At 41.8% G+C, this 72,089-nt stretch overlaps 2 protein-coding genes across 2 annotated transcripts; both read left to right on the top strand.

The window, feature by feature from the left end:
- The first annotated feature begins 21,788 nt into the window (after positions 1–21,788).
- LOC143187448 (uncharacterized) lies at positions 21,789–25,457 on the top strand. Its single transcript, XM_076391669.1, has 2 exons — positions 21,789–23,637; positions 23,716–25,457. Exons 1-2 carry the CDS (start codon positions 21,789–21,791, stop codon positions 25,455–25,457), a joined length of 3,591 nt encoding a protein of 1,196 aa, XP_076247784.1.
- A 23,050-nt stretch (positions 25,458–48,507) lies between these two features.
- LOC143187447 (uncharacterized) lies at positions 48,508–52,176 on the top strand. Its single transcript, XM_076391668.1, has 2 exons — positions 48,508–50,356; positions 50,435–52,176. The coding sequence occupies exons 1-2, from the start codon at positions 48,508–48,510 to the stop codon at positions 52,174–52,176; spliced, it is 3,591 nt and encodes a 1,196-aa protein (XP_076247783.1).
- The last annotated feature ends 19,913 nt before the right edge of the window (positions 52,177–72,089 follow it).

Raw genomic sequence — 72,089 nt, 5'->3', positions numbered from 1 at the left:
TATTGAGGATTGAGGATTGAAGATTGAGGACTGAGTGTTGAGGGTTGAGTGATGAGAATTGATGTTCGTGGATGGAGACTTGAATATTGAAGATTGAGGATTGAGTCGTGAAAACTGAGAATTCAGGATATTCTATTGAGTATTGAGGTTTGAGGTACGAGGATTTAGGATTGAGGATTGAGGACTGAGGATTGACGATTGAGTATTGAGGACTGAGGATTGACCATTGAGTATTGAAGATTGAGGATTGATGACTGAGGATTGAGGATTGCGGTATGATGATTGCGGATTGGGTATTGAAAATTGGGTATTGAGGATTGAATATTGAGGATTGAGGATTGAGGATTGAGGATTGAAGATTGAGTATTGAGGATTGAAGATTGAGGATTGAGGATTGACGATTGAGGATTGAGGATTGAGGTTTGAGGACTGAGGATGAGGGCTGAGGGTTGAGGATTGAGGTTTGAAGTCTGAGGACTGAGGATTGAGGATTGAGAATTGAGGATTGAGGATTGAAGATTGAGGATTGGGTATTGAGGATTGAAGAATGAGGATTGAGGATTGAGGATTGGGGATTGGGGTCTGAGGATTGAGGATTGAGGATTGAGGATTGAGGATTGAGCATTGAGGGTTGAAGATTGGGGACTGGGGATTGAGGATTGAAGATTGAGGAGTAAGGATTGAGGATTGGGGATTGGGGATCTAGGATTGGATATTGATTATTGAGGATTGAAGATTGAGGGTTAAGGATTGAGGATTGAGATGGAGAATTGAGGATGAGGACTGAGGATTGAGGATTGAGGATTGAAGATTGAGTATTGAGGATTGATGATTGAGGATTGAGGATTGACGATTGAGGATTGAGGATTGAGGTTTGTGGATTGACGATGAGGGCTGAGGGTTGAGGATTGAGGTTTGAGGTCTGAGGTCTGAGGTCTGAGGGCTGAGGATTGAGAATTGAGGATTGAGGATTGAGGATTGAAGATTGAGGATTGAGGATTGAGGATTGAGCATTGAGGATGAGGACTGAGGTTTGAGGATTGAGGTTTGAGGAATGAGTATTGAGGATTGAGGATTGAGGATTGAGGATTGAGGTTTGAGGACTGAGGACTGAGGATTGGGGATTGAGAATTGAGGATTGAGGATTGAGGATTGAAGATTGAGGATTGGGTATTGAGGATTGAAGAATGAGGATTGAGGATTGAGGATTGAGGTTTGAGGTACGAGGATTGAGGATTGAGGATTGAGGACTGAGGATTGACGATTGAGTATTGAGGACTGAGGATTGACCATTGAGTATTGGAGATTGAGGATTGATGACTGAGGATTGAGGATTGCGGTATGATGATTGCGGATTGAGTATTGAAAATTGGGTATTGAGGATTGAATATTGAGTATTGAGGATTGAGGATTGAGGATTGAAGATTGAGTATTGAGGATTGAAGATTGAGGATTGAGTATTGACGATTGAGGATTGAGGATTGAGGTTTGAGGACTGACGATGAGGGCTGAGGGTTGAGGATTGAGGTTTGAAGTCTGAGGACTGAGGATTGAGGATTGAGAATTGAGGATTGAGGATTGAAGGTTGAGGATTGGGTATTGAGGATTGAAGATTGAGGATTGAGGATTGAGGATTGGAGATTGAGTATTGAGGATTGAAGGTTGAGGACTCAGGACTGAGGATTGAGGATTGAGGATTAAGGATTGTCGAATGAAGATTGAGGACTGGGGATTGAGGATTGAAGATTGAGGGTTAAGGATTGAGGATTGGGGATTCAGGATCTAGGATTGGAGATTGATTATTGAGGATTGATGATTGAGAATTGAGGATTGAGGATTGAGCATTGAGAATTGAGGATGAGAATTGATGTTTGTGGATTGATATTTGAAGATTGAAGATTGAGGATAGAGTATTGAAAACTGTGAATTGAGGATATTCTATTGAGGATTGGTGACTGACCATTGATTGCTGAGGACTAAGTGCTGAAGATTGAGAATTCAGGATTGAGGTTTCAGGATTGAGGTTTGAGGACTGAGGATTGAGGGTTGAGGATTGAGGATTGAGGATTGACGCTTGAGGATTGAGGATAGGAGATTGAGGATTGAAGATTGAGGACTGAGTGTTGAGTGTTGAGGGCTGAGAATTGATGTTTGTGGATTGATATTTGAAGATTGAAGATTGAGGATTGAGTATTGAGTACTGTGAATTAAGGATATTCTATTGATGATTGATGATTGACAATTGATTGCAGAGGACTGAGGGCTGAAAATTGAGAATTCAGGATTGAGGTTTCAGGACTGAGGTTTGAGGACTGGGGATTGAGGGTCGAGGATTGAGGATTGAGGATTGACTCTTGAGGATTGAGGATAGGAGATTGAGGATTGAAGATTGAGGACTGAGGATTGACGATCAGGGATTGAGGATTGAGGATTGAAGATTGAGTATTCATCATTGAGGATTGAGGATTGAGGATTGAGGATTGAGGATTGAGGGATGAGGATTGAGGACGGGGACTGAGGGTTGAGGATAGAGAATTGAGGATTGAGGATTGGGGATTGAGGATTGAAGATTGAGGACTGGGGATTGAGGGTTGAGGATTGAGGATTGAGGATTGACGCTTGAGGATTGAGGATAGGAGATTGAGGATTGAAGATTGAGTACTGAGGATTGACGATCAGGGATTGAGGATTGAGGATTGAAGATTGAGTATTCATCATTGAGGATTGAGGATTGAGGATTGAGGATTGAGGATTGAGGATTGAGGGATGAGGATTGAGGACGGGGACTGAGGGTTGAGGATTGAGAATTGAGGATTGAGGATTGAGGATTGAGGATTGAGGATTGAAGATTGAGTATTGAGGATTGAGGATTGAGGATTGAGGATTGAGTATTGAAGATTGAGGATTGAGGATTGAGGATTGAAGATTGAGGATTAAGGATTGAGGATTGGGGATTGAGGATCTAGGATTGGAGATTGACTATTGAGGATTGAGGATTGAGGATTGAGGATGGAGGATGAGGGCTGAGGGTTGAGGATTGAGGTTTGAGTATTGAATACTGAGAATTCAGGATATTCTGTTGAGTATTGAGGATTGAGGATTGATGGTTGAGTATTGAGGATTGAGGATTGAGTATTGAGGATTGAAGATTGAGGTTTGAGTGTTGAGGATTGAAGATTGAGGATTGAGGATTGAGGATTGAGGATTGAGGAATGAGTATTCAAGATTGAGGATTGATGATTGCGGATTGAGGACTGACGATTGAGGATTGAGGATTGAGGATTGAAGACTGAGTATTGAGGATTGAAGATTGAGGATTGAGGATTCAAGATTGAGGACTGAGTGTTGAGGGTTGAGTGATGAGAATTGATGTTCGTGGATGGAGACTTGAATATTGAAGATTGAGGATTGAGTCGTGAAAACTGAGAATTCAGGATATTCTATTGAGTATTGAGAATTGAGGATTGAGGATTGAGGATTGAGGACTGAGGATTGAGGACTGATTATTGAGCATTGATGATTGAAGATTTAGGACTGGGGATAGAGGATTGAGGATTGAAGATTGAGTATTGGGGATTGAAGATTGAGGATTGAGGATTGAGGATTAAGGATTGAGGATTGAGGATTGAGGATAGAGGATTGGGGATTGAGGATTGACGATTGAGGATTGAGGATTGAGGATTGAGGACGGAAGATTGAGTATTGGGGATTGAGGATTGACGATTGAGGATTGCGGATTGAGGATTGAGAATTGAGAATTGAGAATTGAGGATTGAGGATTGAAGATTGAGTATTGAGGATTGAAGTTTGAGTATTGGTGATTGAGGATTGAAGATTCAGGATTGAGGATTGGTGATTGAGGATTGAGGACTGGGGATTGGAGATTGAGTATTGAGGATTGAAGACTGAGGACGGAGGATAGAGGATTGAGGGTTGACGTTAGGGGATTGAGGATTGAGGATTGAGGATTGAAGAATGAGGACAGATGTTTGAGGATTGAGTGTTGAGGATTGATGATTGAGGATTGAGATTTGATGATTGAGTATTGTGGAATGAGTATAGAATCCTGAGAATTCAGGATATTCTATAGAGTATTGAAAACTGAGGATTGATAGTTGAGTATTGAGGATTGATGGTTGAGGGTTGTGTGTAGAATATTGAGGTTTGAGGATTGAGGATTGAGGATTGAGGATTGAGGATTGGGGATTGAGGACTGAAGATTGGGGATTGAGGATTGAGGATTGAGGACTGAAGATTGAGGATTGGGGATTGAGGATTGACGATTGAGGATTGAGGATTGAGGATTGAGAATTGAGGATTGAGGATTGAAGATTGAGTATTGAGGATTGAAGTTTGAGGATTGAGGATTGAGGATTGAAGATTGAGGACTGAGTGTTGAGGGTAGAGTGATGAGAGTTGATGTTTGTGGAGTGAGATTTGAAGATTGAAGATTGGGGATTGCGTATTGAAAACTGTGAATTGATGATATTCTATTGAGCATTGAGAATTGGCAACTGATTGTTGCGGATTGTGGGATGAAGATTGAGCATTCAGGATTGAGGATTCGGAATTGCGGTTTGAGCTCTGAGGATTGAGGGATGAGGATTGAGGATTCAGGATTGACGCTTGAGGATAGAGGATTGAGGATGGAGGATTGAAGAGAGAGGACTGAGTGTTGAGGATTGAGTGTTGAGAATTGATGTTTGAGGATTGGGATTTGATTATTGAATATTGTGGATTGAGTATTGAACCATGAGAATTCTGGATATTCTATTGAGTATAGAGATTTGAGGATTGATGGTTGTGTATTGAGAATTGATGGCTGAGTGTTGTGTGTTGAATATTGAGGATTGAAGATTGATAATTGAGGACTGAGGATAGAGAATCGAGAATTGAGGATGAGGACTGAGCGTTGAGGATTGAGGACTGAGGAATGAGGATTGAGGATTGAAGATTGAGGATTGAGGATTGAGGATTGAGGATTGAGTATTGAAGATTGAGCATTCATGACTGAGGATTGAGGATTGAGGATTGAGGATTGAGGATTGAGGATTGAAGATTGAGTACTGAGGATTGAAGATTGAGGATTGAGGATTGAGCATTGTAGATTCAGGACTGAGTGTTCAGGGTTGAGTGATGAGAATTGATGTTTGTGGATGGAGACTTGAAGATTGAAGATTGAGGATTGAGTATTGAAAACTGAGAATTCAGGATATTCTATTGAGTACTGAAAATTGAGGATTGATGGCTGAGTAATGAGGATTGATGGTTGAGGGTTGTTTGTTGAATATTGAGGATTGAGGACTGGGGATTGAGGATTGAAGATTGAGGATTGAAGATTGAGTATTGAGGATTGAAGATTGAGGATTGAGTAGTGAGGATTGACGATTGAGGATTGAGTATTGAGGATTGTGGATTGAAGATTGCGTATTCAGGATTGAATACTCAGGATTGAGGTTTGAGGATTGAAGATTGAGGACTGAGTGTTGAGTGTTGAGGGCTGAGAATTGATGTTTGTGGATTGATATTTGAAGATTGAAGATTGAGGATTGAGTATTGAGTACTGTGAATTAAGGATATTCTATTGAGGATTGATGATTGACAATTGATTGCAGAGGACTGAGGGCTGAAAATTGAGAATTCAGGATTGAGGTTTCAGGACTGAGGTTTGAGGACTGGGGATTGAGGGTCGAGGATTGAGGATTGAGGATTGACTCTTGAGGATTGAGGATAGGAGATTGAGGATTGAAGATTGAGGACTGAGGATTGACGATCAGGGATTGAGGATTGAGGATTGAAGATTGAGTATTCATCATTGAGGATTGAGGATTGAGGATTGAGGATTGAGGATTGAGGGATGAGGATTGAGGACGGGGACTGAGGGTTGAGGATAGAGAATTGAGGATTGAGGATTGGGGATTGAGGATTGAAGATTGAGGACTGGGGATTGAGGGTTGAGGATTGAGGATTGAGGATTGACGCTTGAGGATTGAGGATAGGAGATTGAGGATTGAAGATTGAGTACTGAGGATTGACGATCAGGGATTGAGGATTGAGGATTGAAGATTGAGTATTCATCATTGAGGATTGAGGATTGAGGATTGAGGATTGAGGATTGAGGATTGAGGGATGAGGATTGAGGACGGGGACTGAGGGTTGAGGATTGAGAATTAAGGATTGAGGATTGAGGATTGAGGATTGAGGATTGAAGATTGAGTATTGAGGATTGAGGATTGAGGATTGAGGATTGAGTATTGAAGATTGAGGATTGAGGATTGAGGATTGAAGATTGAGGATTAAGGATTGAGGATTGGGGATTGAGGATCTAGGATTGGAGATTGACTATTGAGGATTGAGGATTGAGGATTGAGGATGGAGGATGAGGGCTGAGGGTTGAGGATTGAGGTTTGAGTATTGAATACTGAGAATTCAGGATATTCTGTTGAGTATTGAGGATTGAGGATTGATGGTTGAGTATTGAGGATTGAGGATTGAGTATTGAGGATTGAAGATTGAGGTTTGAGTGTTGAGGATTGAAGATTGAGGATTGAGGATTGAGGATTGAGGATTGAGGAATGAGTATTCAAGATTGAGGATTGATGATTGCGGATTGAGGACTGACGATTGAGGATTGAGGATTGAGGATTGAAGACTGAGTATTGAGGATTGAAGATTGAGGATTGAGGATTCAGGATTGAGGACTGAGTGTTGAGGGTTGCGTGATGAGAATTGATGTTCGTGGATGGAGACTTGAATATTGAAGATTGAGGATTGAGTCGTGAAAACTGAGAATTCAGGATATTCTATTGAGTATTGAGAATTGAGGATTGAGGATTGAGGATTGAGGACTGAGGATTGAGGACTGATTATTGAGCATTGACGATTGAAGATTTAGGACTGGGGATAGAGGATTGAGGATTGAAGATTGAGTATTGGGGATTGAAGATTGAGGATTGAGGATTGAGGATTAAGGATTGAGGGTTGAGGATTGAGGATAGAGGATTGGGGATTGAGGATTGACGATTGAGGATTGAGGGTTGAGGATTGAGGACGGAAGATTGAGTATTGGGGATTGAGGATTGACGATTGAGGATTGAGGATTGAGGATTGAGAATTGAGAATTGAGGATTGAGAATTGAAGATTGAGTATTGAGGATTGAGGATTGAAGATTGAGGACTGAGTGTTGAGGGTTGAGTGATGAGAATTGATGTTCGTGGATGGAGACTTGAATATTGAAGATTGAGGATTGAGTCGTGAAAACTGAGAATTCAGGATATTCTATTGAGTATTGAGGTTTGAGGTACGAGGATTTAGGATTGAGGATTGAGGACTGAGGATTGACGATTGAGTATTGAGGACTGAGGATTGACCATTGAGTATTGAAGATTGAGGATTGATGACTGAGGATTGAGGATTGCGGTATGATGATTGCGGATTGGGTATTGAAAATTGGGTATTGAGGATTGAATATTGAGGATTGAGGATTGAGGATTGAGGATTGAAGATTGAGTATTGAGGATTGAAGATTGAGGATTGAGGATTGACGATTGAGGATTGAGGATTGAGGTTTGAGGACTGAGGATGAGGGCTGAGGGTTGAGGATTGAGGTTTGAAGTCTGAGGACTGAGGATTGAGGATTGAGAATTGAGGATTGAGGATTGAAGATTGAGGATTGGGTATTGAGGATTGAAGAATGAGGATTGAGGATTGAGGATTGGGGATTGGGGTCTGAGGATTGAGGATTGAGGATTGAGGATTGAGGATTGAGCATTGAGGGTTGAAGATTGGGGACTGGGGATTGAGGATTGAAGATTGAGGAGTAAGGATTGAGGATTGGGGATTGGGGATCTAGGATTGGATATTGATTATTGAGGATTGAAGATTGAGGGTTAAGGATTGAGGATTGAGATGGAGAATTGAGGATGAGGACTGAGGATTGAGGATTGAGGATTGAAGATTGAGTATTGAGGATTGATGATTGAGGATTGAGGATTGACGATTGAGGATTGAGGATTGAGGTTTGTGGATTGACGATGAGGGCTGAGGGTTGAGGATTGAGGTTTGAGGTCTGAGGTCTGAGGTCTGAGGGCTGAGGATTGAGAATTGAGGATTGAGGATTGAGGATTGAAGATTGAGGATTGAGGATTGAGGATTGAGCATTGAGGATGAGGACTGAGGTTTGAGGATTGAGGTTTGAGGAATGAGTATTGAGGATTGAGGATTGAGGATTGAGGATTGAGGTTTGAGGACTGAGGACTGAGGATTGAGGATTGAGAATTGAGGATTGAGGATTGAGGATTGAAGATTGAGGATTGGGTATTGAGGATTGAAGAATGAGGATTGAGGATTGAGGATTGAGGTTTGAGGTACGAGGATTGAGGATTGAGGATTGAGGACTGAGGATTGACGATTGAGTATTGAGGACTGAGGATTGACCATTGAGTATTGGAGATTGAGGATTGATGACTGAGGATTGAGGATTGCGGTATGATGATTGCGGATTGAGTATTGAAAATTGGGTATTGAGGATTGAATATTGAGTATTGAGGATTGAGGATTGAGGATTGAAGATTGAGTATTGAGGATTGAAGATTGAGGATTGAGTATTGACGATTGAGGATTGAGGATTGAGGTTTGAGGACTGACGATGAGGGCTGAGGGTTGAGGATTGAGGTTTGAAGTCTGAGGACTGAGGATTGAGGATTGAGAATTGAGGATTGAGGATTGAAGGTTGAGGATTGGGTATTGAGGATTGAAGATTGAGGATTGAGGATTGAGGATTGGAGATTGAGTATTGAGGATTGAAGGTTGAGGACTCAGGACTGAGGATTGAGGATTGAGGATTAAGGATTGTCGAATGAAGATTGAGGACTGGGGATTGAGGATTGAAGATTGAGGGTTAAGGATTGAGGATTGGGGATTCAGGATCTAGGATTGGAGATTGATTATTGAGGATTGATGATTGAGAATTGAGGATTGAGGATTGAGCATTGAGAATTGAGGATGAGAATTGATGTTTGTGGATTGATATTTGAAGATTGAAGATTGAGGATAGAGTATTGAAAACTGTGAATTGAGGATATTCTATTGAGGATTGGTGACTGACCATTGATTGCTGAGGACTAAGTGCTGAAGATTGAGAATTCAGGATTGAGGTTTCAGGATTGAGGTTTGAGGACTGAGGATTGAGGGTTGAGGATTGAGGATTGAGGATTGACGCTTGAGGATTGAGGATAGGAGATTGAGGATTGAAGATTGAGGACTGAGGATTGAGGATCAAGGATTGAGGATTGAGGATTGAAGATTGAGTATTGATGATTGAGGATTGAGGATTGAGGATTGACGGATGAGGATTGAGGACGGGGACTGAGGTCTGAGGATTGAGAATTGAGGATTGAGGATTGAGGATTGAGGATTGAAGATTGAGGATTGGGGATTGAGGATTGAAGATTCAGGGTTGAGGATTGAGGACTGAGGATTGAGGATTGAGGATTGAGCATTGAGGATTGAAGATTGAGGACTGGGGATTGAGGATTGAAGATTGAGGATTAAGGATTGAGGATTGGGGATTGAGGATCTAGGATTGGAGATTGATTATTGAGGATTGAAGATTGAGGATTGAGGATTGAGTATTGAGCATTGAGAATTGAGTATGAGGACTGAGGGTTGAGGATTGAGGTTTGAGGAATGAGGAATGAGAATTGAGGATTGAGGATTGAGGATTGAGGATTGAGGATTGAGTATTGAAGATTGAGCATTCATGACTGAGGATTGAGTATTGAGGATTGAGGATTGTGGATTGAGGATCGAAGATTGAGTATTGAGGATGAGGACTGAGGGTTCAGGATTGAGGATTGAGTATTGAAGGTTGAGTGTTCATGCCTGAGGATTGAGGATTGAGGATTGAGGATTGAGGATTGAGGATTGAGGGTTGAAGATTGAGGACTGAGGATTGAGGATTGAGGACTGAGGATTGAGGATAGAGTATTGAGCATTTAGGATTGAAGACTGAGGACTGTGGATTGAGGATTGAAGGTTGAGGATTAAGGACTGAGTATTGGGGATTGAGGATCTAGGATAGGAGGTTGATTACTGAGGATTGAAGGTTGAGGATTGAGGATCTAGGATTGGAGATTGATTATTGAGGATTGAAGATTGAGGATTGAAGATTGAGGATTGAGGATTGAGGATTGTGGATTGAGTATTGAAGATGGAGTATTCATGTCTGAGGATTGAGGTTTGAGGATTGAGGATTGAGGATTGAAGATTGAGGATTGAGGATTGAGGATTGAGGATGGAGGATGAGGACTGAGGGTTGAGGATTGAGAATTGAGGATTGAGGATTGAGGATTGAGGATTGAGGATTGAAGATTGAGGATTGGGGATTGAGGATTGAAGATTCAGGGTTGAGGATTGAGGACTGAGGATTGAGGATTGAGGATTGAGCATTGAGGATTGAAGATTGAGGACTGGGGATTGAGGATTGAAGATTGAGGATTAAGGATTGAGGATTGGGGATTGAGGATCTAGGATTGGATATTGATTATTGAGGATTGAAGATTGAGGATTGAAGATTGAGGATTGAGGATTGAGGATTGTGGATTGAGTATTGAAGATGGAGTATTCATGTCTGAGGATTGAGGTTTGAGGATTGAGGATTGAGGATTGAAGATTGAGGATTGAGGATTGAGGATTGAGGATGGAGGATGAGCACTGAGGGTTGAGGATTGCTGTTTGAGGAATGAGGATTGAGGATTGAGGATTGAGGGTTGAGGATTGAGGATTGAGTATTGGAGATTGAGGATTGAAGACTGAGTATTGAGTATTGAGAATTGACAACTGAGGATTGAAGATTGAGTATTGAGGATTGAAGATTGAGGATTGAGGATTCAGGATTGAAGATTGAGGACTGAGTGTTGAGGGTTGAGTGATGAGAATAGATGTTTGTGGATGGAGACTTGAATATTAAAGATTGAGGACTGGGTATTGAAAACTGAGAATTCAGGATATTCTATTGAGTATTGAGAATTGAGCATTGATGGTTCAGAAATTGAGGATTGGTGGTTGTGTGTTGTGTGCTGAATATTGAGGATTGAGCATTTTAGGATTGAGGATTGAGGATTGAAGATTGAGTATTGAGGATTGAAGACTGAGGATTGCGGATTGAGGATTGAGGATTGAGGATTGAGGATTGAAGGTTGAAGATTGAGTACTGAGGATTGAAGATTGAGGATTGAGGATTGAGGATTGAGGATTGAGGATTGAGTATTGATGATAGAGGATTGGGGTTTGAGGATTGACGATTGAGGATTGAGGATTGAGTATTGAGGATTGCAGATTGAGGATTGAGGATTGAGGATTGAAGAATGAGGATTGAGGATTGAGGATTGTGGATTGATGTGTGAGGATTGAGGATTCAGTGTTGAGGATTCGGGATTGAGTTTTGAGGACTGAGAATTGAGGTTTGAGGATTGAGGATTGAGGATTGACTCTTGAGGATTGAGGATTGAGAATGGAGGATTGAAGAGAGAGGACTGAGTGTTGAGGATTGAGTGTTGAGGATTGAGTGTTGAGAATTGATGTTTGAGGATTGAAGGTTGAGGATTGAGGACGAGGACTGAGGGTTGAGGATTGAGGTTTGAATATTGAGGATTGAGGATTGAGGATTGAGGATTGAGGATTGAGGATTGAGTATTGAAGATTGAGGATTGATGACTGAGGATTGAGGATTGAGTATTAAGGATTGAGGATTGAGGATTGAGGATTGAAGACTGACTACTGAGGATTGAAGATTGAGGATTGAGGATTGAGGATTGAGGATTGAAGATTGAGGTTTGGGTATTGAGGATGGAAGATCGAAGATTCAGGATTGAGGATTAAGGATTGATTGTTGAGGATTGAGGACTGGAGATTGAGTATTGAGGATTGAAGATTGAGGACTGAGGACTGAGGATTGAGGATTGAGGATTAAGGATTGAGGAATGAAGATTGTGGATTGAGGATTGAGGATTGAAGATTGAGTATTGAGGATTGACGATTGAGGATTGAGTATTGAGGATTGTGGATTGAAGATTGAGTATTTAGGATTGAATACTCAGGATTGAGGTTTGAGGATTGAAGATTGAGGACTGAGTGTTGAGTGTTGAGGGCTGAGAATTGATTTTTGTGGATTGATATTTGAAGATTGAAGATTGAGGATTGAGTATTGAAAACTGTGAATTAAGGATATTCTATTGAGGGTTGATGATTGACAATTGATTGCAGAGGACTGAGGGTTGAAAATTGAGAATTCAGGATTGAGGTTTCAGGACTGAGGTTTGAGGACTGGGGATTGAGGTTTGAGGATTGAGGATTGAGGATTGACGCTTGAGGATTGAGGATAGGAGATTGAGGATTGAAGATTGAGGACTGAGGATTGACGATCAAGGATTGAGGATTGAGGATTGAAGATTGAGTATTGATGATTGAGGATAGAGGATTGAGGATTGAGGATTGAGGGATGAGGATTGAGGACGGGGACTGAGGGTTGAGGATTGGGAATTGAGGATTGAGGATTGAGGATTGAGTATTGAGATTTGAGGATTGATGGTTGAGTATTGAGAATTGATGGTTGAGGGTTGTGTGTTGAATATTGAGGATTGAAGATTGAGAATTGAGGTTTGAGGATAGAGAATTGAGAATTGAGGATGAGGACTGAGGGCTGAGGATTGAGGATTGAGTATTGAAGATTGAGTATTCATGCCTGAGGATTGAGGATGAGGATTGAGGATCGAGGATTGAGAATTGAGGGTTGAGGATTGAGGACAGAGGATTGAGGATTGGGGACTGAGGATTGAGGATTGAGTATTGCGCATTGAGGATTGAAGATTGAGGACTGGGGATTGAGGATTGAAGGTTGAGGATTAAGGATTGAGGATTGGGGATTGGGGATCTAGGATTGGATATTGATTATTGAGGATTGAAGATTGAGGGTTAAGGATTGAGGATTGAGATGGAGAATTGAGGATGAGGACTGAGGATTGAGGATTGAGGATTGAAGATTGAGTATTGAGGATTGATGATTGAGGATTGGGGATTGACGATTAAGGATTGAGGATTGAGGTTTGAGGATTGACGATGAGGGCTGAGGGTTGAGGATTGAGGTTTGAGGTCTGAGGTCTGAGGGCTGAGGATTGAGAATTGAGGATTGAGGATTGAGGATTGAAGATTGAGGATTGAGGATTGAGGATTGAGAATTGAGGATGAGGACTGAGGTTTGAGGATTGAGGTTTGAGGAATGAGTATTGAGGATTGAGGATTGAGGATTGAGGATTGAGGTTTGAGGACTGAGGACTGAGGATTGAGGATTGAGAATTGAGGATTGAGGATTGAGGATTGAAGATTGAGGATTGGCTATTGAGGATTGAAGAATGAGGATTGAGGATTGAGGATTGAGGTTTGAGGTACGAGGATTGAGGATTGAGGATTGAGGACTGAGGATTGACGATTGAGTATTGAGGACTGAGGATTGACCATTGAGTATTGAAGATTGAGGATTGATGACTGAGGATTGAGGATTGCGGTATGATGATTGCGGATTGAGTATTGAAAATTGGGTATTGAGGATTCAATATTGAGGATTGAGGATTGAGGATTGAGGATTGAAGATTGAGTATAGAGGATTGAAGATTGAGGATTGAGGATTGACGATTGAGGATTGAGGATTGAGGTTTGAGGACTGACGATGAGGGCTGAGGGTTGAGGATTGAGGTTTGAAGTCTGAGGACTGAGTATTGATGATTGAGAATTGAGGATTGAGGATTGAAGGTTGAGGATTGGGTATTGAGGATTGAAGATTGAGGATTGAGGATTGAGGATTGGAGATTGAGTATTGAGGATTGAAGATTGAGGACTGAGGATTGAGGATCAAGGATTGAGGATTGAGGATTGAAGATTGAGTATTGATGATTGAGGATTGAGGATTGAGGATTGAGGGATGAGGATTGAGGACGGGGACTGAGGTTTGAGGATTGAGAATTGAGGATTGAGGATTGAGGATTGAGGATTGAGGATTGAAGATTGAGGATTGGGGATTGAGGATTGAAGATTCAGGGTTGAGGATTGAGGACTGAGGATTGAGGATTGAGGATTGAGCATTGAGGATTGAAGATTGAGGACTGGGGATTGAGGATTGAAGATTGAGGATTAAGGATTGAGGATTGGGGATTGAGGATCTAGGATTGGAGATTGATTATTGAGGATTGAAGATTGAGGATTGAAGATTGAGGATTGAGGATTGAGGATTGTGGATTGAGTATTGAAGATGGAGTATTCATGTCTGAGGATTGAGGTTTGAGGATTGAGGATTGAGGATTGAAGATTGAGGATTGAGGATTGAGGATTGAGGATGGAGGATGAGGACTGAGGGTTGAGGATTGCTGTTTGAGGAATGAGGATTGAGGATTGAGGATTGAGGGTTGAGGATTGAGGATTGAGTATTGGAGATTGAGGATTGAAGACTGAGGATTGAGTATTGAGAATTGACAACTGAGGATTGAAGATTGAGTATTGAGGATTGAAGATTGAGGATTGAGGATTCAGGATTGAAGATTGAGGACTGAGTGTTGAGGGTTGAGTGATGAGAATAGATGTTTGTGGATGGAGACTTGAATATTAAAGATTGAGGACTGGGTATTGAAAACTGAGAATTCAGGATATTCTATTGAGTATTGAGAATTGAGCATTGATGGTTCAGAAATTGAGGATTGGTGGTTGTGTGTTGTGTGCTGAATATTGAGGATTGAGCATTTTAGGATTGAGGATTGAGGATTGAAGATTGAGTATTGAGGATTGAAGACTGAGGATTGCGGATTGAGGATTGAGGATTGAGGATTGAGGATTGAAGGTTGAAGATTGAGTACTGAGGATTGAAGATTGAGGATTGAGGATTGAGGATTGAGGATTGAGGATTGAGTATTGATGATAGAGGATTGGGGTTTGAGGATTGACGATTGAGGATTGAGGATTGAGTATTGAGGATTGCAGATTGAGGATTGAGGATTGAGGATTGAAGAATGAGGATTGAGGATTGAGGATTGTGGATTGATGTGTGAGGATTGAGGATTCAGTGTTGAGGATTCGGGATTGAGTTTTGAGGACTGAGAATTGAGGTTTGAGGATTGAGGATTGAGGATTGACTCTTGAGGATTGAGGATTGAGAATGGAGGATTGAAGAGAGAGGACTGAGTGTTGAGGATTGAGTGTTGAGGATTGAGTGTTGAGAATTGATGTTTGAGGATTGAAGGTTGAGGATTGAGGACGAGGACTGAGGGTTGAGTATTGAGGTTTGAATATTGAGGATTGAGGATTGAGGATTGAGGATTGAGGATTGAGGATTGAGTATTGAAGATTGAGGATTGATGACTGAGGATTGAGGATTGAGTATTAAGGATTGAGGATTGAGGATTGAGGATTGAAGACTGACTACTGAGGATTGAAGATTGGGGATTGAGGATTGAGGATTGAGGATTGAAGATTGAGGTTTGGGTATTGAGGATGGAAGATTGAAGATTCAGGATTGAGGATTAAGGATTGATTGTTGAGGATTGAGGACTGGAGATTGAGTATTGAGGATTGAAGATTGAGGACTGAGGACTGAGGATTGAGGATTGAGGATTAAGGATTGAGGAATGAAGATTGTGGATTGAGGATTGTGGATTGAAGATTGAGTATTGAGGATTGACGATTGAGGATTGAGTATTGAGGATTGTGGATTGAAGATTGAGTATTTAGGATTGAATACTCAGGATTGAGGTTTGAGGATTGAAGATTGAGGACTGAGTGTTGAGTGTTGAGGGCTGAGAATTGATTTTTGTGGATTGATATTTGAAGATTGAAGATTGAGGATTGAGTATTGAAAACTGTGAATTAAGGATATTCTATTGAGGATTGATGATTGACAATTGATTGCAGAGGACTGAGGGTTGAAAATTGAGAATTCAGGATTGAGGTTTCAGGACTGAGGTTTGAGGACTGGGGATTGAGGTTTGAGGATTGAGGATTGAGGATTGACGCTTGAGGATTGAGGATAGGAGATTGAGGATTGAAGATTGAGGACTGAGGATTGACGATCAAGGATTGAGGATTGAGGATTGAAGTTTGAGTATTGGTGATTGAGGATTGAGGATTGAGGATTGAGGATTGAGGGATGAGGATTGAGGACGGGGACTGAGGGTTGAGGATTGGGAATTGAGGATTGAGGATTGAGGATTGAGTATTGAGATTTGAGGATTGATGGTTGAGTATTGAGAATTGATGGTTGAGGGTTGTGTGTTGAATATTGAGGATTGAAGATTGAGAATTGAGGTTTGAGGATAGAGAATTGAGAATTGAGGATGAGGACTGAGGGCTGAGGATTGAGGATTGAGTATTGAAGATTGAGTATTCATGCCTGAGGATTGAGGATGAGGATTGAGGATCGAGGATTGAGAATTGAGGGTTGAGGATTGAGGACAGAGGATTGAGGATTGGGGACTGAGGATTGAGGATTGAGTATTGAGCATTGAGGATTGAAGATTGTGGACTGGGGATTGAGGATTGAAGGTTGAGGATTAAGGATTGAGTATTGGGGATTGAGGATCTAGGATAGGAGATTGATTACTGAGGATTGAAGATTGAGGATTGAGGATCTAGGTTTGGAGATTGATTATTGAGGATTGAAGATTGGGGATTGAGGATTGAGGATTGAGGATTGAGGATTGTGGATTGCGTATTGAAGATGGAGTATTCATGTCTGAGGATTGAGGTTTGAGGATTGAGGATTGAGGATTGAAGATTGAGGATTGAGGATTGAGGATTGAGGATGGAGGATGAGGACTGAGGTTTGAGGATTGCGGTTTGAGGAATGAGGATTGAGGATTGAGGATTGAGGATTGAGGATTGAGGATTGAGTATTGGAGATTGAGGATTGAAAACTGAGGATTGAGTATTGATAATTGACAACTGAGGATTGAAGATTGAGTATTGAGGATTGAAGATTGAGGATTGAGTATTGAGAACTGTGAATTAAGGATATTCTATTGAGGATTGATGGTTGACAATTGATTGCAGAGGACTGAGGGCTGAAAATTGAGAATTCAGGATTGAGGTTTCAGGACTGAGGTTTGAGGACTGGGGATTGAGGGTTGAGGATTGAGGATTGAGGATTGACGCTTGAGGATTGAGGATAGGAGATTGAGGATTGAAGATTGAGGACTGAGGATTGACGATCAGGGATTGAGGATTGAGGATTGAAGATTGAGTATTGATCATTGAGGATTGAGGATTGAGGATTGAGGATTGAGGTATGAGGATTGAGGACGGGGACTGAGGGTTGAGGATTGAGAATGGAGGATTGAGGATTGAGTATTGAGGATTGAAGTTTGAGTATTGGGGATTGAGGATTGAAGATTCAGGATTGAGGATTGATGATTGAGGATTGAGGACTGGGGATTGGAGATTGAGTATTGAGGATTGAAGACTGAGGACAGAGGATAGAGGATTGAGGGTTGACGTTAGGGGATTGAGGATTGAGGATTGAGGATTGAAGAATGAGGACAGATGTTTGAGGATTGAGTGTTGAGGATTGATGATTGAGGATTGAGATTTGATGATTGAGTATTGTGGAATGAGTATAGAATCCTGAGAATTCAGGATATTCTATTGAGTATTGAAAACTGAGGATTGATAGTTGAGTATTGAGGATTGATGGTTGATGGTTGTGTGTAGAATATTGAGGTTTGAGGATTGAGGATTGAGGATTGAGGATTGAGGATTGGGGATTGAGGACTGAAGATTGGGGATTGAGGATTGAGGATTGAGGACTGAAGATTGAGGATTGGGGATTGTTGATTGACGATTGAGGATTGAGGATTGAGGATTGGGGATTGAGGATTGAGTATTGAAGATTGAGGACTGAGGACTGAGGATTGAGTATTGAGGATTGAGGATTGAAGATTGAGGATTGGGGCCTGAGTGTTGAGGGTTCAGTGATGAGAATTGACGTTTGTGCATAGAGATTTGAAGATTGCAGATTGAGTATTGAGTATTGAAAACTGAGAATTCAGGATATTCTATTGAGTACTGAGAATTGACGATTGATGGTTGAGTATTGAGGATTGATGGTTGAGGGTTGCTTGCTGAATATTGAGGATTGAAGATTAAGTATTGAGGATTGAAGATTGAGGATTGAGGATTGAAGATTGAGTATTGAGGATTGAAGATTGAGGATTGAGGATTGAGGATTGAAGATGCAGGACTGAGTGTTGATGGTTGAGTGATGATAATTGATGTTTGTGGATGGAGACTTGAAGATTGAAGATTGAGGATTGAGTATTGAAAACTGAGAATTCAGGATATTCTATTGAGTATTGAGAATTGAGGATTGAGGATTGAGGATTGAGGACTGAGGATTGAGGACTGATTATTGAGTATTGACGATTGAAGATTTAGGACTGGGGATAGAGGATTGAGGATTGAAGATTGAGTATTGGGGATTGAAGATTGAGGATTGAGGATTGAGGATTAAGGATTGAGGATTGAGGATTGAGGATAGAGGATTGGGGATTGAGGATTGACGATTGAGGATTGAGGATTGAGGATTGAGGACGGAAGATTGAGTATTGGGGATTGAGGATTGACGATTGAGGATTGAGGATTGAGGATTGAGAATTGAGAATTGAGGATTGAGGATTGAAGATTGAGTATTGAGGATTGAAGTTTGAGTATTGGGGATTGAGGATTGAAGATTCAGGATTGAGGATTGATGGTTGAGGATTGAGGACTGGGGATTGGAGATTGAGTATTGAGGATTGAAGACTGAGGACAGAGGATAGAGGATTGAGGGTTGACGTTAGGGGATTGAGGATTGAGGATTGAGGATTGAAGAATGTGTTTCGCGATATCGACCAACCTGACGCGAAATTACTAAGAAACAGTAATCATATCTATAGCCGATTTGAATAAACATTCAAACCTTCTCGGCGACATTGGCTCTGAATATTAACATGACTTTCTCCTCCATGTCGTAAGCTAACCTCATGTGGTGCACGAATCAAAAAGATCAGAGTCGAACCCCATCAGGGGTTCCAAGCCATCTAACGTAACCATACCCTAGGTACCACCGGTCACCATGACCACATATCTCAAAGATATGACCCATCGTAGGGTTTTCTGAGCCAAACATGGCTCGTGCCTGGGGTATTTCCGGCTCGCTCTGATCAAATACTCAAAAAGCACGCTCAAACATGAGAATTGAAGTCGTCAACGTTGACGACTCATGCGTGCACCACAGCTGCTGGGTTTTCGGCTAGCCTACATGGGAAATGTCCAGCGAGCTGATTTGCTGAACAATTCAGTATATTTCCATTAGATAAACCCCAAACGTTTACTAATTGGTCACTTAGGTCAAGGCCTACCTCGCTGGAATATGCTCTGCGGCTCTTGCTGACGATTTGATATGGAAGGAGAAAGGCGAAGTTATTCAAAAAGGATACTTCAGAGTATTCGTTCAATTATTATTCGGTCATTTTTTCTGAATCGACATCGTTGAAGTCGCGAGACGTCCTCAGCTTCAGTTTCAGTAAATTCTGTGTAATAAGCCTTTGGAGCCTTCCAAACAAAACTACAAATCCAATTGTACAACCAGTGAATTGAAATTATATACATTTGCAACTAATAATCGTGTTGGAACAATTTAACATCCTTCTAACCCTAACCGGGAAGAAGGAATTTACGCAACTTCACGGTGGTGGTAACTCGCGTTACAATTTAAAATAACGTGAAGTTTACCGTGAAATTTGTGCTAAAAAACATTGGTCCTTCGAGCCGGATTTCAGTGCAGTGCAGTGCATTAGAAACGAAGTTAGGTGCAAATTAGTGCCATAAACTAGACTGAATATTACAGTGTGGACAATAAACACTGAATCTTAGTGGGTGATAGTACACGGATCACAGCTCATCCAGTACCAGTAGGAGTCATTTACAACTTATTTCGTCGGACATTCTACTACAAGGGTGGTCTCGATCCAACGGTTACAAGGAGAACAGAGGACTTAGATACCGTTCAAACTACAACATTATCATCAACTTGACAACGACAAGGTAGGATCGTTACTTTATATTATCCTCCTTTTCTCGTCTCATTCAAATCACAATGCCGAACACTTCCGCAAGTTCAAGTCAAGCGCAAACCGCTACACGAGGGCCGAATATCGGTACCTTGCGACGAAAACGTGGTCACATCCTCGGGCAGACTTCATCATTATCGACCTTCCTCGATTACTATGAGGATTCAGATTCACGCGATACCTTTTTATTGCAAATGCATTTGAACGGCCTGAATGAGACATGGAAGAAATTCGACGATATTCAATTCAGCATCGAAGAACTAGACGAATCTGAAGAGGCACGTCGATATGAAATCCAAAATAACTATTACGCCGCAGTAGCTAGGGCAAATCGGTTGTTACATAATGAGCAGTCAACGAGTGCCACAACATCTGGTACCAATCCTTCACCGGCATCGACTACACCGGCACCAATGGCCATTAAATTACCGGAAATGCGTTTGCCGACGTTCGACGGAACAATTGAAGGATTGTCATCATTCTACGATCTCTTCTCGTCAATGATTGACCGTAACGAAGATTTAACACCTGTACAAAAATTACAATACTTGCGATCAACCTTAACCGGCAAGGCCGCGGCTTGCATTCAGGCTTTGAGTACTACCGATGCGAATTACAGTGACGCTATCGAATTGTTACCTGAAAAATTCGATTGTCCGCGCCGTATTATTTTAGGACACTGCGACGCATTACGAGATATTCCAAAACTCACCAAGGATACACCGGAAGCATTAGGCGACTTAGTAGACACGGTGAATCAACACCTTCGCGCGTTGATAAACTTGGGTGAAAATATAGCCTCGTGGAACAGCCTTCTGCTGTCGATTATTATATCAAAAATAAATGCAAACACCGTGTGGCATTGGGAATTAACTCTGAAGGATAAGAAGAAGGTACCAGTTTATACGGAGTTATTAGAATTTTTAGAAAAGCGAGCAAATTGTGCTCTCACATCGAGCACAAGAACACCTCCCTCATTCGAACGAGTAGAAGCTGGATCTTCAGGAAAGTCTCGAATTCACAAACACCGACCATCGCGAGGCCACGCGTTTTTATCAGCACGATCACATCACCCGTATGATAATCGTAGAGCAAAAGAGAGGCCACATATAGCAAAATCAAATAAACAATGTCATATTTGTAAGGGCGATCATTATATTTGGGCCTGCGAACGATTTCATGGGTTATCGGTCCAAGAGAGGATCACAGCGTTAAAAAGAGCATCACTATGTCAGAATTGTTTAAGGGATGGTCACAGTTTAATCAATTGTACAAGCAGTATCTGCCGCATCTGCCATAAGAAGCACCATACCCTACTCCATCAAGCAAATACAAATGAAGAACCAACACCTCGAAGATCCACAGATTCTTTTCATCCTAGTGAAACACCACGACAAGCAGATTGACTAGCACTGGAATCGTCAGCACGACGAGGAATTCATAAGGCATTTATTGTCGATTCACGTACGCAAGATATCCTAGTGACCGCTCAAATTTACGTTCTAAACAAATATCGCCAACCTGTTCCTTGTAGGACACTCATTGATACCTGTGCCTCAACGAATTTCATGACTGAAGCTCTTGCCAAACGACTTGGCATTTCTTTAAGAAGTTGTTCAATCCCGATAGGAGTCCTGAACACCATGACGACTATGTCCAAACACACAATAACAACAATAATACAATCAAAAACCAGCAATTATAACCGGACATTGACGTTTCTGACAATACCAGCCATATCCTCCTTGATTCCGGACCAACCCATTGACCGCACGCAGATAAAAATTCCGAAAAACTTACAATTGGCAGATCCAACATTCCACATACCAGCACCGATTGACTTATTATTAGGATCAGGAGTGGCACTGTCCTTATTAAGCGTCGGACAATTAAATCTATCACCTCCCTGCGGTCCAGACTTGTTTTTGCAAAAAACTAGATTGGGGTGGATTATCGGGGGGAGTGCCCCAGTTTCCAAACCCACGCGAGACATTGCTTGTCATACGGTCACTACTATACAGGACGATTTGGCGCGATTTTGGGAGTTAGAAGACGGACCCCAGATTCAACGTCTTTCAGAAGCCGAACGGAGATGTGAGGAGCATTTCCAACGGAACGTACGAAGGAATGCCGACGGCAGATACGTAGTGGCACTTCCATTCAACGACAAATTGTCTCAACTTGGAGAATCAAAATCAAGGGCCTTAAAACGTTTCACGTCATTGGAACGGAAGCTTCAGAACGATCAAAATCAGTGCCGGGAGTATCAATCGGTGTTAAATGAATATTTGGACTTAGGACACATGTCGAAGCTGCAAGATATCGATGAGATAGGTGACGGGTACTATTTACCTCATCATGGAGTCACGAAGGTTGCTAGTGACACCACGAAATTGCGGGTTGTATTTGATGGTTCCGCAGCAACAACAACAGGCATCTCACTCAACGACACTCTACACGTCGGACCCAAAATTCAACAAGATTTACTACATATTCTGCTTAGATTTCGAGGTCATCGTTATGCATTGATCGGCGACATTGAGAAAATGTACCGTCAATTTATTGTTCGTCCGGAAGATCGGAAATACCAAAGGATCATTTGGCGCGATTCTAATGGAAATTTAAAAACTTATGAATTAAATACAGTCACCTTTGGATTATCCGCAGCACCATATTTGGCTATTCGCTGTCTCTCACAATTGGCCCAGGATGAAGGACATCGATTTCCCAACGCGGCTCAGATTCTGAAACGAGACTTTTACGTTGACGATCTAATTACAGGAGCATCAACCACTGGAGAAGCGTTAGCCTTGCGCGACCAGATGATCCAACTATTGAAGTCAGCGGGATTACACATACGACAGTGGGCATCAAATCATAAACCACTCTTACATGGATTACCCGAAGAACACATTAACAAGACGCTTCACCTGGGGGAGTCGTCTACTATAAAGACTTTGGGAGTTTTTTGGGAATCCACCGATGACGAAATCCGATATTCCGTGAAGGATATCCAATCAACAAGGTCCATCACCAAGCGATCCATTAGTTCAGTCATTGCTAGAATTTACGATCCATTAGGTCTCCTCGGACCTGTTATTATACTAGCTAAGATTCTGCTACAGAAGATCTGGGCTATGAAGATCGACTGGGATGAGTCGTTGCCAATGACCATACATACTGAATGGTTGCAATATTGTACTCAGTTGCCGCTCCTAAACAATGTCACATTCAACAGAAAGACAATCATCAACGATTCTGTACATATCGAGCTACACAGTTTCTGCGATGCCAGCGAACGAGCATACGGAGCTTGTATCTACATCCGATCAAGAGATGCAAACGATCGCTACCAGGTGGAACTCCTATTCGCAAAATCAAAAGTAACTCCACTGAAGACTCAGTCAATTCCGCGACTGGAATTATGCGGAGCATTAATACTTTCTTCATTGGTCGCTACAGCACAGAAAGCTTTACCGTTCAACGTAAACCGTACCGTGTATTGGACTGACTCCGCAATAGTGCTACATTAGTTACAGACATCCCCACATCTGTTGAAAACCTTTGTAGCTAACAGAGTATCCGAGATACAAAATAAAACAAACATCACTAATTGGCGACACGTTCCAACTGCAGACAACCCAGCAGACCTTATCTCCAGAGGTCAATCACCTGAAGAGTTCTTGCGACCATCGATATGGCACCATGGACCAAAATGGTTAAATAACGATGAAACACATTGGCCATCCGGAAATATGCCGTGTTTAGCCAGTCTTCCCGAACAGAAAACCATCATATGTTTAACAACAACCATTCCCGATATTGGAATTATTGAACGATTCTCCTCATGGGGGAAATTAATTAGAATCGTCGCACGCTGCTTTCGATGGAAACGAAAGAATACGGCAACAGAAGAGCTCACAGCATCGGAGTTGAAATATGCTCATGATGTTATGATCAAGCTAATACAGCGAGTTCACTTTCCCGAAGAAGTGAAGAATCTATCAACAGGAAATGGCCATACCTTAAAAGGCAGAATACAACGTCTAAATCCATTTATAGATCGCGATGGGCTTCTGCGAGTCGAAGGCCGGTTAAAAAATTCATTAATGCCATTCAATCAACGGCATCCAATCATTCTTCCAAAAACGCGAGCCACCGCACTCATTATCGAAAATGAGCACCGTGCGCAATTACATGCAGGTACTCAGGCAACCCTGTATGCTATCAGACGACGGTATTGGCCTATTGATGGCAGAAATCAGGTGTGGAAGGTTATCAAGAATTGCATCCGCTGCTGCCGGGCTCAACCGCCACCCGTGGATTATATTATGGGTGACCTACCGGTAGCTAGAGTCACAGAATCTCGGCCATTCACACACGTGGGAGTCGACTACTGCGGGCCATTCTACATTAAGGAGCGAAAACACCGAAACCGCAGTCGGGTCAAGGTATATGTGGCAGTTTTCGTTTGTCTTGCTGTAAAGGCCGTACATTTGGAGCTTGTCAGCGATTTATCCACCGAGGCATTTATTGCCGCTCTTAAACGGTTCATCGCGAGAAGAGGGTTTTGTGCAAACCTGTATTCGGACAATGGTTCAAACTTCATTGGGGCAAATAATGAATTGCGTGAACTGCGTTCATTGCTACAATCAGACGATCATCAAAGAAAATTAACTACGTTCCTCGCTGATCATTGCATCAATTGGAATTTCATTCCTCCATTGACACCTCATTTTGGAGGACTTTGGGAAGCAGCAGTAAAGTCGTTTAAATATCATTTAAAACGTGTAGCAGGCGCGGAACTTTTCACATTCGAAAATTTCAATACCTTGATAATTGAAATTGAAGCCATTTTAAATTCTCGACCGCTTACCCCAATGTCCTCTGTTCCGAATGACCTTCTGGTCCTCACTCCCGGTCATTTCTTAATCGGTGATTCATTAACAAGTCTGCGTGAGCATGATTTCAGAGACGTTCCAGCAAATCGTTTATCCAGCTGGCAACACATCCAGAAGGTGAAGCAGCACTTCTGGACTAGATGGCATCGAGAGTACCTGAATGAATTGACCACTCGCAGCAAATGGACCAAAGGAACTCATCCGATAAAGAAAGGCACAATCGTCCTGCTCAGGGAAGACAACGTTCCATCTCTACACTGGCCCCTTGGCAGAGTCATCAAGGTCTATCCAGGTGCTGATGGCATCGTTAGAGCTGTCACAGTTAAAACCGCCACCAGTACACTGGATCGAAGCGTAAAACGACTGGTACCCCTGCCCAATCATGCAGACGAGGCTGAGCAGAACGATTAACGATATAAATTACAAACATATAACCGTACACATATTCAGACATCTATATTTACAGAATAAATAGTTGATCGGTGCCCTCTCAACGGGGGGAGGATGTTTCGCGATATCGACCAACCTGACGCGAAATTACTAAGAAACAGTAATCATATCTATAGCCGATTTGAATAAACATTCAAACCTTCTCGGCGACATTGGCTCTGAATATTAACATGACTTTCTCCTCCATGTCGTAAGCTAACCTCATGTGGTGCACGAATCAAAAAGATCAGAGTCGAACCCCATCAGGGGTTCCAAGCCATCTAACGTAACCATACCCTAGGTACCACCGGTCACCATGACCACATATCTCAAAGATATGACCCATCGTAGGGTTTTCTGAGCCAAACATGGCTCGTGCCTGGGGTATTTCCGGCTCGCTCTGATCAAATACTCAAAAAGCACGCTCAAACATGAGAATTGAAGTCGTCAACGTTGACGACTCATGCGTGCACCACAGCTGCTGGGTTTTCGGCTAGCCTACATGGGAAATGTCCAGCGAGCTGATTTGCTGAACAATTCAGTATATTTCCATTAGATAAACCCCAAACGTTTACTAATTGGTCACTTAGGTCAAGGCCTACCTCGCTGGAATATGCTCTGCGGCTCTTGCTGACGATTTGATATGGAAGGAGAAAGGCGAAGTTATTCAAAAAGGATACTTCAGAGTATTCGTTCAATTATTATTCGGTCATTTTTTCTGAATCGACATCGTTGAAGTCGCGAGACGTCCTCAGCTTCAGTTTCAGTAAATTCTGTATAATAAGCCTTTGGAGCCTTCCAAACAAAACTACAAATCCAATTGTACAACCAGTGAATTGAAATTATATACATTTGCAACTAATAATCGTGTTGGAACAATTTAACATCCTTCTAACCCTAACCGGGAAGAAGGAATTTACGCAACTTCACGGTGGTGGTAACTCGCGTTACAATTTAAAATAACGTGAAGTTTACCGTGAAATTTGTGCTAAAAAACAGAATGAGGACAGATGTTTGAGGATTGAGTGTTGAGGATTGATGATTGAGGATTGAGATTTGATGACTGAGTATTGTGGAATGAGTATAGAATCCTGAGAATTCAGGATATTCTATTGAGTATTGAAAACTGAGGATTGATAGTTGAGTATTGAGGATTGATGGTTGAGGGTTGTGTGTAGAATATTGAGGTTTGAGGATTGAGGATTGAGGATTGAGGATTGAGGATTGGGGATTGAGGACTGAAGATTGGGGATTGAGGATTGAGGATTGAGGACTGAAGATTGAGGATTGGGGATTGAGGATTGACGATTGAGGATTGAGGATTGAGGATTGAGAATTGAGGATTGAGGATCGAAGATTGAGTATTGAGGATTGAAGTTTGAGGATTGAGGATTGAGGATTGAAGATTGAGGACTGAGTGTTGAGGGTAGAGTGATGAGAGTTGATGTTTGTGGATTGAGATTTGAAGATTGAAGATTGGGGATTGAGTATTGAAAACTGTGAATTGATGATATTCTATTGAGCATTGAGAATTGGCAACTGATTGTTGCGGATTGAGGGATGAAGATTGAGCATTCAGGATTGAGGATTCGGAATTGCGGTTTGAGCTCTGAGGATTGAGGGATGAGGATTGAGGATTCAGGATTGACGCTTGAGGATAGAGGATTGAGGATGGAGGATTGAAGAGAGAGGACTGAGTGTTGAAGATTGAGTGTTGAGAATTGATGTTTGAGGATTGGGATTTGATTATTGAATATTGTGGATTGAGTATTGAACCATTAGAATTCTGGATATTCTATTGAGTATAGAGATTTGAGGATTGATGGTTGAGTATTGAGAATTGATGGCTGAGTGTTGTGTGTTGAATATTGAGGTTTGAAGATTGATAATTGAGGACTGAGGATAGAGAATCGAGAATTGAGGATGAGGACTGAGCGTTGAGGATTGAGGACTGAGGAATGAGGATTGAGGATTGAAGATTGAGGATTGAGGATTGAGGATTGAGGATTGAGTATTGAAGATTGAGCATTCATGACTGAGGATTGAGGATTGAGGATTGAGGATTGAGGATTGAGGATTGAAGATTGAGTACTGAGGATTGAAGATTGAGGATTGAGGATTGAGCATTGAAGATTCAGGACTGAGTGTTCAGGGTTGAGTGATGAGAATTGATGTTTGTGGATGGAGACTTGAAGATTGAAGATTGAGGATTGAGTATTGAAAACTGAGAATTCAGGATATTCTATTGAGTACTGAAAATTGAGGATTGATGGTTGAGTAATGAGGATTGATGGTTGAGGGTTGTTTGTTGAATATTGAGGATTGAGGACTGAGGATTGAGGATTGAGGATTGAGGATTGAAGATTGAGTATTGAGGATTGAAGAGTGAGGATTGAGTAGTGAGGATTGACGATTGAGGATTGAGTATTGAGGATTGTGGATTGAAGATTGAGTATTCAGGATTGAATACTCAGGATTGAGGTTTGAGGATTGAAGATTGAGGACTGAGTGTTGAGTGTCGAGGGCTGAGAATTGATGTTTGTGGATTGATATTTGAAGATTGAAGAGTGAGGATTGAGTATTGAGAACTGTGAATTAAGGATATTCTATTGAGGATTGATGATTGACAATTGATTGCAGAGAACTGAGGGCTGAAAATTGAGAATTCAGGATTGAGGTTTCAGGACTGAGGTTTGAGGACTGGGGATTGAGGGTTGAGGATTGAGGATTGAGGATTGACGCTTGAGGATTGAGGATAGGAGATTGAGGATTGAAGATTGAGGACTGAGGATTGACGATCAGGGATTGAGGATTAAGGATTGAAGATTGAGTATTCATCATTGAGGATTGAGGATTGAGGATTGAGGATTGAGGGATGAGGATTGAGGACGGGGACTGAGGGTTGAGGATTGAGAATTGAGGATTGAGGATTGAGGATTGAGGATTGAAGATTGAGGACTGGGGATTGAGGGTTGAGGATTGAGGATTGAGGATTGACGCTTGAGGATTGAGGATAGGAGATTGAGGATTGAAGATTGAGGACTGAGGATTGACGATCAGGGATTGAGGATTGAGGATTGAAGATTGAGTATTCATCATTGAGGATTGAGGATTGAGGATTGAGGATTGAGGATTGAGGATTGAGGGATGAGGATTGAGGACGGGGACTGAGGGTTGAGGATTGAGAATTGAGGATTGAGGATTGAGGATTGAGGATTGAAGATTGAGGTTTGAGTGTTGAGGATTGAAGATTGAGGATTGAGGATTGAGGATTGAGGATTGAGGATTGAAGATTGAGGTTTGAGTGTTGAGGATTGAAGATTGAGGATTGAGGATTGAGGATTGAGGATTGAGGAATGAGTATTCAAGATTGAGGATTGATGATTGCGGATTGAGGACTGACGATTGAGGATTGAGGATTGAGGATTGAAGACTGAGTATTGAGGATTGAAGATTGAGGATTGAGGATTCAGGATTGAGGAGTGAAGATGAGGGCTGAGGGTTGAGGATTGAGGATTGAGGATTGAGGATTGAAGATTGAGTATTGAGGATTGAGGATTGAGGATTGAGGATTGAGGATTGAGTATTGAAGATTGAGGATTGAGGATTGAGGATTGGAGATTGAGGATTAAGGATTGATGATTGGGGATTGAGGATCTAGGATTGGAGATTGACTATTGAGGATTGAGGATTGAGGATTGAGGATTGAGGAACGAGGATTGAGGATTGAGGATGATGGCTGAGGGTTGAGGATTGAGGTTTGAGGACTGAGGACTGAGGATTGAGGATTGAGAATTCAGGATTGAGGATTGAGGGTTGAAGATTGAGGATTGGGTATTGAGGATTGAAGAATGAGGATTGAGGGTTGAGGGTTGAGGTCTGAGGATTGCAGATTGTGTATTGAGGATTGAAGACTGACGATTGAGGATTTAGGATTGAGGATTGGGGATTGAGGATTGAGGATTGAAGGTTGAGTATTGAGGATTGAAGATTGAGGATTGAGGATTGAGGTTTGAGGATGGAGGATGAGGACTGAGGTTGAGGATTGAGGTTTGAGGAATGAGGATTGAGGATTGAGGTCTGAGGATTGCAGATTGTGTATTGAGGATTGAAGACTGACGATTGAGGATTGAGGATTGAGGATTGGGGATTGAGGATTGAGTATTGAAGATTGAGGACTGAGGACTGAGGATTGAGTATTGAGGATTGAGGTTTGAAGATTGAGGATTGGGGCCTGAGTGTTGAGGGGTCAGTGATGAGAATTGACGTTTGTGCATAGAGATTTGAAGATTGCAGATTGAGTATTGAGTATTGAAAACTGAGAATTCAGGATATTCTATTGAGTACTGAGAATTGACGATTGATGGTTGAGTATTGAGGATTGATGGTTGAGGGTTGCTTGCTGAATATTGAGGATTGAAGATTAAGTATTGAGGATTGAAGATTGAGGATTGAGGATTGAAGATTGAGTATTGAGGATTGAAGATTGAGGATTGAGGATTGAGGATTGAAGATGCAGGACTGAGTGTTGAGGTTTGAGTGATGATAATTGATGTTTGTGGATGGAGACTTGAAGATTGAAGATTGAGGATTGAGTATTGAAAACTGAGAATTCAGGATATTCTATTGAGTACTGAGAATTGAGGATTGATGGTTGAGTATTGAGGATTGATGTTTGACGGTTGTTTGCCGAATATTGAGGATTGAAGATTAAGTATTGAGGATTGAAGATTGAGGATTGAGGATTGAGGATTGAAGGTTGAGAACTGAGTGTTGAGGGTTGAGTGATGAGAATTGATGTTCGTGGATGGAGACTTGAATATTGAAGATTGAGGATTGAGTATTGAAAACTGAGAATTCAGGATATTCTATTGAGTACTGAGAATTGAGGATTGATGGTTGAGTATTGAGGATTGATGTTTGACGGTTGTTTGCCGAATATTGAGGATTGAAGATTAAGTATTGAGGATTGAAGATTGAGGATTGAGGATTGAGGATTGAAGGTTGAGAACTGAGTGTTGAGGGTTGAGTGATGAGAATTGATGTTCGTGGATGGAGACTTGAATATTGAAGATTGAGGATTGAGTCGTGAAAACTGAGAATTCAGGATATTCTATTGAGTATTGAGAATTGAGGATTGAGGATTGAGGATTGAGGACTGAGGATTGAGGACTGATTATTGAGCATTGACGATTGAAGATTTAGGACTGGGGATAGAGGATTGAGGATTGAAGATTGAGTATTGGGGATTGAAGATTGAGGATTGAGGATTGAGTATTAAGGATTGAGGATTGAGGATTGAGGATTGGAGATTGAGGATTAAGGATCGATGATTGGGGATTGAGGATCTAGGATTAGAGATTGACTATTGAGGATTGAGGATTGAGGATTGAGGATTGAGGAACGAGGATTGAGGATTGAGGATGATGGCTGAGGGTTGAGGATTGAGGTTTGAGGACTGAGGACTGAGGATTGAGGATTGAGAATTCAGGATTGAGGATTGAGGGTTGAAGATTGAGGATTGGGTATTGAGGATTGAAGAATGAGGATTGAGGGTTGAGGGTTGAGGTCTGAGGATTGCAGATTGTGTATTGAGGATTGAAGACTGACGATTGAGGATTTAGGATTGAGGATTGGGGATTGAGGATTGAGGATTGAAGGTTGAGTATTGAGGATTGAAGATTGAGGATTGAGGATTGAGGTTTGAGGATGGAGGATGAGGACTGAGGTTGAGGATTGAGGTTTGAGGAATGAGGATTGAGGATTGAGGTCTGAGGATTGCAGATTGTGTATTGAGGATTGAAGACTGACGATTGAGGATTGAGGATTGAGGATTGGGGATTGAGGATTGAGTATTGAAGATTGAGGACTGAGGACTGAGGATTGAGTATTGAGGATTGAGGATTGAAGATTGAGGATTGGGGCCTGAGTGTTGAGGTTTGAGTGATGATAATTGATGTTTGTGGATGGAGACTTGAAGATTGAAGATTGAGGATTGAGTATTGAAAACTGAGAATTCAGGATATTCTATTGAGTACTGAGAATTGAGGATTGATGGTTGAGTATTGAGGATTGATGTTTGACGGTTGTTTGCCGAATATTGAGGATTGAAGATTAAGTATTGAGGATTGAAGATTGAGGATTGAGGATTGAGAATTGAAGGTTGAGAACTGAGTGTTGAGGGTTGAGTGATGAGAATTGATGTTCGTGGATGGAGACTTGAATATTGAAGATTGAGGATTGAGTCGTGAAAACTGAGAATTCAGGATATTCTATTGAGTATTGAGAATTGAGGATTGAGGATTGAGGATTGAGGACTGAGGATTGAGGACTGATTATTGAGCATTGACGATTGAAGATTTAGGACTGGGGATAGAGGATTGAGGATTGAAGATTGAGTATTGGGGATTGAAGATTGAGGATTGAGGATTGAGGATTAAGGATTGAGGATTGAGGATTGAGGATAGAGGATTGGGGATTGAGGATTGACGATTGAGGATTGAGGGTTGAGGATTGAGGACGGAAGATTGAGTATTGGGGATTGAGGATTGACGATTGAGGATTGAGGATTGAGGATTGAGAATTGAGAATTGAGGATTGAGGATTGAAGATTGAGTATTGAGGATTGAGGATTGAAGATTGAGGACTGAGTGTTGAGGGTTGAGTGATGAGAATTTATGTTCGTGGATGGAGACTTGAATATTGAAGATTGAGGATTGAGTCGTGAAAACTGAGAATTCAGGATATTCTATTGAGTATTGAGAATTGAGGATTGAGGATTGAGGATTGAGGACTGAGGGTTGAGGACTGATTATTGAGCATTGACGATTGAAGATTTAGGACTGGGGATAGAGGATTGAGGATTGAAGATTGAGTATTGGGGATTGAAGATTGAGGATTGAGGATTGAGGATTAAGGATTGAGGATTGAGGATTGAGGATAGAGGGTTGGGGATTGAGGATTGACGATTGAGGATTGAAGATTGAGGATTGAGGACGGAAGATTGAGTATTGGGGATTGAGGATTGACGATAGAGGATTGAGGATTGAGGATTGAGAATTGAGAATTGAGGATTGAGGATTGAAGATTGAGTATTGAGGATTGAAGTTTGAGTATTGGTGATTGAGGATTGAAGATTCAGGATTGAGGATTGATGATTGAGGATTGAGGACTGGGGATTGGAGATTGAGTATTGAGGATTGAAGACTGAGGACAGAGGATAGAGGATTGAGGGTTGACGTTAGGGGATTGAGGATTGAGGATTGAGGATTGAAGAATGAGGACAGATGTTTGAGGATTGAGTGTTGAGGATTGATGATTGAGGATTGAGATTTGATGATTGAGTATTGTGGAATGAGTATAGAATCCTGAGAATTCAGAATATTCTATTGAGTATTGAAAACTGAGGGTTGATAGTTGAGTACTGAGGATTGATGGTTGAGGGTTGTGTGTAGAATATTGAGGTTTGAGGATTGAGGATTGAGGATTGAGGATTGAGGATTGGGGATTGAGGACTGAAGATTGGGGATTGAGGATTGAGGATTGAGGACTGAAGATTGAGGACTGAGGACTGAGGATTGAGGATTGAGAAGTGAGGATTGGGGATTGAGGATTGAAGATTGAGGATTGGGTATTGAGGATTGAAGAATGAGGGTTGAGGATTGAGGATTGAGGTTTGAGGTACGAGGATTGAGGATTGAGGATTGAGGACTGAGGATTGACGATTGAGTATTGAGGACTGAGGATTGACCATTGAGTATTGAAGACTGAGGATTGATGACTGAGGATTGAGGATTGCGGTATGATGATTGCGGATTGAGTATTGAAAGTTGGGTATTGAGGATTGAATATTGAGGATTGAGGATTGAGGATTGAGGATTGAAGATTGAGTATTGAGGATTGCAGATTGAGGATTGAGGATTGACGATTGAGGGTTGAGGATTGAGGTTTGAGGACTGACGATGAGGGCTCAGGGTTGAGGATTGAGGTTTGAAGTCTGAGGACTGAGGATTGAGGATTGAGAATTGAGGATTGAGGATTGAAGATTGAGGATTGGGTATTGAGGATTGAAGAATGAGGATTGAGGATTGAGGATTGGGGATTGGGGTCTGAGGATTGAGGATTGAGTATTGAGGATTGAGGATTGAAGATTCAGTATTGAGGATTGAAGATTGAGAGTTGAGGATTGAGGATTGAACACTGAGGACTGAGTGTTGATGGTTGAGTGATCAGAATTGATGTTTGTGGATAGAGATTTGAAGATTGCAGATTGAGTATTGGGTATTGAAAACTGTGAATTGTGGATATTCTGTTGAGGATTGAGGATTGACAACTGATTGTTGAGGACTGAGGGCTGATGATTGAGGATTCAGGATTGAGGATTCAGAATTGAGGTTTGAGGACTGAGGATTGAGGATTGAAGATTGTGTATTGAGGATTGAAGATTGAGGATTGAGGTTGAGTATTGAGGATTGAGGATGAGGGCTGAAGATTGAGGATTGAGGATTGAGGATTGAGGATTGAGGATTGAGGATTGAGTATTGAAGATTGAGGATTGAAGATTGAGGATTGAGGATTGAGGATTGAGGATTGTTGATTGAGGACTGAGGATTGAGGATTGAGGATTGAGGATAGAGGACTGAGGATTGAGGATTGAGGATTGAGCATTGAGGGTTGAAGATTGGGGACTGGGGATTGAGGATTGAAGATTGAAGAGTAAGGATTGAGGATTGGGGATTGGGGATCTAGGATTGGATATTGATTATTGAGGATTGAAGATTGAGGGTTAAGGATTGAGGATTGAGATGGAGAATTGAGGATGAGGACTGAGGATTGAGGATTGAGGATTGAAGATTGAGTATTGGGGATTGATGATTGAGGATTGAGGATTGACGATTGAGGATTGAGGACTGAGGTTTGAGGATTGACGATGAGGGCTGAGGGTTGAGGATTGAGGTTTGAGGTCTGAGGTCTGAGGGCTGAGGATTGAGAATTGAGGATTGAGGATTGAGGATTGAAGATTGAGGATTGAGGATTGAGGATTGAGGATTGAGAATTGAGGATGAGGACTGAGGTTTGAGGATTGAGGTTTGAGGAATGAGTATTGAGGATTGAGGATTGAGGATTGAGGATTGAGGTTTGAGGACTGAGGACTGAGGATTGAGGATTGAGAATAGAGGATTGAGGATTGAGGATTGAAGATTGAGGATTGGGTATTGAGGATTGAAGAATGAGGATTGAGGATTGAGGATTGAGGTTTGAGGTACGAGGATTGAGGATTGAGGATTGAGGACTGAGGATTGACGATTGAGTATTGAGGACTGAGGATTGACCATTGAGTATTGAAGATTGAGGATTGATGACTGAGGATTGAGGATTGCGGTATGATGATTGCGGATTGAGTATTGAAAATTGGGTATTGAGGATTGAATATTGAGGATTGAGGATTGAGGATTGAGGATTGAAGATTGAGTATTGAGGATTGAAGATTGAGGATTGAGGATTGACGATTGAGGATTGAGGATTTAGGTTTGAGGACTGACGATGAGGGCTGAGGGTTGAGGATTGAGGTTTGAAGTCTGAGGACTGAGGATTGAGGATTGAGAATTGAGGATTGAGGATTGAAGGTTGAGGATTGGGTATTGAGGATTGAAGAATGAGGATTGAGGATTGAGGATTGGGGATTGGGGTCTGAGGATTGAGGATTGAGGATTGAGGATTAAGGATTGAAGATTCAGTATTGAGGATTGAAGATTGAGAGTTGAGGATTGAGGATTGAACATTGAGGACTGAGTGTTGATGGTTGAGTGATCAGAATTGATGTTTGTGGATAGAGATTTGAAGATTGCAGATTGAGTATTGGGTATTGAAAACTTTCAATTGTGGATATTCTGTTGAGGATTGAGGATTGACAACTGATTGTTGAGGACTGAGGGCTGAAGATTGAGGATTCAGGATTGAGGATTCAGAATTGAGGTTTGAGGACTGAGGATTGAGGATTGAAGATTGTGTATTGAGGATTGAAGATTGAGGATTGAGGTTGAGTATTGAGGATTGTGGATGAGGGCTGAGGGTTGAGGATTGAGGTTTGAGGACTGAGGTCTGAGGATTGAGTATAGAGAATTGAGGATTGAGGATTGAGGATTGAAGAATGAGGATTGAGGATTGAGGATTCAGGATTGAGGATTGAAGATTGAGTATTGAGGATTGAAGACTGACGATTGAGGATTGAGGGTTGAGGATTGAGGATTGAGAATTGAGGATTGATGATTGAGTATTGAGGATTGAAGGTTGAGGATTGAGGATTGAGGATTGAGGATTGAGGATTGAGGATTGAGTATTGAAGATTGAGGATTGAAGATTGAGGATTGAGGATTGAGGATTGAGGATTGTTGATTGAGGACTGAGGATTGAGGATTGAGGATTGAGCATTGAGGATTGAAGATTGAGGACTGGGGATTGAGGATTCAAAATTGAGGATTAAGGATTGAGGATTGAGGATTGAGGTTTGAGGAATGAGGATTGAGGATTGAGGATTGAGGATTGAGGATTGAGGATTGAGGATTGAGTATTGATGATTGACGATTCAGGATTGAGGATTGAGGGTTGAGTGTTGAGGACGACGACTGGCAGTTGAGGGTTGTGGTTTGAGGATTGCGGATTGAGGATTGAGAATTGAGGATGAGGACCGAGGTTTGGGGATTGAGGTTTGAGGAATGAGGATTGAGGGTTGGGGATTGAGGATTGAGGATTGAGGATTGAGTATTGAAGGTTGAGGATTGATGACTGAGCATGGAGGATTGCGGATTGACGATTGAGGATTGAGGATTGAGGGTTGAAGGTTGAGTGTTGAGGATTGAAGGTTGAGGATTGACGATTGAGGATTGAAGATTGAGGATTGAGGACGGAAGATTGAGTATTGGGGATTGAGGATTGACGATAGAGGATTGAGGATTGAGGATTGAGAATTGAGAATTGAGGATTGAGGATTGAAGATTGAGTATTGAGGATTGAAGTTTGAGTATTGGTGATTGAGGATTGAAGATTCAGGATTGAGGATTGATAATTGAGGATTGAGGACTGGGGATTGGAGATTGAGTATTGAGGATTGAAGACTGAGGACAGAGGATAGAGGATTGAGGGTTGACGTTAGGGGATTGAGGATTGAGGATTGAGGATTGAAGAATGAGGACAGATGTTTGAGGATTGAGTGTTGAGGATTGATGATTGAGGATTGAGATTTGATGATTGAGTATTGTGGAATGAGTATAGAATCCTGAGAATTCAGAATATTCTATTGAGTATTGAAAACTGAGGGTTGATAGTTGAGTACTGAGGATTGATGGTTGAGGGTTGTGTGTAGAATATTGAGGTTTGAGGATTGAGGATTGAGGATTGAGGATTGAGGATTGGGGATTGAGGACTGAAGATTGGGGATTGAGGATTGAGGATTGAGGACTGAAGATTGAGGACTGAGGACTGAGGATTGAGGATTGAGAAGTGAGGATTGGGGATTGAGGATTGAAGATTGAGGATTGGGTATTGAGGATTGAAGAATGAGGGTTGAGGATTGAGGATTGAGGTTTGAGGTACGAGGATTGAGGATTGAGGATTGAGGACTGAGGATTGACGATTGAGTATTGAGGACTGAGGATTGACCATTGAGTATTGAAGATTGAGGATTGATGACTGAGGATTGAGGATTGCGGTATGATGATTGCGGATTGAGTATTGAAAGTTGGGTATTGAGGATTGAATATTGAGGATTGAGGATTGAGGATTGAGGATTGAAGATTGAGTATTGAGGATTGCAGATTGAGGATTGAGGATTGACGATTGAGGGTTGAGGATTGAGGTTTGAGGACTGACGATGAGGGCTCAGGGTTGAGGATTGAGGTTTGAAGTCTGAGGACTGAGGATTGAGGATTGAGAATTGAGGATTGAGGATTGAAGATTGAGGATTGGGTATTGAGGATTGAAGAATGAGGATTGAGGATTGAGGATTGGGGATTGGGGTCTGAGGATTGAGGATTGAGTATTGAGGATTGAGGATTGAAGATTCAGTATTGAGGATTGAAGATTGAGAGTTGAGGATTGAGGATTGAACACTGAGGACTGAGTGTTGATGGTTGAGTGATCAGAATTGATGTTTGTGGATAGAGATTTGAAGATTGCAGATTGAGTATTGGGTATTGAAAACTGTGAATTGTGGATATTCTGTTGAGGATTGAGGATTGACAACTGATTGTTGAGGACTGAGGGCTGATGATTGAGGATTCAGGATTGAGGATTCAGAATTGAGGTTTGAGGACTGAGGATTGAGGATTGAAGATTGTGTATTGAGGATTGAAGATTGAGGATTGAGGTTGAGTATTGAGGATTGAGGATGAGGGCTGAAGGTTGAGGATTGAGGATTGAGGATTGAGGATTGAGGATTGAGGGTTGAGTATTGAAGATTGAGGATTGAAGATTGAGGATTGAGGATTGAGGATTGAGGATTGTTGATTGAGGACTGAGGATTGAGGATTGAGGATTGAGGATAGAGGACTGAGGATTGAGGATTGAGGATTGAGCATTGAGGGTTGAAGATTGGGGACTGGGGATTGAGGATTGAAGATTGAAGAGTAAGGATTGAGGATTGGGGATTGGGGATCTAGGATTGGATATTGATTATTGAGGATTGAAGATTGAGGGTTAAGGATTGAGGATTGAGATGGAGAATTGAGGATGAGGACTGAGGATTGAGGATTGAGGATTGAAGATTGAGTATTGGGGATTGATGATTGAGGATTGAGGATTGACGATTGAGGATTGAGGACTGAGGTTTGAGGATTGACGATGAGGGCTGAGGGTTGAGGATTGAGGTTTGAGGTCTGAGGTCTGAGGGCTGAGGATTGAGAATTGAGGATTGAGGATTGAGGATTGAAGATTGAGGATTGAGGATTGAGGATTGAGGATTGAGAATTGAGGATGAGGACTGAGGTTTGAGGATTGAGGTTTGAGGAATGAGTATTGAGGATTGAGGATTGAGGATTGAGGATTGAGGTTTGAGGACTGAGGACTGAGGATTGAGGATTGAGAATTGAGGATTGAGGATTGAGGATTGAAGATTGAGGATTGGGTATTGAGGATTGAAGAATGAGGATTGAGGATTGAGGATTGAGGTTTGAGGTACGAGGATTGAGGATTGAGGATTGAGGACTGAGGATTGACGATTGAGTATTGAGGACTGAGGATTGACCATTGAGTATTGAAGATTGAGGATTGATGACTGAGGATTGAGGATTGCGGTATGATGATTGCGGATTGAGTATTGAAAATTGGGTATTGAGGATTGAATATTGAGGATTGAGGATTGAGGATTGAGGATTGAAGATTGAGTATTGAGGATTGAAGATTGAGGATTGAGGATTGACGATTGAGGATTGAGGATTTAGGTTTGAGGACTGACGATGAGGGCTGAGGGTTGAGGATTGAGGTTTGAAGTCTGAGGACTGAGGATTGAGGATTGAGAATTGAGGATTGAGGATTGAAGGTTGAGGATTGGGTATTGAGGATTGAAGAATGAGGATTGAGGATTGAGGATTGGGGATTGGGGTCTGAGGATTGAGGATTGAGGATTGAGGATTAAGGATTGAAGATTCAGTATTGAGGATTGAAGATTGAGAGTTGAGGATTGAGGATTGAACATTGAGGACTGAGTGTTGATGGTTGAGTGATCAGAATTGATGTTTGTGGATAGAGATTTGAAGATTGCAGATTGAGTATTGGGTATTGAAAACTTTGAATTGTGGATATTCTGTTGAGGATTGAGGATTGACAACTGATTGTTGAGGACTGAGGGCTGAAGATTGAGGATTCAGGATTGAGGATTCAGAATTGAGGTTTGAGGACTGAGGATTGAGGATTGAAGATTGTGTATTGAGGATTGAAGATTGAGGATTGAGGTTGAGTATTGAGGATTGTGGATGAGGGCTGAGGGTTGAGGATTGAGGTTTGAGGACTGAGGTCTGAGGATTGAGTATAGAGAATTGAGGATTGAGGATTGAGGATTGAAGAATGAGGATTGAGGATTGAGGATTCAGGATTGAGGATTGAAGATTGAGTATTGAGGATTGAAGACTGACGATTGAGGATTGAGGGTTGAGGATTGAGGATTGAGAATTGAGGATTGATGATTGAGTATTGAGGATTGAAGGTTGAGGATTGAGGATTGAGGATTGAGGATTGAGGATTGAGGTTTGAGTATTGAAGATTGAGGATTGAAGATTGAGGATTGAGGATTGAGGATTGAGGATTGTTGATTGAGGACTGAGGATTGAGGATTGAGGATTGAGCATTGAGGATTGAAGATTGAGGACTGGGGATTGAGGATTCAAAATTGAGGATTAAGGATTGAGGATTGAGGATTGAGGTTTGAGGAATGAGGATTGAGGATTGAGGATTGAGGATTGAGGATTGAGGATTGAGGATTGAGTATTGATGATTGACGATTCAGGATTGAGGATTGAGGGTTGAGTGTTGAGGACGACGACTGGCAGTTGAGGGTTGTGGTTTGAGGATTGCGGATTGAGGATTGAGAATTGAGGATGAGGACCGAGGTTTGGGGATTGAGGTTTGAGGAATGAGGATTGAGGGTTGGGGATTGAGGATTGAGGATTGAGGATTGAGTATTGAAGGTTGAGGATTGATGACTGAGCATGGAGGATTGCGGATTGACGATTGAGGATTGAGGATTGAGGGTTGAAGGTTGAGTGTTGAGGATTGAAGGTTGAGGATTGACGATTGAGGATTGAGGATTGAGGATGATGGCTGAGGTTTGAGGTTTGAGGTTTGAGTATTGAATCCTGAGAATTCAGGATGTTCTATTGAGTATTGAGAATTGAGGATTGATGCTTTAGTATTGAGGATCCAGGATTGAGGATTGAGGATTGAGTATTGAAGATTGAGGATTGATGATTGAGGATTTAGGATTGAGGAATGAGGATTGAGGATTGATGACTGAGGACTGAGGACTGAGGATTGAGGGTTGAGGATTGAGGATTGAAGATTGAGTGTTGAGGATTGAGGGTTGAGGAGTGTGGATTGAGTGTTGAGGATTGAGGATGAGGACTGAGGTTTGAGGTTTGAGGTTTGAGTATTGAATCCTGAGAATTCAGGATATTCTATTGAGTATTGAGAGTTGAGGATTGATGGTTGAGTATTGAGGATTGAGGATTGAGGATTGAGGATTGAGTATTGAAGATTGAGGATTGATGATTGAGGATTGAGGATTGAGGATTGAGGATTGAGGATTGAAGATGAGTATTGAGGATTAAATATTGAGTATTGAGGATTGCGGATTTAGGATCGTGGACTGAGGATTGAGGATTGAGGATTGAGTATTGAAGATTGAGGACTGAGGACTGGGGATTGAGTATTGAGGGTTGAGGATTCAGTATTGAGGATTGAGGATTGAAGATTGAGTATTGATGATTGAAGATTGCGGATTGGTTATTGAGGGTTGAGGATTGATGACGAGGACTGAGGGTTGAGGATTGAGGACTGAGGATTGAGGATGGAGGATTGGGCATTGAGGATTGAATATTGAGGATTGAGGATTGAAGATTGAGGTCTGAGGACTGGGGATTGAGTATAGAGGATTGAGGATTCAGTATTGAGGATTGAGGATTGAAGATCGAGTATTGATGACTGAAGATTGCAGATTGATTATTGAGGGTTGAGGATCGATGACGAGGTCTGAGGGTTGAGGATTGAGTACTGAGGATTGAGGATGGAGGTTTGGGCATTGAGGATTGAAGATTGAGGACTGGGGATTGAGGATTGAAGATTGAGGATTAAGGACTGAGGATTGAGGATTGAGGATTGAAGATTGAGTATTGAGGATCGAAGATTGAGGATTGAGGACTGAGGTTTGAGGACTGAGGATTGAGGATTGAGGATTGAAGATTGAGGGTTAAGGATTAAGGATTGAGATGGATAATTGAGGATGAGGACTGAGGATTGAGGATTGAGGATTGAAGATTGTGTATTGAGGATTGATGATTGAGGATTGAGGATTGACGATTGAGGATTGGGGATTGAGGTTTGAGGATTGACGATGAGGGCTGAGGGTTGAGGATTGAGGTTTGAGGTCTGAGGTCTGAGGGCTGAGGATTGAGAATTGAGGATTGAGGATTGATGATTGTGGATTGAGTATTGAAAATTGGGTATTGAGGATTGAATATTGAGGATTGAGGATTGAGGATTGAGGATTGAAGATTGAGTATAGAGGATTGAAGATTGAGGATTGAGGATTGACGATTGAGGATGGAGGATTGAGGTTTGAGGACTGACGATGAGGGCTGAGGGTTGAGGATTGAGGTTTGAAGTCTGAGGACTGAGGATTGAGGATTGAGAATTGAGGATTGAGGATTGAGGATTAAAGATTGAGGATTGGGTATTGAGGATTGAAGAATGAGGATTAAGGATTGAGGATTGGGGATTGGGGTCTGAGGATTGAGGATTGAGGATTGAGGATTGAGGATTGAAGATTCAGTATTGAGGATTGAAGATTGAGAGTTGAGGATTGAGGATTGAACACTGAGGACTGAGTGTTGATGGTTGAGTGATCAGAATTGATGTTTGTGGATAGAGATTTGAAGATTGCAGATTGAGTATTGGGTATTGAAAACTGTGAATTGTGGATATTCTGTTGAGGATTGAGGATTGACAACTGATTGTTGAGGACTGAGGGCTGAAGACTGAGGATTCAGGATTGAGGATTCAGAATTGAGGTTTGAGGACTGAGGATTGAGGATTGAAGATTGTGTATTGAGGATTGAAGATTGAGGATTGAGGTTGAGTATTGAGGATTGAGGATGAGGGCTGAAGGTTGAGGATTGAGGATTGAGGATTGAGGATTGAGGATTGAGGATTGAGGATTGGGTATTGAAGATTGAGGATTGAAGATTGAGGATTGAGGATTGAGCATTGAGGATTGTTGATTGAGGACTGAGGATTGAGGATTGAGGATTGAGCATTGAGGATTGAAGATTGAGGACTGGGGATTGAGGATTCAAAATTGAGGATTAAGGATTGAGGATTGAGGATTGAGGTTTGAGGAATGAGGATTGAGGATTGAGGATTGAGGATTGAGGATTGAGGATTGAGTATTGATGATTGAAGATTCAGGATTGAGGATTGAGCATTGAGGATAGAGGACTGAGGATTGAGGATTGAGGATTGAGCATTGAGGGTTGAAGATTGGGGACTGGGGATTGAGGATTGAAGATTGAGGAGTAAGGATTGAGGATTGGGGATTGGGGATCTAGGATTGGATATTGATTATTGAGGATTGAAGATTGAGGGTTAAGGATTGAGGATTGAGATGGAGAATTGAGGATGAGGACTGAGGATTGAGGATTGAGGATTGAAGATTGTGTATTGAGGATTGATGATTGAGGATTGAGGATTGACGATTGAGGATTGGGGATTGAGGTTTGAGGATTGACGATGAGGGCTGAGGGTTGAGGATTGAGGTTTGAGGTCTGAGGTCTGAGGGCTGAGGATTGAGAATTGAGGATTGAGGATTGAGGATTGAAGATTGAGGATTGAGGATTGAGGATTGAGAATTGAGGATGAGGACTGAGGGCTGAGGATTGAGGATTGAGTATTGAAGATTGAGTATTCATGCCTGAGGATTGAGGATGAGGATTGAGGATCGAGGATTGAGAATTGAGGGTTGAGGATTGAGGACAGAGGATTGAGGATTGGGGACTGAGGATTGAGGATTGAGTATTGAGCATTGAGGATTGAAGATTGTGGACTGGGGATTGAGGATTGAAGGTTGAGGATTAAGGATTGAGTATTGGGGATTGAGGATCTAGGATAGGAGATTGATTACTGAGGATTGAAGATTGAGGATTGAGGATCTAGGTTTGGAGATTGATTATTGAGGATTGAAGATTGGGGATTGAGGATTGAGGATTGAGGATTGAGGATTGTGGATTGCGTATTGAAGATGGAGTATTCATGTCTGAGGATTGAGGTTTGAGGATTGAGGATTGAGGATTGAAGATTGAGGATTGAGGATTGAGGATTGAGGATGGAGGATGAGGACTGAGGTTTGAGGATTGCGGTTTGAGGAATGAGGATTGAGGATTGAGGATTGAGGATTGAGGATTGAGGATTGAGTATTGGAGATTGAGGATTGAAAACTGAGGATTGAGTATTGATAATTGACAACTGAGGATTGAAGATTGAGTATTGAGGATTGAAGATTGAGGATTGAGTATTGAGAACTGTGAATTAAGGATATTCTATTGAGGATTGATGGTTGACAATTGATTGCAGAGGACTGAGGGCTGAAAATTGAGAATTCAGGATTGAGGTTTCAGGACTGAGGTTTGAGGACTGGGGATTGAGGGTTGAGGATTGAGGATTGAGGATTGACGCTTGAGGATTGAGGATAGGAGATTGAGGATTGAAGATTGAGGACTGAGGATTGACGATCAGGGATTGAGGATTGAGGATTGAAGATTGAGTATTGATCATTGAGGATTGAGGATTGAGGATTGAGGATTGAGGTATGAGGATTGAGGACGGGGACTGAGGGTTGAGGATTGAGAATTGAGGATTGAGGATTGAGTATTGAGGATTGAAGTTTGAGTATTGGGGATTGAGGATTGAAGATTCAGGATTGAGGATTGATGATTGAGGATTGAGGACTGGGGATTGGAGATTGAGTATTGAGGATTGAAGACTGAGGACAGAGGATAGAGGATTGAGGGTTGACGTTAGGGGATTGAGGATTGAGGATTGAGGATTGAAGAATGAGGACAGATGTTTGAGGATTGAGTGTTGAGGATTGATGATTGAGGATTGAGATTTGATGATTGAGTATTGTGGAATGAGTATAGAATCCTGAGAATTCAGGATATTCTATTGAGTATTGAAAACTGAGGATTGATAGTTGAGTATTGAGGATTGATGGTTGATGGTTGTGTGTAGAATATTGAGGTTTGAGGATTGAGGATTGAGGATTGAGGATTGAGGATTGGGGATTGAGGACTGAAGATTGGGGATTGAGGATTGAGGATTGAGGACTGAAGATTGAGGATTGGGGATTGTTGATTGACGATTGAGGATTGAGGATTGAGGATTGGGGATTGAGGATTGAGTATTGAAGATTGAGGACTGAGGACTGAGGATTGAGTATTGAGGATTGAGGATTGAAGATTGAGGATTGGGGCCTGAGTGTTGAGGGTTCAGTGATGAGAATTGACGTTTGTGCATAGAGATTTGAAGATTGCAGATTGAGTATTGAGTATTGAAAACTGAGAATTCAGGATATTCTATTGAGTACTGAGAATTGACGATTGATGGTTGAGTATTGAGGATTGATGGTTGAGGGTTGCTTGCTGAATATTGAGGATTGAAGATTAAGTATTGAGGATTGAAGATTGAGGATTGAGGATTGAAGATTGAGTATTGAGGATTGAAGATTGAGGATTGAGGATTGAGGATTGAAGATGCAGGACTGAGTGTTGATGGTTGAGTGATGATAATTGATGTTTGTGGATGGAGACTTGAAGATTGAAGATTGAGGATTGAGTATTGAAAACTGAGAATTCAGGATATTCTATTGAGTATTGAGAATTGAGGATTGAGGATTGAGGATTGAGGACTGAGGATTGAGGACTGATTATTGAGTATTGACGATTGAAGATTTAGGACTGGGGATAGAGGATTGAGGATTGAAGATTGAGTATTGGGGATTGAAGATTGAGGATTGAGGATTGAGGATTAAGGATTGAGGATTGAGGATTGAGGATAGAGGATTGGGGATTGAGGATTGACGATTGAGGATTGAGGATTGAGGATTGAGGACGGAAGATTGAGTATTGGGGATTGAGGATTGACGATTGAGGATTGAGGATTGAGGATTGAGAATTGAGAATTGAGGATTGAGGATTGAAGATTGAGTATTGAGGATTGAAGTTTGAGTATTGGGGATTGAGGATTGAAGATTCAGGATTGAGGATTGATGGTTGAGGATTGAGGACTGGGGATTGGAGATTGAGTATTGAGGATTGAAGACTGAGGACAGAGGATAGAGGATTGAGGGTTGACGTTAGGGGATTGAGGATTGAGGATTGAGGATTGAAGAATGTGTTTCGCGATATCGACCAACCTGACGCGAAATTACTAAGAAACAGTAATCATATCTATAGCCGATTTGAATAAACATTCAAACCTTCTCGGCGACATTGGCTCTGAATATTAACATGACTTTCTCCTCCATGTCGTAAGCTAACCTCATGTGGTGCACGAATCAAAAAGATCAGAGTCGAACCCCATCAGGGGTTCCAAGCCATCTAACGTAACCATACCCTAGGTACCACCGGTCACCATGACCACATATCTCAAAGATATGACCCATCGTAGGGTTTTCTGAGCCAAACATGGCTCGTGCCTGGGGTATTTCCGGCTCGCTCTGATCAAATACTCAAAAAGCACGCTCAAACATGAGAATTGAAGTCGTCAACGTTGACGACTCATGCGTGCACCACAGCTGCTGGGTTTTCGGCTAGCCTACATGGGAAATGTCCAGCGAGCTGATTTGCTGAACAATTCAGTATATTTCCATTAGATAAACCCCAAACGTTTACTAATTGGTCACTTAGGTCAAGGCCTACCTCGCTGGAATATGCTCTGCGGCTCTTGCTGACGATTTGATATGGAAGGAGAAAGGCGAAGTTATTCAAAAAGGATACTTCAGAGTATTCGTTCAATTATTATTCGGTCATTTTTTCTGAATCGACATCGTTGAAGTCGCGAGACGTCCTCAGCTTCAGTTTCAGTAAATTCTGTGTAATAAGCCTTTGGAGCCTTCCAAACAAAACTACAAATCCAATTGTACAACCAGTGAATTGAAATTATATACATTTGCAACTAATAATCGTGTTGGAACAATTTAACATCCTTCTAACCCTAACCGGGAAGAAGGAATTTACGCAACTTCACGGTGGTGGTAACTCGCGTTACAATTTAAAATAACGTGAAGTTTACCGTGAAATTTGTGCTAAAAAACATTGGTCCTTCGAGCCGGATTTCAGTGCAGTGCAGTGCATTAGAAACGAAGTTAGGTGCAAATTAGTGCCATAAACTAGACTGAATATTACAGTGTGGACAATAAACACTGAATCTTAGTGGGTGATAGTACACGGATCACAGCTCATCCAGTACCAGTAGGAGTCATTTACAACTTATTTCGTCGGACATTCTACTACAAGGGTGGTCTCGATCCAACGGTTACAAGGAGAACAGAGGACTTAGATACCGTTCAAACTACAACATTATCATCAACTTGACAACGACAAGGTAGGATCGTTACTTTATATTATCCTCCTTTTCTCGTCTCATTCAAATCACAATGCCGAACACTTCCGCAAGTTCAAGTCAAGCGCAAACCGCTACACGAGGGCCGAATATCGGTACCTTGCGACGAAAACGTGGTCACATCCTCGGGCAGACTTCATCATTATCGACCTTCCTCGATTACTATGAGGATTCAGATTCACGCGATACCTTTTTATTGCAAATGCATTTGAACGGCCTGAATGAGACATGGAAGAAATTCGACGATATTCAATTCAGCATCGAAGAACTAGACGAATCTGAAGAGGCACGTCGATATGAAATCCAAAATAACTATTACGCCGCAGTAGCTAGGGCAAATCGGTTGTTACATAATGAGCAGTCAACGAGTGCCACAACATCTGGTACCAATCCTTCACCGGCATCGACTACACCGGCACCAATGGCCATTAAATTACCGGAAATGCGTTTGCCGACGTTCGACGGAACAATTGAAGGATTGTCATCATTCTACGATCTCTTCTCGTCAATGATTGACCGTAACGAAGATTTAACACCTGTACAAAAATTACAATACTTGCGATCAACCTTAACCGGCAAGGCCGCGGCTTGCATTCAGGCTTTGAGTACTACCGATGCGAATTACAGTGACGCTATCGAATTGTTACCTGAAAAATTCGATTGTCCGCGCCGTATTATTTTAGGACACTGCGACGCATTACGAGATATTCCAAAACTCACCAAGGATACACCGGAAGCATTAGGCGACTTAGTAGACACGGTGAATCAACACCTTCGCGCGTTGATAAACTTGGGTGAAAATATAGCCTCGTGGAACAGCCTTCTGCTGTCGATTATTATATCAAAAATAAATGCAAACACCGTGTGGCATTGGGAATTAACTCTGAAGGATAAGAAGAAGGTACCAGTTTATACGGAGTTATGAGAATTTTTAGAAAAGCGAGCAAATTGTGCTCTCACATCGAGCACAAGAACACCTCCCTCATTCGAACGAGTAGAAGCTGGATCTTCAGGAAAGTCTCGAATTCACAAACACCGACCATCGCGAGGCCACGCGTTTTTATCAGCACGATCACATCACCCGTATGATAATCGTAGAGCAAAAGAGAGGCCACATATAGCAAAATCAAATAAACAATGTCATATTTGTAAGGGCGATCATTATATTTGGGCCTGCGAACGATTTCATGGGTTATCGGTCCAAGAGAGGATCACAGCGTTAAAAAGAGCATCACTATGTCAGAATTGTTTAAGGGATGGTCACAGTTTAATCAATTGTACAAGCAGTATCTGCCGCATCTGCCATAAGAAGCACCATACCCTACTCCATCAAGCAAATACAAATGAAGAACCAACACCTCGAAGATCCACAGATTCTTTTCATCCTAGTGAAACACCACGACAAGCAGATTGACTAGCACTGGAATCGTCAGCACGACGAGGAATTCATAAGGCATTTATTGTCGATTCACGTACGCAAGATATCCTAGTGACCGCTCAAATTTACGTTCTAAACAAATATCGCCAACCTGTTCCTTGTAGGACACTCATTGATACCTGTGCCTCAACGAATTTCATGACTGAAGCTCTTGCCAAACGACTTGGCATTTCTTTAAGAAGTTGTTCAATCCCGATAGGAGTCCTGAACACCATGACGACTATGTCCAAACACACAATAACAACAATAATACAATCAAAAACCAGCAATTATAACCGGACATTGACGTTTCTGACAATACCAGCCATATCCTCCTTGATTCCGGACCAACCCATTGACCGCACGCAGATAAAAATTCCGAAAAACTTACAATTGGCAGATCCAACATTCCACATACCAGCACCGATTGACTTATTATTAGGATCAGGAGTGGCACTGTCCTTATTAAGCGTCGGACAATTAAATCTATCACCTCCCTGCGGTCCAGACTTGTTTTTGCAAAAAACTAGATTGGGGTGGATTATCGGGGGGAGTGCCCCAGTTTCCAAACCCACGCGAGACATTGCTTGTCATACGGTCACTACTATACAGGACGATTTGGCGCGATTTTGGGAGTTAGAAGACGGACCCCAGATTCAACGTCTTTCAGAAGCCGAACGGAGATGTGAGGAGCATTTCCAACGGAACGTACGAAGGAATGCCGACGGCAGATACGTAGTGGCACTTCCATTCAACGACAAATTGTCTCAACTTGGAGAATCAAAATCAAGGGCCTTAAAACGTTTCACGTCATTGGAACGGAAGCTTCAGAACGATCAAAATCAGTGCCGGGAGTATCAATCGGTGTTAAATGAATATTTGGACTTAGGACACATGTCGAAGCTGCAAGATATCGATGAGATAGGTGACGGGTACTATTTACCTCATCATGGAGTCACGAAGGTTGCTAGTGACACCACGAAATTGCGGGTTGTATTTGATGGTTCCGCAGCAACAACAACAGGCATCTCACTCAACGACACTCTACACGTCGGACCCAAAATTCAACAAGATTTACTACATATTCTGCTTAGATTTCGAGGTCATCGTTATGCATTGATCGGCGACATTGAGAAAATGTACCGTCAATTTATTGTTCGTCCGGAAGATCGGAAATACCAAAGGATCATTTGGCGCGATTCTAATGGAAATTTAAAAACTTATGAATTAAATACAGTCACCTTTGGATTATCCGCAGCACCATATTTGGCTATTCGCTGTCTCTCACAATTGGCCCAGGATGAAGGACATCGATTTCCCAACGCGGCTCAGATTCTGAAACGAGACTTTTACGTTGACGATCTAATTACAGGAGCATCAACCACTGGAGAAGCGTTAGCCTTGCGCGACCAGATGATCCAACTATTGAAGTCAGCGGGATTACACATACGACAGTGGGCATCAAATCATAAACCACTCTTACATGGATTACCCGAAGAACACATTAACAAGACGCTTCACCTGGGGGAGTCGTCTACTATAAAGACTTTGGGAGTTTTTTGGGAATCCACCGATGACGAAATCCGATATTCCGTGAAGGATATCCAATCAACAAGGTCCATCACCAAGCGATCCATTAGTTCAGTCATTGCTAGAATTTACGATCCATTAGGTCTCCTCGGACCTGTTATTATACTAGCTAAGATTCTGCTACAGAAGATCTGGGCTATGAAGATCGACTGGGATGAGTCGTTGCCAATGACCATACATACTGAATGGTTGCAATATTGTACTCAGTTGCCGCTCCTAAACAATGTCACATTCAACAGAAAGACAATCATCAACGATTCTGTACATATCGAGCTACACAGTTTCTGCGATGCCAGCGAACGAGCATACGGAGCTTGTATCTACATCCGATCAAGAGATGCAAACGATCGCTACCAGGTGGAACTCCTATTCGCAAAATCAAAAGTAACTCCACTGAAGACTCAGTCAATTCCGCGACTGGAATTATGCGGAGCATTAATACTTTCTTCATTGGTCGCTACAGCACAGAAAGCTTTACCGTTCAACGTAAACCGTACCGTGTATTGGACTGACTCCGCAATAGTGCTACATTAGTTACAGACATCCCCACATCTGTTGAAAACCTTTGTAGCTAACAGAGTATCCGAGATACAAAATAAAACAAACATCACTAATTGGCGACACGTTCCAACTGCAGACAACCCAGCAGACCTTATCTCCAGAGGTCAATCACCTGAAGAGTTCTTGCGACCATCGATATGGCACCATGGACCAAAATGGTTAAATAACGATGAAACACATTGGCCATCCGGAAATATGCCGTGTTTAGCCAGTCTTCCCGAACAGAAAACCATCATATGTTTAACAACAACCATTCCCGATATTGGAATTATTGAACGATTCTCCTCATGGGGGAAATTAATTAGAATCGTCGCACGCTGCTTTCGATGGAAACGAAAGAATACGGCAACAGAAGAGCTCACAGCATCGGAGTTGAAATATGCTCATGATGTTATGATCAAGCTAATACAGCGAGTTCACTTTCCCGAAGAAGTGAAGAATCTATCAACAGGAAATGGCCATACCTTAAAAGGCAGAATACAACGTCTAAATCCATTTATAGATCGCGATGGGCTTCTGCGAGTCGAAGGCCGGTTAAAAAATTCATTAATGCCATTCAATCAACGGCATCCAATCATTCTTCCAAAAACGCGAGCCACCGCACTCATTATCGAAAATGAGCACCGTGCGCAATTACATGCAGGTACTCAGGCAACCCTGTATGCTATCAGACGACGGTATTGGCCTATTGATGGCAGAAATCAGGTGTGGAAGGTTATCAAGAATTGCATCCGCTGCTGCCGGGCTCAACCGCCACCCGTGGATTATATTATGGGTGACCTACCGGTAGCTAGAGTCACAGAATCTCGGCCATTCACACACGTGGGAGTCGACTACTGCGGGCCATTCTACATTAAGGAGCGAAAACACCGAAACCGCAGTCGGGTCAAGGTATATGTGGCAGTTTTCGTTTGTCTTGCTGTAAAGGCCGTACATTTGGAGCTTGTCAGCGATTTATCCACCGAGGCATTTATTGCCGCTCTTAAACGGTTCATCGCGAGAAGAGGGTTTTGTGCAAACCTGTATTCGGACAATGGTTCAAACTTCATTGGGGCAAATAATGAATTGCGTGAACTGCGTTCATTGCTACAATCAGACGATCATCAAAGAAAATTAACTACGTTCCTCGCTGATCATTGCATCAATTGGAATTTCATTCCTCCATTGACACCTCATTTTGGAGGACTTTGGGAAGCAGCAGTAAAGTCGTTTAAATATCATTTAAAACGTGTAGCAGGCGCGGAACTTTTCACATTCGAAAATTTCAATACCTTGATAATTGAAATTGAAGCCATTTTAAATTCTCGACCGCTTACCCCAATGTCCTCTGTTCCGAATGACCTTCTGGTCCTCACTCCCGGTCATTTCTTAATCGGTGATTCATTAACAAGTCTGCGTGAGCATGATTTCAGAGACGTTCCAGCAAATCGTTTATCCAGCTGGCAACACATCCAGAAGGTGAAGCAGCACTTCTGGACTAGATGGCATCGAGAGTACCTGAATGAATTGACCACTCGCAGCAAATGGACCAAAGGAACTCATCCGATAAAGAAAGGCACAATCGTCCTGCTCAGGGAAGACAACGTTCCATCTCTACACTGGCCCCTTGGCAGAGTCATCAAGGTCTATCCAGGTGCTGATGGCATCGTTAGAGCTGTCACAGTTAAAACCGCCACCAGTACACTGGATCGAAGCGTAAAACGACTGGTACCCCTGCCCAATCATGCAGACGAGGCTGAGCAGAACGATTAACGATATAAATTACAAACATATAACCGTACACATATTCAGACATCTATATTTACAGAATAAATAGTTGATCGGTGCCCTCTCAACGGGGGGAGGATGTTTCGCGATATCGACCAACCTGACGCGAAATTACTAAGAAACAGTAATCATATCTATAGCCGATTTGAATAAACATTCAAACCTTCTCGGCGACATTGGCTCTGAATATTAACATGACTTTCTCCTCCATGTCGTAAGCTAACCTCATGTGGTGCACGAATCAAAAAGATCAGAGTCGAACCCCATCAGGGGTTCCAAGCCATCTAACGTAACCATACCCTAGGTACCACCGGTCACCATGACCACATATCTCAAAGATATGACCCATCGTAGGGTTTTCTGAGCCAAACATGGCTCGTGCCTGGGGTATTTCCGGCTCGCTCTGATCAAATACTCAAAAAGCACGCTCAAACATGAGAATTGAAGTCGTCAACGTTGACGACTCATGCGTGCACCACAGCTGCTGGGTTTTCGGCTAGCCTACATGGGAAATGTCCAGCGAGCTGATTTGCTGAACAATTCAGTATATTTCCATTAGATAAACCCCAAACGTTTACTAATTGGTCACTTAGGTCAAGGCCTACCTCGCTGGAATATGCTCTGCGGCTCTTGCTGACGATTTGATATGGAAGGAGAAAGGCGAAGTTATTCAAAAAGGATACTTCAGAGTATTCGTTCAATTATTATTCGGTCATTTTTTCTGAATCGACATCGTTGAAGTCGCGAGACGTCCTCAGCTTCAGTTTCAGTAAATTCTGTATAATAAGCCTTTGGAGCCTTCCAAACAAAACTACAAATCCAATTGTACAACCAGTGAATTGAAATTATATACATTTGCAACTAATAATCGTGTTGGAACAATTTAACATCCTTCTAACCCTAACCGGGAAGAAGGAATTTACGCAACTTCACGGTGGTGGTAACTCGCGTTACAATTTAAAATAACGTGAAGTTTACCGTGAAATTTGTGCTAAAAAACAGAATGAGGACAGATGTTTGAGGATTGAGTGTTGAGGATTGATGATTGAGGATTGAGATTTGATGACTGAGTATTGTGGAATGAGTATAGAATCCTGAGAATTCAGGATATTCTATTGAGTATTGAAAACTGAGGATTGATAGTTGAGTATTGAGGATTGATGGTTGAGGGTTGTGTGTAGAATATTGAGGTTTGAGGATTGAGGATTGAGGATTGAGGATTGAGGATTGGGGATTGAGGACTGAAGATTGGGGATTGAGGATTGAGGATTGAGGACTGAAGATTGAGGATTGGGGATTGAGGATTGACGATTGAGGATTGAGGATTGAGGATTGAGAATTGAGGATTGAGGATCGAAGATTGAGTATTGAGGATTGAAGTTTGAGGATTGAGGATTGAGGATTGAAGATTGAGGACTGAGTGTTGAGGGTAGAGTGATGAGAGTTGATGTTTGTGGATTGAGATTTGAAGATTGAAGATTGGGGATTGAGTATTGAAAACTGTGAATTGATGATATTCTATTGAGCATTGAGAATTGGCAACTGATTGTTGCGGATTGAGGGATGAAGATTGAGCATTCAGGATTGAGGATTCGGAATTGCGGTTTGAGCTCTGAGGATTGAGGGATGAGGATTGAGGATTCAGGATTGACGCTTGAGGATAGAGGATTGAGGATGGAGGATTGAAGAGAGAGGACTGAGTGTTGAAGATTGAGTGTTGAGAATTGATGTTTGAGGATTGGGATTTGATTATTGAATATTGTGGATTGAGTATTGAACCATGAGAATTCTGGATATTCTATTGAGTATAGAGATTTGAGGATTGATGGTTGAGTATTGAGAATTGATGGCTGAGTGTTGTGTGTTGAATATTGAGGTTTGAAGATTGATAATTGAGGACTGAGGATAGAGAATCGAGAATTGAGGATGAGGACTGAGCGTTGAGGATTGAGGACTGAGGAATGAGGATTGAGGATTGAAGATTGAGGATTGAGGATTGAGGATTGAGGATTGAGTATTGAAGATTGAGCATTCATGACTGAGGATTGAGGATTGAGGATTGAGGATTGAGGATTGAGGATTGAAGATTGAGTACTGAGGATTGAAGATTGAGGATTGAGGATTGAGCATTGAAGATTCAGGACTGAGTGTTCAGGGTTGAGTGATGAGAATTGATGTTTGTGGATGGAGACTTGAAGATTGAAGATTGAGGATTGAGTATTGAAAACTGAGAATTCAGGATATTCTATTGAGTACTGAAAATTGAGGATTGATGGTTGAGTAATGAGGATTGATGGTTGAGGGTTGTTTGTTGAATATTGAGGATTGAGGACTGAGGATTGAGGATTGAGGATTGAGGATTGAAGATTGAGTATTGAGGATTGAAGAGTGAGGATTGAGTAGTGAGGATTGACGATTGAGGATTGAGTATTGAGGATTGTGGATTGAAGATTGAGTATTCAGGATTGAATACTCAGGATTGAGGTTTGAGGATTGAAGATTGAGGACTGAGTGTTGAGTGTCGAGGGCTGAGAATTGATGTTTGTGGATTGATATTTGAAGATTGAAGAGTGAGGATTGAGTATTGAGAACTGTGAATTAAGGATATTCTATTGAGGATTGATGATTGACAATTGATTGCAGAGGACTGAGGGCTGAAAATTGAGAATTCAGGATTGCGGTTTCAGGACTGAGGTTTGAGGACTGGGGATTGAGGGTTGAGGATTGAGGATTGAGGATTGACGCTTGAGGATTGAGGATAGGAGATTGAGGATTGAAGATTGAGGACTGAGGATTGACGATCAGGGATTGAGGATTGAGGATTGAAGATTGAGTATTCATCATTGAGGATTGAGGATTGAGGATTGAGGATTGAGGGATGAGGATTGAGGACGGGGACTGAGGGTTGAGGATTGAGAATTGAGGATTGAGGATTGAGGATTGAGGATTGAAGATTGAGGACTGGGGATTGAGGGTTGAGGATTGAGGATTGAGGATTGACGCTTGAGGATTGAGGATAGGAGATTGAGGATTGAAGATTGAGGACTGAGGATTGACGATCAGGGATTGAGGATTGAGGATTGAAGATTGAGTATTCATCATTGAGGATTGAGGATTGAGGATTGAGGATTGAGGATTGAGGATTGAGGGATGAGGATTGAGGACGGGGACTGAGGGTTGAGGATTGAGAATTGAGGATTGAGGATTGAGGATTGAGGATTGAGGATTGAAGATTGAGTATTGAGGATTGAGGATTGAGGATTGAGGATTGAGTATTGAAGATTGAGGATTGAGGATTGAAGATTGAGGATTAAGGATTGAGGATTGGGGATTGAGGATCTAGGATTGGAGATTGACTATTGAGGATTGAGGATTGAGGATTGAGGATGCAGGATGAGGGCTGAGGGTTGAGGATTGAGGTTCGAGTATTGAATACTGAGAATTCAGGATATTCTGTTGAGTATTGAGGATTGAGGATTGATGGTTGAGTATTGAGGATTGAGGATTGAGTATTGAGGATTGAAGATTGAGGTTTGAGTGTTGAGGATTGAAGATTGAGGATTGAGGATTGAGGATTGAGGATTGAGGAATGAGTATTCAAGATTGAGGATTGATGATTGCGGATTGAGGACTGACGATTGAGGATTGAGGATTGAGGATTGAAGACTGAGTATTGAGGATTGAAGATTGCGGATTGAGGATTCAGGATTGAGGAGTGAAGATGAGGGCTGAGGGTTGAGGATTGAGGATTGAGGATTGAGGATTGAAGATTGAGTATTGAGGATTGAGGATTGAGGATTGAGGATTGAGGATTGAGTATTGAAGATTGAGGATTGAGGATTGAGGATTGGAGATTGAGGATTAAGGATTGATGATTGGGGATTGAGGATCTAGGATTGGAGATTGACTATTGAGGATTGAGGATTGAGGATTGAGGATTGAGGAACGAGGATTGAGGATTGAGGATGATGGCTGAGGGTTGAGGATTGAGGTTTGAGGACTGAGGACTGAGGATTGAGGATTGAGAATTCAGGATTGAGGATTGAGGGTTGAAGATTGAGGATTGGGTATTGAGGATTGAAGAATGAGGATTGAGGGTTGAGGGTTGAGGTCTGAGGATTGCAGATTGTGTATTGAGGATTGAAGACTGACGATTGAGGATTTAGGATTGAGGATTGGGGATTGAGGATTGAGGATTGAAGGTTGAGTATTGAGGATTGAAGATTGAGGATTGAGGATTGAGGTTTGAGGATGGAGGATGAGGACTGAGGTTGAGGATTGAGGTTTGAGGAATGAGGATTGAGGATTGAGGTCTGAGGATTGCAGATTGTGTATTGAGGATTGAAGACTGACGATTGAGGATTGAGGATTGAGGATTGGGGATTGAGGATTGAGTATTGAAGATTGAGGACTGAGGACTGAGGATTGAGTATTGAGGATTGAGGATTGAAGATTGAGGATTGGGGCCTGAGTGTTGAGGGGTCAGTGATGAGAATTGACGTTTGTGCATAGAGATTTGAAGATTGCAGATTGAGTATTGAGTATTGAAAACTGAGAATTCAGGATATTCTATTGAGTACTGAGAATTGACGATTGATGGTTGAGTATTGAGGATTGATGGTTGAGGGTTGCTTGCTGAATATTGAGGATTGAAGATTAAGTATTGAGGATTGAAGATTGAGGATTGAGGATTGAAGATTGAGTATTGAGGATTGAAGATTGAGGATTGAGGATTGAGGATTGAAGATGCAGGACTGAGTGTTGAGGTTTGAGTGATGATAATTGATGTTTGTGGATGGAGACTTGAAGATTGAAGATTGAGGATTGAGTATTGAAAACTGAGAATTCAGGATATTCTATTGAGTACTGAGAATTGAGGATTGATGGTTGAGTATTGAGGATTGATGTTTGACGGTTGTTTGCCGAATATTGAGGATTGAAGATTAAGTATTGAGGATTGAAGATTGAGGATTGAGGATTGAGGATTGAAGGTTGAGAACTGAGTGTTGAGGGTTGAGTGATGAGAATTGATGTTCGTGGATGGAGACTTGAATATTGAAGATTGAGGATTGAGTATTGAAAACTGAGAATTCAGGATATTCTATTGAGTACTGAGAATTGAGGATTGATGGTTGAGTATTGAGGATTGATGTTTGACGGTTGTTTGCCGAATATTGAGGATTGAAGATTAAGTATTGAGGATTGAAGATTGAGGATTGAGGATTGAGGATTGAAGGTTGAGAACTGAGTGTTGAGGGTTGAGTGATGAGAATTGATGTTCGTGGATGGAGACTTGAATATTGAAGATTGAGGATTGAGTCGTGAAAACTGAGAATTCAGGATATTCTATTGAGTATTGAGAATTGAGGATTGAGGATTGAGGATTGAGGACTGAGGATTGAGGACTGATTATTGAGCATTGACGATTGAAGATTTAGGACTGGGGATAGAGGATTGAGGATTGAAGATTGAGTATTGGGGATTGAAGATTGAGGATTGAGGATTGAGTATTAAGGATTGAGGATTGAGGATTGAGGATTGGAGATTGAGGATTAAGGATCGATGATTGGGGATTGAGGATCTAGGATTAGAGATTGACTATTGAGGATTGAGGATTGAGGATTGAGGATTGAGGAACGAGGATTGAGGATTGAGGATGATGGCTGAGGGTTGAGGATTGAGGTTTGAGGACTGAGGACTGAGGATTGAGGATTGAGAGTTCAGGATTGAGGATTGAGGGTTGAAGATTGAGGATTGGGTATTGAGGATTGAAGAATGAGGATTGAGGGTTGAGGGTTGAGGTCTGAGGATTGCAGATTGTGTATTGAGGATTGAAGACTGACGATTGAGGATTTAGGATTGAGGATTGGGGATTGAGGATTGAGGATTGAAGGTTGAGTATTGAGGATTGAAGATTGAGGATTGAGGATTGAGGTTTGAGGATGGAGGATGAGGACTGAGGTTGAGGATTGAGGTTTGAGGAATGAGGATTGAGGATTGAGGTCTGAGGATTGCAGATTGTGTATTGAGGATTGAAGACTGACGATTGAGGATTGAGGATTGAGGATTGGGGATTGAGGATTGAGTATTGAAGATTGAGGACTGAGGACTGAGGATTGAGTATTGAGGATTGAGGATTGAAGATTGAGGATTGGGGCCTGAGTGTTGAGGTTTGAGTGATGATAATTGATGTTTGTGGATGGAGACTTGAAGATTGAAGATTGAGGATTGAGTATTGAAAACTGAGAATTCAGGATATTCTATTGAGTACTGAGAATTGAGGATTGATGGTTGAGTATTGAGGATTGATGTTTGACGGTTGTTTGCCGAATATTGAGGATTGAAGATTAAGTATTGAGGATTGAAGATTGAGGATTGAGGATTGAGAATTGAAGGTTGAGAACTGAGTGTTGAGGGTTGAGTGATGAGAATTGATGTTCGTGGATGGAGACTTGAATATTGAAGATTGAGGATTGAGTCGTGAAAACTGAGAATTCAGGATATTCTATTGAGTATTGAGAATTGAGGATTGAGGATTGAGGATTGAGGACTGAGGATTGAGGACTGATTATTGAGCATTGACGATTGAAGATTTAGGACTGGGGATAGAGGATTGAGGATTGAAGATTGAGTATTGGGGATTGAAGATTGAGGATTGAGGATTGAGGATTAAGGATTGAGGATTGAGGATTGAGGATAGAGGATTGGGGATTGAGGATTGACGATTGAGGATTGAGGGTTGAGGATTGAGGACGGAAGATTGAGTATTGGGGATTGAGGATTGACGATTGAGGATTGAGGATTGAGGATTGAGAATTGAGAATTGAGGATTGAGGATTGAAGATTGAGTATTGAGGATTGAGGATTGAAGATTGAGGACTGAGTGTTGAGGGTTGAGTGATGAGAATTTATGTTCGTGGATGGAGACTTGAATATTGAAGATTGAGGATTGAGTCGTGAAAACTGAGAATTCAGGATATTCTATTGAGTATTGAGAATTGAGGATTGAGGATTGAGGATTGAGGACTGAGGGTTGAGGACTGATTATTGAGCATTGACGATTGAAGATTTAGGACTGGGGATAGAGGATTGAGGATTGAAGATTGAGTATTGGGGATTGAAGATTGAGGATTGAGGATTGAGGATTAAGGATTGAGGATTGAGGATTGAGGATAGAGGGTTGGGGATTGAGGATTGACGATTGAGGATTGAAGATTGAGGATTGAGGACGGAAGATTGAGTATTGGGGATTGAGGATTGACGATAGAGGATTGAGGATTGAGGATTGAGAATTGAGAATTGAGGATTGAGGATTGAAGATTGAGTATTGAGGATTGAAGTTTGAGTATTGGTGATTGAGGATTGAAGATTCAGGATTGAGGATTGATGATTGAGGATTGAGGACTGGGGATTGGAGATTGAGTATTGAGGATTGAAGACTGAGGACAGAGGATAGAGGATTGAGGGTTGACGTTAGGGGATTGAGGATTGAGGATTGAGGATTGAAGAATGAGGACAGATGTTTGAGGATTGAGTGTTGAGGATTGATGATTGAGGATTGAGATTTGATGATTGAGTATTGTGGAATGAGTATAGAATCCTGAGAATTCAGAATATTCTATTGAGTATTGAAAACTGAGGGTTGATAGTTGAGTACTGAGGATTGATGGTTGAGGGTTGTGTGTAGAATGTTGAGGTTTGAGGATTGAGGATTGAGGATTGAGGATTGAGGATTGGGGATTGAGGACTGAAGATTGGGGATTGAGGATTGAGGATTGAGGACTGAAGATTGAGGACTGAGGACTGAGGATTGAGGATTGAGAAGTGAGGATTGGGGATTGAGGATTGAAGATTGAGGATTGGGTATTGAGGATTGAAGAATGAGGGTTGAGGATTGAGGATTGAGGTTTGAGGTACGAGGATTGAGGATTGAGGATTGAGGACTGAGGATTGACGATTGAGTATTGAGGACTGAGGATTGACCATTGAGTATTGAAGATTGAGGATTGATGACTGAGGATTGAGGATTGCGGTATGATGATTGCGGATTGAGTATTGAAAGTTGGGTATTGAGGATTGAATATTGAGGATTGAGGATTGAGGATTGAGGATTGAAGATTGAGTATTGAGGATTGCAGATTGAGGATTGAGGATTGACGATTGAGGGTTGAGGATTGAGGTTTGAGGACTGACGATGAGGGCTCAGGGTTGAGGATTGAGGTTTGAAGTCTGAGGACTGAGGATTGAGGATTGAGAATTGAGGATTGAGGATTGAAGATTGAGGATTGGGTATTGAGGACTGAAGAATGAGGATTGAGGATTGAGGATTGGGGATTGGGGTCTGAGGATTGAGGATTGAGTATTGAGGATTGAGGATTGAAGATTCAGTATTGAGGATTGAAGATTGAGAGTTGAGGATTGAGGATTGAACACTGAGGACTGAGTGTTGATGGTTGAGTGATCAGAATTGATGTTTGTGGATAGAGATTTGAAGATTGCAGATTGAGTATTGGGTATTGAAAACTGTGAATTGTGGATATTCTGTTGAGGATTGAGGATTGACAACTGATTGTTGAGGACTGAGGGCTGATGATTGAGGATTCAGGATTGAGGATTCAGAATTGAGGTTTGAGGACTGAGGATTGAGGATTGAAGATTGTGTATTGAGGATTGAAGATTGAGGATTGAGGTTGAGTATTGAGGATTGAGGATGAGGGCTGAAGGTTGAGGATTGAGGATTGAGGATTGAGGATTGAGGATTGAGGATTGAGTATTGAAGATTGAGGATTGAAGATTGAGGATTGAGGATTGAGGATTGAGGATTGTTGATTGAGGACTGAGGATTGAGGATTGAGGATTGAGGATAGAGGACTGAGGATTGAGGATTGAGGATTGAGCATTGAGGGTTGAAGATTGGGGACTGGGGATTGAGGATTGAAGATTGAAGAGTAAGGATTGAGGATTGGGGATTGGGGATCTAGGATTGGATATTGATTATTGAGGATTGAAGATTGAGGGTTAAGGATTGAGGATTGAGATGGAGAATTGAGGATGAGGACTGAGGATTGAGGATTGAGGATTGAAGATTGAGTATTGGGGATTGATGATTGAGGATTGAGGATTGACGATTGAGGATTGAGGACTGAGGTTTGAGGATTGACGATGAGGGCTGAGGGTTGAGGATTGAGGTTTGAGGTCTGAGGTCTGAGGGCTGAGGATTGAGAATTGAGGATTGAGGATTGAGGATTGAAGATTGAGGATTGAGGATTGAGGATTGAGGATTGAGAATTGAGGATGAGGACTGAGGTTTGAGGATTGAGGTTTGAGGAATGAGTATTGAGGATTGAGGATTGAGGATTGAGGATTGAGGTTTGAGGACTGAGGACTGAGGATTGAGGATTGAGAATTGAGGATTGAGGATTGAGGATTGAAGATTGAGGATTGGGTATTGAGGATTGAAGAATGAGGATTGAGGATTGAGGATTGAGGTTTGAGGTACGAGGATTGAGGATTGAGGATTGAGGACTGAGGATTGACGATTGAGTATTGAGGACTGAGGATTGACCATTGAGTATTGAAGATTGAGGATTGATGACTGAGGATTGAGGATTGCGGTATGATGATTGCGGATTGAGTATTGAAAATTGGGTATTGAGGATTGAATATTGAGGATTGAGGATTGAGGATTGAGGATTGAAGATTGAGTATTGAGGATTGAAGATTGAGGATTGAGGATTGACGATTGAGGATTGAGGATTTAGGTTTGAGGACTGACGATGAGGGCTGAGGGTTGAGGATTGAGGTTTGAAGTCTGAGGACTGAGGATTGAGGATTGAGAATTGAGGATTGAGGATTGAAGGTTCAGGATTGGGTATTGAGGATTGAAGAATGAGGATTGAGGATTGAGGATTGGGGATTGGGGTCTGAGGATTGAGGATTGAGGATTGAGGATTAAGGATTGAAGATTCAGTATTGAGGATTGAAGATTGAGAGTTGAGGATTGAGGATTGAACATTGAGGACTGAGTGTTGATGGTTGAGTGATCAGAATTGATGTTTGTGGATAGAGATTTGAAGATTGCGGATTGAGTATTGGGTATTGAAAACTTTGAATTGTGGATATTCTGTTGAGGATTGAGGATTGACAACTGATTGTTGAGGACTGAGGGCTGAAGATTGAGGATTCAGGATTGAGGATTCAGAATTGAGGTTTGAGGACTGAGGATTGAGGATTGAAGATTGTGTATTGAGGATTGAAGATTGAGGATTGAGGTTGAGTATTGAGGATTGTGGATGAGGGCTGAGGGTTGAGGATTGAGGTTTGAGGACTGAGGTCTGAGGATTGAGTATAGAGAATTGAGGATTGAGGATTGAGGATTGAAGAATGAGGATTGAGGATTGAGGATTCAGGATTGAGGATTGAAGATTGGGTATTGAGGATTGAAGACTGACGATTGAGGATTGAGGGTTGAGGATTGAGGATTGAGAATTGAGGATTGATGATTGAGTATTGAGGATTGAAGGTTGAGGATTGAGGATTGAGGATGGAGGATTGAGGATTGAGGATTGAGTATTGAAGATTGAGGATTGAAGATTGAGGATTGAGGATTGAGGATTGAGGATTGTTGATTGAGGACTGAGGATTGAGGATTGAGGATTGAGCATTGAGGATTGAAGATTGAGGACTGGGGATTGAGGATTCAAAATTGAGGATTAAGGATTGAGGATTGAGGATTGAGGTTTGAGGAATGAGGATTGAGGATTGAGGATTGAGGATTGAGGATTGAGGATTGAGGATTGAGTATTGATGATTGACGATTCAGGATTGAGGATTGAGGGTTGAGTGTTGAGGACGACGACTGGCAGTTGAGGGTTGTGGTTTGAGGATTGCGGATTGAGGATTGAGAATTGAGGATGAGGACCGAGGTTTGGGGATTGAGCTTTGAGGAATGAGGATTGAGGGTTGGGGATTGAGGATTGAGGATTGAGGATTGAGTATTGAAGGTTGAGGATTGATGACTGAGCATGGAGGATTGCGGATTGACGATTGAGGATTGAGGATTGAGGGTTGAAGGTTGAGTGTTGAGGATTGAAGGTTGAGGATTGACGATTGAGGATTGAGGATTGAGGATGATGGCTGAGGTTTGAGGTTTGAGGTTTGAGTATTGAATCCTGAGAATTCAGGATGTTCTATTGAGTATTGAGAATTGAGGATTGATGCTTTAGTATTGAGGATCCAGGATTGAGGATTGAGGATTGAGTATTGAAGATTGAGGATTGATGATTGAGGATTTAGGATTGAGGAATGAGGATTGAGGATTGATGACTGAGGACTGAGGACTGAGGATTGAGGGTTGAGGATTGAGGATTGAAGATTGAGTGTTGAGGATTGAGGGTTGAGGAGTGTGGATTGAGTGTTGAGGATTGAGGATGAGGACTGAGGTTTGAGGTTTGAGGTTTGAGTATTGAATCCTGAGAATTCAGGATATTCTATTGAGTATTGAGAGTTGAGGATTGATGGTTGAGTATTGAGGATTGAGGATTGAGGATTGAGGATTGAGTATTGAAGATTGAGGATTGATGATTGAGGATTGAGGATTGAGGATTGAGGATTGAGGATTGAAGATGAGTATTGAGGATTAAATATTGAGTATTGAGGATTGCGGATTTAGGATCGTGGACTGAGGATTGAGGATTGAGGATTGAGTATTGAAGATTGAGGACTGAGGACTGGGGATTGAGTATTGAGGGTTGAGGATTCAGTATTGAGGATTGAGGATTGAAGATTGAGTATTGATGATTGAAGATTGCGGATTGGTTATTGAGGGTTGAGGATTGATGACGAGGACTGAGGGTTGAGGATTGAGGACTGAGGATTGAGGATGGAGGATTGGGCATTGAGGATTGAATATTGAGGATTGAGGATTGAAGATTGAGGTCTGAGGACTGGGGATTGAGTATAGAGGATTGAGGATTCAGTATTGAGGATTGAGGATTGAAGATCGAGTATTGATGACTGAAGATTGCAGATTGATTATTGAGGGTTGAGGATCGATGACGAGGTCTGAGGGTTGAGGATTGAGTACTGAGGATTGAGGATGGAGGTTTGGGCATTGAGGATTGAAGATTGAGGACTGGGGATTGAGGATTGAAGATTGAGGATTAAGGACTGAGGATTGAGGATTGAGGATTGAAGATTGAGTATTGAGGATCGAAGATTGAGGATTGAGGACTGAGGTTTGAGGACTGAGGATTGAGGATTGAGGATTGAAGATTGAGGGTTAAGGATTAAGGATTGAGATGGAGAATTGAGGATGAGGACTGAGGATTGAGGATTGAGGATTGAAGATTGTGTATTGAGGATTGATGATTGAGGATTGAGGATTGACGATTGAGGATTGGGGATTGAGGTTTGAGGATTGACGATGAGGGCTGAGGGTTGAGGATTGAGGTTTGAGGTCTGAGGTCTGAGGGCTGAGGATTGAGAATTGAGGATTGAGGATTGATGATTGTGGATTGAGTATTGAAAATTGGGTATTGAGGATTGAATATTGAGGATTGAGGATTGAGGATTGAGGATTGAAGATTGAGTATAGAGGATTGAAGATTGAGGATTGAGGATTGACGATTGAGGATTGAGGATTGAGGTTTGAGGACTGACGATGAGGGCTGAGGGTTGAGGATTGAGGTTTGAAGTCTGAGGACTGAGGATTGAGGATTGAGAATTGAGGATTGAGGATTGAGGATTAAAGATTGAGGATTGGGTATTGAGGATTGAAGAATGAGGATTAAGGATTGAGGATTGGGGATTGGGGTCTGAGGATTGAGGATTGAGGATTGAGGATTGAGGATTGAAGATTCAGTATTGAGGATTGAAGATTGAGAGTTGAGGATTGAGGATTGAACACTGAGGACTGAGTGTTGATGGTTGAGTGATCAGAATTGATGTTTGTGGATAGAGATTTGAAGATTGCAGATTGAGTATTGGGTATTGAAAACTGTGAATTGTGGATATTCTGTTGAGGATTGAGGATTGACAACTGATTGTTGAGGACTGAGGGCTGAAGACTGAGGATTCAGGATTGAGGATTCAGAATTGAGGTTTGAGGACTGAGGATTGAGGATTGAAGATTGTGTATTGAGGATTGAAGATTGAGGATTGAGGTTGAGTATTGAGGATTGAGGATGAGGGCTGAAGGTTGAGGATTGAGGATTGAGGATTGAGGATTGAGGATTGAGGATTGAGGATTGGGTATTGAAGATTGAGGATTGAAGATTGAGGATTGAGGATTGAGCATTGAGGATTGTTGATTGAGGACTGAGGATTGAGGATTGAGGATTGAGCATTGAGGATTGAAGATTGAGGACTGGGGATTGAGGATTCAAAATTGAGGATTAAGGATTGAGGATTGAGGATTGAGGTTTGAGGAATGAGGATTGAGGATTGAGGATTGAGGATTGAGGATTGAGGATTGAGTATTGATGATTGAAGATTCAGGATTGAGGATTGAGCATTGAGGATAGAGGACTGAGGATTGAGGATTGAGGATTGAGCATTGAGGGTTGAAGATTGGGGACTGGGGATTGAGGATTGAAGATTGAGGAGTAAGGATTGAGGATTGGGGATTGGGGATCTAGGATTGGATATTGATTATTGAGGATTGAAGATTGAGGGTTAAGGATTGAGGATTGAGATGGAGAATTGAGGATGAGGACTGAGGATTGAGGATTGAGGATTGAAGATTGTGTATTGAGGATTGATGATTGAGGATTGAGGATTGACGATTGAGGATTGGGGATTGAGGTTTGAGGATTGACGATGAGGGCTGAGGGTTGAGGATTGAGGTTTGAGGTCTGAGGTCTGAGGGCTGAGGATTGAGAATTGAGGATTGAGGATTGAGGATTGAAGATTGAGGATTGAGGATTGAGGATTGAGAATTGAGGATGAGGACTGAGGTTTGAGGATTGAGGTTTGAGGAATGAGTATTGAGGATTGAGGATTGAGGATTGAGGATTGAGGTTTGAGGACTGAGGACTGAGGATTGAGGATTGAGAAGTGAGGATTGAGGATTGAGTATTGAAGATTGAGGATTGAGCATTGAGGGTTGAAGATTGGGGACTGGGGATTGAGGATTGAAGATTGAGGGTTAAGGATTGAGGATTGAGATGGAGAATTGAGGATGAGGACTGAGGATTGAGGATTGAGGATTGAAGATTGAGTATTGAGGATTGATGATTGAGGATTGAGGATTGACGATTGAGGATTGAGGATTGAGGTTTGAGGATTGACGATGAGGGCTGAGGGTTGAGGATTGAGGGTGGGGGTCTGAGGTCTGAGGGTTGAGGATTGAGAATTGAGAATTGAGGATTGAGGATTGAAGATTGAGGATTGAGGATTGAGGATTGAGAATTGAGGATGAGGACTGAGGTTTGAGGATTGAGGTTTGAGGAATGAGGATTGAGGTTTGAGGATTGAGGATTGAGGATTGAGGATTGAGGATTGAGGATAGAGGACTGAGGATTGAGGATTGAGGATTGAGCATTGAGGGTTGAAGATTGGGGACTGGGGATTGAGGATTGAAGAATGAGGATTGAGGATTGAGGATTGAGGTTTGAGGTACGAGGATTGAGGATTGAGGATTGAGGACTGAGGATTGACGATTGAGTATTGAGGACTGAGGATTGACCATTGAGTATTGAAGATTGAGGATTGATGACTGAGGATTGAGGATTGCGGTATGATGATTGCGTATTGAGTATTGAAAATTGGGTATTGAGGATTGAATATTGAGGATTGAGGATTGAGGATTGAGGATTGAAGATTGAGTATAGAGGATTGAAGATTGAGGATTGAGGATTGACGATTGAGGATTGAGGATTGAGGTTTGAGGACTGACGATGAGGGCTGAGGGTTGAGGATTGAGGTTTGAAGTCTGAGGACTGAGGATTGAGGATTGAGAATTGAGGATTGAGGATTGAGGATTAAAGATTGAGGATTGGGTATTGAGGATTGAAGAATGAGGATTAAGGATTGAGAATTGGGGATTGGGGTCTGAGGATTGAGGATTGAGGATTGAGGATTGAGGATTGAAGATTCAGTATTGAGGATTGAAGATTGAGAGTTGAGGATTGAGGATTGAACATTGAGGACTGTGTGTTGATGGTTGTGTGATCAGAATTGATGTTTGTGGATAGAGATTTGAAGATTGCAGATTGAGTATTGGGTATTGAAAACTGTGAATTGTGGATATTCTGTTCAGGATTGAGGATTGACAACTGATTGTTGAGGACTGAGGGCTGAAGATTGAGGATTCAGGATTGAGGATTCAGAATTGAGGTTTGAGGACTGAGGATTGAGGATTGAAGATTGTGTATTGAGTATTGAAGATTGAGGATTGAGGTTGAGTATTGAGGATTGAGGATGAGGGCTGAGGGTTGAGGATTGAGGTTTGAGGACTGAGGTCTGAGGATTGAGTATAGAGAATTGAGGATTGAGGATTGAGGATTGAAGAATTAGGATTGAGGATTGAGGATTCAGGATTGAGGATTGAAGATTGAGTATTGAGGATTGAAGACTGACGATTGAGGATTGAGGATTGAGGATTGAGGATTGAGTATTGAGGATTGATGATTGAGTATTGAGGATTGAAGGTTGAGGATTGAGGAATGAGGATTGAAGATTGAGGATTGAGGATTGAGGATTGAGGATAGTTGATTGAGGACTGAGGATTGAGGATTGAGGATTGAGCATTGAGGATTGAAGATTGAGGACTGGGGATTGTGGATTCAAAATTGAGGATTAAGGATTGAGGATTGAGGATTGAGGTTTGAGGAATGAGGATTGAGGATTGAGGATTGAGGATTGAGGATTGAGGATTGAGTATTGATGATTGAAGATTCAGGATTGAAGATTGAGGGTTGAGGGTTGAGGACGAGGACTGGCAGTTGAGGGTTGTGGTTTGAGTATTGAGGATTGAGGATTGAGAATTGAGGATGAGGACCGAGGTTTGGGGATTGAGGTTTGAGGAATGAGGATTGAGGATTGGGGATTGAGGATTCAAAATTGAGGATTAAGGATTGAGGATTGAGGATTGAGGTTTGAGGAATGAGGATTGAGGATTGAGGATTGAGGATTGAGTATTGAAGGTTGAGGATTGATGACTGAGCATGGAGGATTGCGGATTGACGATTGAGGATTGAGGATTGAGGGTTGAAGGTTGAGTGTTGAGGATTGAAGGTTGAGGATTGACGATTGAGGATTGAGGATTGAGGATGATGGCTGAGGTTTGAGGTTTGATGTTTGAGTATTGAATCCTGAGAATTCAGGATGTTCTATTGAGTATTGAGAATTGAGGATTGATGCTTTAGTATTGAGGATTCAGGATTCAGGATTGAGGATTGAGTATTGAAGATTGAGGATTGATTATTGAGGATTTAGGATTGAGGAATGAGGATTGAGGATTGAGGATTGAGGACTGAGGATTGAGGATTGAGGATTGAGCATTGAGGATTGAAGATTGAGGCCTGCGGATTGAGGATTGAAGATTGAGGATTAATGATTGAGGATTGGGGACTGGGGATCTAGGATTGGAGATTGATTATTGAGGATTGAAGATTGAGGGTTGAGGATTGAGGGTTGAGAATTGTGAACAGAGGATGGGGACTGAGGGTTGAGGATTGAGATTTGAGATACGAGGATTGAGGATTGAGGATTGTGGACTGAGGATTGACGATTGGGTATTGGAGATTGAGGATTGATGACTGAGGATTGAGGATTGAGGATTGATGATTGCGGATTGAGGATTGAAGATTGAGTATTGAGGATTGAATATTGAGGATTGAATATTCAGGATTGAGGATTGTGGATTGAGGAGTGAGGATTGAGGATTGAAGATACAGTATTGAGGATCGAAGATTGAGAATTGAGGATTGAGGATTGAACATTGAGGACTGAGTGTTGAGGGTTGTGTGATGAGAATTGATGTTTGTGGATAGAGATTTGAAGATTGCAGATTGGGTATTGAGTATTGAAAACTGTGAATTGAGGATATTATACTGAGGATTGAGGATTGACAACTGATTGTTGAGGACTGAGGGCTGAAGATTGAGGATTCAGGGTTGAGGATTCAGAATTGAGGTTTGAGGACTGAGGATTGAGGATTCAAGATTGAGTATTGAGGATTGAAGATTGAGGATTGAGGATTGAGGGTTGAGGACTGAGGATTGAAGATTGAGTATTGAGTATTGAAGATTGAGGATTAAGGATTGAGGATTGGGGATTGAGGATCTAGGATTGAAAATTGATTATTGTGGATTGAAGATTGAGGATTGAGGATTGAGTATTGAGAATTGAGAATTGAGGATAAGGACTGAGGGTTGAGGATTGAGGTTTGAGGAATGAGGATTGAAGATTGAGGATTGAGGATTGAGGATTGAGGATTGAAGATTGAGTATTCAGGATTGAGGATTGAGGATTGTAGATTGAGGATTGAGGATTGAAGATTGATTACTGTGGATTGTGGATTGAGGATTGAGTATTGAGGATAGAGGATTGAGGATTGAGGATTGAGGATTGAAGATTGAGTATTGAGGATTGAAGGTTGAGGATTGCGGATTGAGGGTTGAGGATTGAGGATTGAGGATTGAGGATTGAGGATTGAGGATTGAGGATTGAAGATTGATTACTGTGGATTGTGGATTGAGGATTGAGTATTGAGGATTGTGGATTGAGGATTGAATATTGAGGATTGGGGATTGAGGATTGAGGATTGAGGACTGAGGATTGAGGATTGAGGATTGAGCATTCAGGATTGAAGATTGAGGATTGGGGATTGAGGACTGACGATTGAGGATTGAGTATAGACGATTGAGAATTGAGGATTGAGGATTGAAGGTTGAGGATTGAGTATTGAAGGTTGAGGATTGATGACTGAGGACTGAGGACTGAGGATTGAGGATTGAGGATTGAGGATTGAAGATTGAGTGTTGAGGATTGAGGGTTGAGGAGTGTGGATTGAGTGTTGAGGATTGAGGATGAGTATTGAGGATTAAATATTGAGTATTGAGGATTGCGGATTTAGGATCGTGGACTGAGGATTGAGGATTGAGGATTGAGTATTGAAGATTGAGGACTGAGGACTGGGGATTGAGTTTTGAGGGTTGAGGATTCAGTATTGAGGATTGAGGATTGAAGATTGAGTATTGATGATTGAACATTGCGGATTGGTTATTGAGGGTTGAGGATTGATGACGAGGACTGAGGGTTGAGGATTGAGGACTGAGGATTGAGGATGGAGGATTGGGCATTGAGGATTGAAGATTGAGGATTGAGGATTGAGGATTGAGGATTGATGATTGAGGATTGAGGATTGAGGATTGAGGATTGAGGATTGAGGATTGAAGATTGAGGTCTGAGGACTGGGGATTGAGTATAGAGGATTGAGGATTCAGTATTGAGGATTGAGGATTGAAGATCGAGTATTGATGACTGAAGATTGCAGATTAATTATTGAGGGTTGAGGATCGATGACGAGGTCTGAGGGTTGAGGATTGAGTACTGAGGATTGAGGATGGAGGTTTGGGCATTGAGGATTGAAGATTGAGGACTGGGGATTGAGGATTGAAGATTGAGGATTAAGGACTGAGGATTGAGGATTGAGGGTTGAAGATTGAGTATTGAGGATTGAAGATTGAGGATTGAGGACTGAGGATTGAGGATTGAGGATTGAAGGTTGAGTATTGAGGATTGAAGATTGAGTATTGAGGATTGAGAATTGAGGATTGAGGATGAGGGCTGAGGGTTGAGGATTGAGGTTTAAGGACTGAGGATTGAGGATTGAAGATTGATTATTGAGGATTGAGGATTGAGAATTGAGGATTGTGGATTGAGGATTGAAGATTGAGGATTGGGTTTTGAGGATTGAAGAATGAGGATTTAGGATTGAGGATTGAGGATTGAGGATTGAAGATTGAGTATTGAGGATTGAAGATTGAGGATTGAGGACTGAGGATTGAGGATTGAAGATTGACGATTGAGGATTGTGGATTGAAGATTGTGTATTGAACATTGAGGACTGAGTGTTGAGGGTTCAGCGATGAGAATTGATGTTTGTGGATAGAGGTTTGAAGATTGCAGATTGAGTATTGAGTATTGCAAACTGTGAATTGAGGATATTCCATTGAGGATTGAGTATTGTCAACTGATTGTTGAGGACTGAGGGCTGACGATTCAGGATTCAGGATTGAGGATTCAGAATTGAGGTTTGAGGATTGAGGATTGAGGATTGAAGATTGAGGATTGGGTATTGAGGATTGAACATTGAGGATTGAGGATTGAGATTCGAGGAATGAGGATTGAGGATTGAAGATTGAATATTGATGATTGAAGATTGATGATTGAGGATTGAGGGTTGTGGATTGAGGACGAGGACTGAGTGTTGAGTATTGATGTTTGAGGTCTGATGATTGAGGATTGAGGATTGAGAATTGAGTATTGAGGATTGAGGATTGAAGACTGAGGATTGGGTATTGAGGATTGTAGAATGAGGATTGAGGATTGAGTATTGAGGATTGAGGGTTGAAGATTGAGGATTGTGTATTGAGGACTGAGGATTGAGGATTGAGTATTGAGGATTGAGGATTGAGGATTGAGAATTGAGAATTGAGGATGATGACTGAGGCTTGAGGATTGAGGTTTGAGGAATGAGGTTTGAGGATTGAGGATTGAGGATTGAGGATTGAAGATTGAGTGTTGAGGATTGTGGGTTGAGGAGTGAGGATTGAGTGATGAGGATTGAGGATGAGGGCTGAGGTTTGAGGTTTGAGGTTTGAGTATTGAATCCTGAGAATTCAGGATATTCTATTGAGTATTGAGAATTGAGGATTGATGGTTGAGTATTG

Source organism: Calliopsis andreniformis, unplaced genomic scaffold (genome assembly GCF_051401765.1).
Source record: "Calliopsis andreniformis isolate RMS-2024a unplaced genomic scaffold, iyCalAndr_principal scaffold0031, whole genome shotgun sequence".
Classification (NCBI taxonomy): domain Eukaryota; kingdom Metazoa; phylum Arthropoda; class Insecta; order Hymenoptera; family Andrenidae; genus Calliopsis; species Calliopsis andreniformis.
This window is presented reverse-complemented; position numbering and strand designations above follow the sequence as displayed.

Coding starts and splice junctions, on each gene's coding strand:
- LOC143187447 (XM_076391668.1), top strand. CDS start 48,508: ATGACGACTATGTCCAAACACACAATAACAACAATAATACAATCAAAA. Junction 50,357..50,434: donor TTTACCGTTCAACGTAAACC/GTACCGTGTATT, acceptor AAACCTTTGTAG/CTAACAGAGTATCCGAGATA.
- LOC143187448 (XM_076391669.1), top strand. CDS start 21,789: ATGACGACTATGTCCAAACACACAATAACAACAATAATACAATCAAAA. Junction 23,638..23,715: donor TTTACCGTTCAACGTAAACC/GTACCGTGTATT, acceptor AAACCTTTGTAG/CTAACAGAGTATCCGAGATA.